The sequence below is a fragment of the Euphorbia lathyris genome, chromosome 1 (assembly GCF_963576675.1).
Source record: "Euphorbia lathyris chromosome 1, ddEupLath1.1, whole genome shotgun sequence".
NCBI lineage: Eukaryota > Viridiplantae > Streptophyta > Magnoliopsida > Malpighiales > Euphorbiaceae > Euphorbia > Euphorbia lathyris.
Window position 1 is genome coordinate 127,524,445 of NC_088910.1, and position 72,089 is coordinate 127,596,533.

At 35.3% G+C, this 72,089-nt stretch overlaps 2 protein-coding genes across 2 annotated transcripts; both read right to left on the reverse strand.

Annotated features, from left to right (window-relative positions):
• Positions 1 to 9,725: 9,725 nt before the first annotated feature.
• LOC136219408 (aluminum-activated malate transporter 10) lies at positions 9,726 to 14,156 on the reverse strand. Its single transcript, XM_066006807.1, has 6 exons — positions 13,826 to 14,156; positions 12,910 to 13,050; positions 11,888 to 12,160; positions 11,668 to 11,771; positions 10,271 to 10,414; positions 9,726 to 10,175 (listed from the first exon to the last, which is right to left on the reverse strand). The coding sequence occupies exons 1-6, from the start codon at positions 14,154 to 14,156 to the stop codon at positions 9,726 to 9,728; spliced, it is 1,443 nt and encodes a 480-aa protein (XP_065862879.1).
• A 32,215-nt stretch (positions 14,157 to 46,371) lies between these two features.
• Positions 46,372 to 52,803, reverse strand: LOC136210957 (transcription factor bHLH157-like). The gene is made up of 10 exons (XM_066002433.1): positions 52,443 to 52,803; positions 51,275 to 51,364; positions 50,970 to 51,069; positions 50,798 to 50,839; positions 50,476 to 50,535; positions 48,391 to 49,509; positions 48,050 to 48,151; positions 47,819 to 47,965; positions 47,604 to 47,729; positions 46,372 to 47,504 (listed from the first exon to the last, which is right to left on the reverse strand). Exons 1-10 carry the CDS (start codon positions 52,535 to 52,537, stop codon positions 47,343 to 47,345), a joined length of 2,043 nt encoding a protein of 680 aa, XP_065858505.1. The 5' UTR covers positions 52,538 to 52,803; the 3' UTR covers positions 46,372 to 47,342.
• Between the last annotated feature and the right edge of the window lie 19,286 nt (positions 52,804 to 72,089).

The following is a 72,089-nucleotide window of genomic DNA, read 5'->3' on the forward strand; positions in this document are numbered from 1 at the left end:
TCCCCGTCTGCCCTCATGCGCAACGAAGGCCGCCCACGTCCATCACCGTCGACACCAATGCCAATGGTAACACTGCTGCCCATCATCTGGAGCATATATCACGGGCGACAATGGTACAGGTACGACATATTAGCTGGTCTCGCCCCCCTTCTGGCTTTGTCAAATGCAATTGTGATGCGGCTACCTTTAAAGCTGAGTCTCGAAGTGGGGTGGGAGCTTTACTTAGATCCTCTGATGGATCCTTCATGGCTTGTCATAGTCGCTTAATCCCAATTGTTGACGATATTAGGGAAGCTGAAGCATTAGCTCTACGTGAGGCTTTGCATTGGTGCGTTTATCTTAATTGTATCAATGTCTTATTTGAAAGTGACTCGTTGATTGTGGTTAATAGTGTCAAATCGTCTGATCCAGACTTGTCTGTTTATGGGTCAATTATTCAGGATTGTAAGTCTTTGCTAAATTGTCGACACGATTATAAAGTGTCTTTCTCTCCACGCCTAGCGAACACGGGAGCCCATGTTGTTGCACGACATGCCCTGTCCAATGCTAGCGAGTTTGTGTCTTTTTCTGCCCCAATTTGGTTGCAGGAGACTATTGTTGCTGATTCGGTTTAAGGAATGAATATCATCTTTGTTTCAAAAAAAAAAAAGGAAATATATTATTTGATTGATTTGTAATTATCACATTAGCGTAATTACAAATCAATCAAATAATTATAGGCACAATTATAGGTCTTGTTTTTTTTTGTAAACTCTTGGGTATTTATATATATATATATTGTGTGTAATTTAATAATTATTACTTTATATTTTCATTGGGCCCTTAAGGATTTCAATATTTTTTACTTAATTCATTTAGCGAGGTTATTACTTTAGTCCATTGGCCCAAGTCGGGACCGGAAGAATTTATTATATAATCGAGGTTATTACTTTATCGAATATTAATTTATCGAGGTTTAACTGTAATAGAGAGGCTTGAATTTTTTTTATTAATTGTTAACGACTAGTATTCCTTGTTTGAATATATATTTAAAGGTTATTGACTTGTTTTTAAAAATTACTTAGTTACCAATTGAATTAAAAGCTTAACCTAGTAAAAGATTCAATTCAAATTAATAACCGACAGCATGCCTATTATACCATGTGTTGAAATTAAATCAGCAAATAAGGTTGCAAGAAATTGAATAGTTGACCGTTTACTAGTTGGTTAATTATGGTTGACTATTGATTATTTACTATACAATAAATTTATTGTTGAATGTACGTGCAAATAAAAGAAAAGAAATTAGAATAATTACCTCAACTTTTTAAATAATAAATCAAAGTAATTATATTCCTAAATTACCCCAATTTCCCCGATTTACAAAATAAATACGTGCAAACAGAACTTCATTGATCGGAATCACAAAGAATTACATTTAAGATTTGAAAGTTTATTAAGTCACCAAACAACTGTGAGATGAAATTTATCTCAAATTTGTTCATTTATTCTGAATCATTTTTATAAATAAAATGAATCGATTGAATCAATAATATTAACTTGTAATATAAGTAATATCAGATTCTGTGGTGAAGCTCTTAGCCTGTTGGTTGAGAGTTTACCTATGACCCTAGAGGTCATGGGTTCGAATCACATGGGTGAGGTGGGGTGGGGTGGGGTGGGGTGGGTTGAGGGTTTTCCTTTCTCTTTAATGTATGAGCGAAATTAAATAAAATAAGAGAAAAGATGAACAATGTATATTTTACAGTACAAAGAATAATGTACTTTTCAGAAAATTTGAATCAAATCATGTGGTTTCAATAGAGTTTCCATTATATTCGGTTTATTTTTTGTCCTTCCTAAAAGCAATGAAGAGTTGATATGTGTGTAACAGTGGTTGTTGGGTTTTTAATTATTTGAGAAAATACGGTTTTACTTTTTAAAAATGCTCGAAACATATTATTATAATCGTCAAAGCTGGATGTGGAGTCGGATGATTATGAAAATTTAAGAGATCATATTGTTGGAAATTATCTATGTATTTTTCTAGACGCAAAAACACTTCATGATCATAAACGGTGGGGATGCGTAAGTTTTAAATTTTGGGAAGTCGTATTCTCTGGAAAAATCATCTTCGATACTACGAGTTTTAGGTCCGAGAATACTTAATCTTTGGAGGCATATTTGAGAAATAAAATGACATTTTTTTTTTGTCTCCGAGTTTATAGGTATAAAATTAATTAATTGGATTAATACTTTATTTTAATATTTTCTTGGCCCAATTATTAAAAAAAATGAAATGAAATTTTTTATTTTCTTATTGAAAATTTGGATCACTCTAGCCTTTTGTCTAAGTATGTGTTAATTTTCTTATTTTATTTATTCTCCCTTTCCTACTACATATTCAATTATTTTTAAAATTTCACATACTTGGAAGACATTTGTTTCCACCATAATTTTAACTTTAGTATTCGGGTCGGGTTAGGGCTATAATCGAGCCGAGCCGAGCCGAACTTTGCCTGCTAAGGCTCAGCTTGCTATAAAATTAACGAGCTTAAACCCAAGCCGAACTTTGACTTGCTCAAGCTCGGCTCAGCTTATTAAAAAATAAATGAACCATGAAAACTTGCTATAATGATCATAAAATAGCACATAATATCGACAATCATCAATTGAATTTATAGGTACAAGCCCCCGAACATCTGAACATACCAATTCAAGTAGACATTTAGCAACAAAAGTAGAGTTAAGAAATGGCAAGCGATGGGATTTACTAACGCAACACGATTCACACAAAGCTGGAATTTTATTGTTTTCATTGAATTCAATATTATTCAAAGAAAGAGTACTTTCAATAGTAGAAAAATTAGCATGGTCTAATCTATCATGCCATAACGGAAGGAAAACATCGAAAGCTTGAGCACAATGTGCAACTTTTGGTGGTAGAGACATGGTGTAAAGATGGTTATCGTTATTTCCTCGGGGGTATCTCCTTTTTCGTCTCAAAATCCTTCAAAATAAAATGATTAGCAAAAAAAATTCAATTGAATAGGGTTGAAATTGGTGAGAGACGAAACCGACAATAAATTATGAACTGTTTGAGGTACATAAAGTACATCACCAAATTTTAAAGATGCTTTGGTAGATGCTTTAGGAATGAAAATTTTAGAAGTGCCAACATGAGAGATAGGATAGATTTCCATTATCTGCAGTTAGATGATGTGTTTCTCCTGAGACAACAAGCCAGTCATTGGTTGTGGATTGGGAAGTTCGAACAAAGTTGTAGGAGGGTGGGTTGGATATTGTTTCGAGTATTCTGAATGAATTTAGGAGATTGATATTGACGTGAGATATGTCCCAAGCCATTGCAATTGTGACATGTAATTCCATTAACATCAATAGGAGTCGATTAGGTGATAGGTGAACGAACAGATGTTGCACGGAATAACCATCTCAGGCACACCCTTTTCCTCTATTGTAGTTTATAGCAAAATAATGAACAGAGAGGGGAATACACTTACAGAATTTTCCCGAGTTAATTGACGCATCGTCAGAGATTGACCAGGAAGATATGACAAAGCTATGGCACATGAGACTTGGTTATATAGGTGAAAAAAGGATGCAAATTCTATCAAAGGATGATCTTCTTGGTGGTCATAAGGTTAAGAGTCTGGAGTTTTGTGAACACTGTGTCTTTGGGAAACTACATCACAGCAAGTTTCCCAAGGCTATTCACATAACAAAAGGCACACTTGATTACATTCACTCTGATTGTTGGGGTCCATCTCGAGTTTAGTCTTTGGGAGGTCACAGGTATTTTGTGTCTCTGATTGATGATTATTCAAGGATGACTTGGGTCATCATAATGAAGCATAAAAGTGAAGCTTTCAAGCATTTCAAGCAGTGGAAAGCATTGGTGGAAAACCAAACAGGAAAGAAGATAAAGAGGCTGCGAACTGATAATGGTCTGGAATTCTGCTCGTCTGAGTTTGATTAGTTCTATAAGGATGAAGGGATTGCTCGGCATCACACAGTCGGGAATACACTGTAATAGAATGGTATAGCTGAACGAATGAACCAGACATTACTCAAGAGAGCGAGGTGCATGCTCTCTAATGCTGGGTTAGATAGGAGATTCTGGGCTGAAGCAATGAACACAACATGTTATGTGATTAACCGTAGATCACACACCGGCATACAGTTCAAGACGCCCACAGATATGTGGTTAGGTAAGGTTGTTGATTACTCAAATCTGAAAGCTTTTGGGTGCACAGTTTACTATCATATTAATGAGGGTAAGCTAGAGCCAAGAGCCAAGAAGGGAGTGTTCGTAGGCTATGGAGATGGAGTAAAAGGTTTCAGGATCTGGTCTCCATCAGAGAAAAGGGTCATTCTGAGCAGAAATGTAGTCTTTGACGAAAAATTTATGTTTAGACCCATGGTGAAGCCTACAATTGCAACAGAAACTGATAGCATTGATAAACAGGTGGAGCTTCAGGTCATGCAGAGTGAGAGTGGATTGAAGGAACAGGAGTCAGAAGCAGAAATTGAGCTACCAGAATCTACATCATCAGTTTCTCAACCGTTTGAAGCTACACATTGTAGCTTAACTCAAGATCAACTAAGGAGGGTTGGAGTTGGGCCACCTAAAAGGTATGGTTTTGAGGACATGGTGGGTTATGCACTACAGGTTACTGAAGAGGTGGACACTCGTGAAGCATCAACTTACCAAGAAGTAGTTTCAGGCACCGATTTTGAGAAATGCTGTTGTGGGAGATGAGATGGAGTCCCTTCATAAGAATCAAACATGAGATTTAGTCATACCACCTCTAGGGAGAAAGATTATTACTTGCAAGTGGATTCTCAAGATGAAGAAAGGGATATCACCTGCAGAGGGAGTCAAGTATAAGGCTAGAGTTGTTGCTAGAGGTTTCAATCAAAGAGAGGGAGTGGATTAATGAGATATTCTCACCAATGGTGAGACACACCTCTATTAGAGTGTTGCTAGCTATAGTTACACATCAGGATTTGGAGCTTGAGCAACTTGATGTAAAGACAACCTTTTTGCATGGAGATTTGGAGGAAGAGATATACATAACCCAGCCAGATGGTTTCCAGATTCCTGGAAAGGAGAATTGTGTTTGCAAGTTGAAGAAGTCCTTGTATGGAGTTAAGTAGTCTCTCAGACAGTGGTATAAGAGGTTTGACAACTACATGATGCAGCTGAGCTACACCAGGAGCCCATATGATTGTTATGTCTATTACAATAAACTAGAAGATGAGTCTTTTATCTATCTGGTGTTGTATGTAGATGACATGTTAATAGCTGCAAAGAAGAAGCACAACATTTACAAGTTGAACGGTCTTCTCAGCGTAGAGTTCGAGATGAAGGATTTGGGTGCAGCTCATAAAATTCTGGCAATAGAGATTTACAGGGACAGAAGCAAAAGGAAGCTTTTTCTATCACAGAAGGGTTATATTCAGAAGCTTTTGTCAAGATTTGGCATGTCTACCGCAAAGCCCATAGATACTTCTAGTGCTGCAAGTGCACGTCTGTCCTGCTTTTGCACCTAAGTCTGCTGAAGAGAAGGAGTACATATCTCGAGTTCCCTATGTTAGTGCAGTAGGAAGCTTGATGTATGAAATGATCTGCACTAGACCTGATCTTGCACAGTCTGTTAGTGTTGTTAGCAGGTTTATGGGTGAACATGGCAAGGAGCATTGGCAAGCTGTGAAGAGGATTTTTAGGTACCTAAAAGGTACATCTGATATTGGTCTCATTTATGGAGGTGATAAAGAGTGTTTGGTGACAGGTTTTTTAGACTCTGATTATGCTGGAGATGTTGATAGTAGAAGATCTATGACTGGTTATGTTTTCACTCTTGGCGGTTCAGTTGTCAGTTGGAAAGCTACTTTACAGCCTACAGTGACTTTGTCTACTACGAAAGTAGAGTATATGGCACTAATTGAAGCTGCTAAAGAGGGGATTTCGCTTAAAGGACTGGTTAGTGATCTTGGTCTACATCATGATCAGGCTATAATGTATTATGGCAGTTTGAGTGCAATCTGTTTAATCAAGGATCAGGTTCATCATAAGAGGACAAAGCATATAGATGTGAGGTATCATTTTCTAAGAAGTGAGAAGAGGGTAAAGGTGAAGAAGGTTGGCACTGCCGACAATCCTGCTGATATGTTTACCAAGCTCGTTCCACAGAGCAAGTTTCAACACTGTTTGGACTTGCTAAACATCAGATATTACTAGTTGCCTATGGGCAACTCTGAGACAGAGGGAGAAGTATGTTCATCAGGCACTGTCATGGGTGCATCTGTTATGTTTTCAAGAGGATTCAAGTCAAGGTGGAGATTTTTCATAATGCCTTGAATCAGTATATCCTGTTTCCTATTCGGAGTAGTATTGGGTTTTGGATTTCTACTTGGATTCGGAATCGTGGGGACATTGTGGGATCATGGGTTCCTAGTTGGATTAGGATCATGGATTCCTAGTTGGATTGGGATCATGGTTCTTAGTTGGATTAGGATCATGGGTTCCTAGTGGGATTAGGTTAGATTAGGTATTATAAATACCCCATTATGTAAACCTAATCATGTAATCTGATTTTCGCCTCCTAATAATACTATTCTCCTTCTGTCCGTGGACTAGCCAACACAACGTTGGTGAACCACATAAATCTGTGTTTTACGATTGTTTATTATTTATCTTTCGTTAATTTCCACTATTTCCCTTTCCCTTACTGCCGCTGGCAAACAGTCTAGAGGCCTGATTATCTGTACTTGTATTGTTTGTCTTATGGCGCAACTCCCTACTATAAAGAGACGACCTAACTTCTTCCAGAGTCACAAAATCTTTACCAACAATAAATGATTGAACAAAATTCTCATATGAAAGTGGTAAAGACACCAACAGAATCAAAGATTCATCTTTATCTTCAATTTTCACATCAATATTACGTAATTCTAGTAATAATGTGTTCAATTGATCAAAATGATCCCTGAGTTGCGTACCTTCTAGCATTCGTAGGCCAAACAGACGTTGTTTCGGAAGAAGTTTGTTCGTTAGAGATTTCGTCATGTATAAGCTATCTAACTTCATCCACAGACCGGCAGCAGTCTCGTTTGAGACCTCAATGATGATGTCATCTGCGAGGCACAACATAATTGTCGAATGTGCCTTTTCTTCTAGAATCGCCATCTAAGTAGTGACTTCTCCCGTTGTCTTCTTCAACGGTGTCCATTTTGATCTGCCATAGACTGAAATTATTTCTCCCATTAAACTTTTCGATCTTCACGTTCATCGCAGACATTTTTCTCTCCAGAAAACAAAACACCGATCGGAAACCGAAAGCTCTGATACCAGTTTGTCGTGCGAAATTAACGAAAGATAAATAATAAATAATCAAAAAACACAGATTTATGTGGTTCACCAACGTTATGTTGGCTAGTCCACGGACAGAAGAAGAATAGTATTATTAGGAGGCGAAAAAACAGATCACAAATTAGGTTTACATAATGGAGTATTTATAATACCCAATCTAACCTAATCCGACTTGGAACCCACGATCTAATCCGACTAGGAATCCATGACCCCACGATGTCCCCACGATTCCGAATCCAAGTAGACACCGAAACACAATACTATTCCGAATAGGAAACAAGACTAAAATTTATTCATAAATGGTCTAATTATTTCCTGCTCGAGAATTTTGAAGCCGAGCTCTGACCTGCTCAAGCTAGGCTCGTTTACGAACCGAGCCAGTAAATCGTACTCATGAGCGGCTCGTTTACAAATCGAGACGAGTCGAGTCGGGCTTTTTATGGAGCCGACCACCAAGCCTGTTGATCCTTTTGTTCCCAAGTCGCAAACTCGGATGAGCCTTTGGGTAGAACGACAGCTTTGGGATTAGTATGTTCTGCAAGGTGATGCCCCTTTAACATAGGTAGAATTTGGAACCACTAGGGCATTGATACCATGAGAAGATTTAATCTGCTTGAGTTTGTATTAATTGAGATTTCTATTTAAATATAGTTGTACACATAAAAGCAAGAGGTTACATGAATATGAAACTCAAACTTTAAATCTAAAAAGAATATCTACCATTATGATTGGGATATTAACAATAATAGGGAAAACCTTAACATTTTTTTATGTCTTATTACGTATTTATATATTCGTTCAATTAATACTCATTCCAAGATGAGATTAATCGCGAACTTTGTTGTTTTTGTTCTTTCGACATCTACGATCCTCTAATTGGAAGTCAAAGCATGTATTTTACATTTTCTAACAATTATTTACTTTTCCTGCAGTAAAATTAGTTTACACGTTTTGGAATTTCAAAACAAAAATTTCTGACACCCTCGCAAATTTTTTATTTTTCTTTAAAAAGCAGAAACAATTACAGTAAAACCTCTATAAATTAATAATGTTGGGACCATGGATTTTTATTAATTTAGAGAGATATTAATTAATCGATAAATTAATAATTATTAATTTATAGAGTGATTTTAAATTTTTTAAAAATAAATTTTAGAAAGCAATCACGGAAGAAGACATTCATGAACTTGAGGGAATGATTGGTCAGCTTGGTTACCGCAATCAAATGAATGTCAATGAAATATTGGATTATCCAGGTGAAAACAATGAATGCTCACAAGTCTAAAATTTAGAAGAAATTGTATCAAGTGTTATGCAAAATTCAATTGAAGGTGAAGCTGAAGATGATTTGGTACCTTTAAAACCAGTCACAAGAAATGAAGCAATTATAGCATCATCCACTCTTTCCAATTTTTTGTTAAAATTTGACAAGGATACACCGGAACTTTTGAATGCACTGAGAATAGTTAGAGATGCAACTAGATTTAAATTTCAAGAAAAAACAAAATACTATAAATTCATATTTTGCTAAATTATCCCAAGTATGTATATCTATATATATTTTGCATATGTATTTGAGAAATTATTAATTTATAGAGGTAATAATACAATGTATTTATAAGGGGTTGTTCCAGAAAATTATTATCTTATTAATTTATTAAAATTGATCATTTTTTGAACTGGCTCAAATCGGGACTAGAAGAAATTACTATTTTAAAGAGTTATTAATTTATAGAGATTTTACTGTACATAGTACGATTATAGCATGATAATTCATTTCCACACCTCTAATCAACATCAACATAAATAGATGAATAGTCTTCAAATACCCTACTCAATAAACACCTAAAAGGGCTAAATGGTCCTTCCCAACACTCTATACAACTTATAAAAAACTCCTCTCTAAAGAGAATAATGTATTTATTTTTCTCATGCTCTCATCTCTCTGTTTCCTCTCTATAATCCCTAGACACTTTTAACTAAATTACCAAAAGGGTGTATACACAGGTATCGTCACAAACACAGATTCGATAACTAGAATAATACCCCGAATACCCAATTAAAATAAACTATTTCTATTGTAGCCTCAACCCACACTGATTGGACTGCTCGGATTGCGCCATGTCAACAGTAACATTAATGTGGCATAGTAGAAATTTCATCAAAATATATAAATTAAAAAGCACAGTTACCACACAATAACCCGTTTTGACACCCGAAATGAGTTAAACAAAAGATAAGTTATATCATTCATTATAGTTAGTTACATTAATGTTGACAACCAATCTTTTTAGCCCATCAACAAAACTAGTTGGACTAAAAAAAGCATGTAAAATTCTCTACACATTGAAACTCATACTCTTTGAAGAGTTTTCACAGTTTCTTCATCATCATCATCTTCAATTCTACTAATTTCAACCACTTTCACTTCTTTTTCTTCCTTAAAATCAGCTAATTCTCCTAATTCTTCAACTTCCTTAACAACATTCTTAATCCTTTCAGCAATTTCAATCATCAAAGAAGAAAATGTCACAACTGGAATCACTTCAAGTAGAGGGAATAATCTGTTCATTGTGGCTGAATTTTCATCTGTTTCATTGCTTTGATTGTGTAAATTAGAAAGTGATTTTAAAGCATCTTGTAATTCTTCTACTGCAGTGTTCATTTCTTCAGCTAAGAAATCTATGTTGGATGGTTTCTTCATTGTCCTTATACTCTTTGATAGCTCTTTTACAACAGTGGAGGAACTTGAGCTCAAATTTAGGCAAATGTTGCAGAGTTTCTTCTTTATTGATTCAGGGGCCTGGCAAAAATTATAAATTAGATTAGTATGATATTATAAAAAGTTTCAATCTCATGTTGGTAAAAGGGTAATTTAGATTGGACTTGATGAATCACCTGATTTTCTGCATAAATGCAACTACTTAAAGCCTCAATGCAGTAAGCAACACTGCGCATAGAAGCACCAATCTTCAAATATTGTTTCCATGGATGTTTGAAGTTGAAACATCCATGTGCTGGCTCCCATCTTGCAAAATTAGCCTGTTCAATCATAAAATTCAACCATATCAGTTCAATCCTTGAGACATTTTTATCAGAAATGATAAGAAGTTTTAATTATGAACGAGGTAATTATGATTTTTGTAACATTTTTATATATAATCATGTGAAATATCATGTAGGGGAAGGTAGGGTGCTGTGGCACTGGCGAATACAGGATTATTCGGTTGAGGTGGCCGATTTTACACATGGTCTGTTAAAAGAAAAATTGCTAAACTGAACTTGTTCAAATTTTTTTTTATATAAGTGTTATAATCTGAGCCCTTAATAACCAATTTTTAAGTACCAATATAAAACTTCTGTAAATTAAGGTGCATTGTGTTTAAGATTCTTAACATGTAATAAAAAAAAATTCTAATAGAAAAAATAGGATTTAGGGTGGGGGCCAAAAAAATTTAGAAATTTGGATTTAAAAATGGCCTAACAGGCTAAAAATATTAAAAATTTGGATTTAAGGATGGTCTACCAGGCCAAAAAAAAAAGTTAGAATTTTGAATTTAGAAACCGTCTGAAGGCCAAAAAATTATAATTTTGGATTTAGAAAGGGTCTAACAAGACCTGTGCCAATTTTGAGATTCTAATTCAGCAATAAATCTGAATTTCTTGGAGACAGTGGGCCGGAATTACCACAGCCTCAAATTTTTTTTGAGATAGGAAATGAAATTACTCGTCGTCATAGTGGTTCCGGCGGCCGGAGGGGCCGGACTCCGGGCCCTCTGTATTCGCCCCTGGCCATGGGGTGAAGTGAAGTGCATCAGCACCTCTGACCCCCCGGGAACAACTCTTTCTGGTAGCTACTACGCCTTGTAATGACGAATCTAGGATTCAGTGATAGAGGATATTTGGGTGTACTCTCTAGTGATTTATGAGTGCTCAATTGGTATATTTGGTATATTTTAGGTGTTTTTGCAGAAAAATTAAAGCTTCATATAAAGCTTCTATAGAGTTTTTGGACGAGCAGTAGGTACTCAAGCCCCTTCCCCCCTTGCCGGCTGCAATTGCCCGAGCAGATTGCACCCCCAGCTTTCAAAAGCTAACTCCGTCACTGAGATTATTGACGACCAAATTTAACAACGTAGATTTAATTGTTTGAGATTAGAGGTCTCTCTATTGTAATCCTATTATGTAATCTACATATTTCACACATGATTATAAAATAAATGTGACAAAAATGATAATTGTATCTTTCTATAAATCATATTATCATCCCAGATGATAATATTTATAAAACATACCAAGGAATCTTCTGTTGCCTTTGAAGTGAGAACACATTTGTAACCAAGCAAATTCTTGTCAGAAACTTCCTCATTATTATGGTTGAAATACTCAGCCACACACCCTGAAATGGTAAAAATTCTCATTAAAATTAAAATCATCTATGAGTGTTCATTGAATACAGGCCGGACAAGTACCCGGATCCATAAACAGGTCTAACTATCCGAATTAGGCACTTACCATCCAAGGAATTGGCAAGTTTGTCCATGTTGCTACAGATAAGTTTATGAAGCTCCCCACCAGCCCAAATGGGGCAAATAAGCATGCTTACAAAGATGCACAATGATATTCCAATGATAATTGTGAATATTCTTTCATGAACCATTTCAAACAATTTCTCAACTCTATACCCAGAAACAGCAATCAGGCTAAATGTGAGTATGAAGATCATTGCACCATAATCAAACTTTTGTTTCACTGATGGGATGAATCTTGAGAATGTTGCTGCTGAAGCTGAAACAAGCATAAAACTATGTCATTTACCGAGATAGGACCGATAAAATCTCAAGGCCACCGATAGACTTACTGTCAGACATTAATATAATATAAGATCTATGATTGGACCTTAACTGTCACTTTGAGTTTTTAGTTCAAACCGTTTCATTACACGTATCAGGTCCTTTTGGACCAAACGGGTCGAGGTTCAAGTTCTCTCATTAATTTGTGGAATTAAAAACACATGGTAGGATAGGTCTGTGTTGTGCACACTGCAACCCCAAAGAACATTTGCGTGTGGTGTGTGTCAGATCTTAATATAAGATCTATGATTTGCCTTAAATATAAGAGTTTTTAACTTTTTCAAAATCAAGTATGTATTACTTTCGTCCAAAATTTTGTTAGTCACAAGGTTAAATTTATATAGAATGACAAGTTTACTCGTCAATCGCAAGTTATTTTAGTGTTTTATAATATTCGATAAACTTGTCAATTTATATAAAACTTAAGTTTTAACAGATAAAATTATGGAAAGACTTGGTTTTTGAGAAGTGATTCTATGATGTATTATTTTTAAATAGAAGCATTGACTAGCATAATTATTGATGTTGTGTGGTATATATATTTCACGTAATTATATACTATATAAATGCAATAAAAATAATAGTCGTATCAAACAAATTATTTCTCTATCGTATTATGAAGTCACAAATTGAAATTCTTAATCATTTGCATTATTATCCTCAATATTTAATAGATGAACATACCTAGAAGGAAAACTGAAGCTCCAACAATGAAAGGTTCATATTGATCTCCTGATTTATTAGCTACCCAATGGACACTAAATGCAAGCATTCCAGCTAGTGAAGTTCCACAAACTCTGTTCAAACTCTTGTATATTGATGAACCTGCAACAATGAAACAAACTCTTTATCAACCAACTATCACATGTATACAGTCGTTGAGCCAGGACTCATTAACTACGAGTGCAAAAAAGACAGATTGAGCGTCTTTTTTACCCAATACAAACTACGTCGTTTTACCATTGATAGGACAAAAAGATATACAGGTTAGGTTTTGTGTTTTTTTTTTTTTTGTCATGCTTAACAAGAAAAAAAAAACTACATGCCTAGCCCGTATGTATCTAGCTCATATGAGCTAGGCGTCACCTTATTCCCTATTTGATCTAAGGGTACAATTACAACATTCCCAGCAAAATTGAATGAGGAAAAAGATCGTCTAGAACCATCTATCTCAAGATGGTTCCAGGCGGCAGGTAGTGCAATATGCCTCGTGCACTCTCTCTCCCTCCGCCTTTGTATATATACTATAGCAATAAAATCCATCACTGGATAATCTAGAAATAGACCGGAATGAAATTTCAAAGGCTCATTTCAAAATTATGGATTTGAAATCCAATAACTCTTTTGTATTATTATTATTATTATTATTATTTTGAGTGCTTGTGCTTGTGCGTATAGTAGAAGACACATTATACAATCAGACTATCCTCAATAGATGATAAATTATTGGGTGTTATGATACCTATTCTTAAGAGTCCTCTCTAAAAGATATATTATTTGTTGATATAAGGTCTCAACTCGAAATCACTTATTTAAACAATCAAAAACCTTCAACCCACATGGACATAACAAAATAAATACAAGAATTAGTAACACTTACCAACGCTGTTTTCAAAAACAACCACAACTGTCATAATAGCCCACATAGCATTTCCTCCGACACCTTCATACAAAGGCTTCATGTAGTAAAAAATGGAAACGATAGTAAGTGCCATTCCAACTTTCAAACAATGAAACACTTTTCTTGGATCATTTTTCCCGATATTCTTGGCATTTTGAAAAAACTTCCAAACTTTCAGGAACAATCCCTTGAAACAATTCCAAAATCTAGTGAAAATGTTCTCTGAATCTTGGACTATAATTTTAGATGACCCATTTGTCACATTTATTTTCCATTCAACTCCATTGCTGGTTTGCTTCTCTTGAGTCATCTTTTTTTTTGGGGGGAAGATGTAATAAAAATAAGAAATGGGTTGTGGCTAGTTTTAGTGTTATGTTTGTAGTTCATGCAAATATATATATAAAGGCTTGGGTTATTTTAATTAAACAAAATAAAAAGATAAATAAAAAAACAATCTAGTGGCAAGTTGGAGATTACACTAACTTAATCTTGATTTTATGTGTTGGTAGGTAAGACGTAAGATAGCACTGTGGTGCATTTGAATATTGCATTGTGAATTTCATTTATTAGCTTATGTTTTTTCATTTGAAATGAAAAAAAAAAATAGATGAGTAATTAAAAGAAATTGTATTAACGGCTAGTATTCCTTGCTTGAAAATATTTTTTTTATGGTTATTGACTTGTATCTAGGGGTTAATTACTGTCAAGAAACTAATTAGATTAAAAGTTCAGACCGATAGTTAAAAGTCCAATTCATATTGAATACTTGGCAAGAGGAATAATTGGCTAATGGTGATTAATTGGTTAATTATAGTTGATTGTTGACCGTTTGATTATAGAATAAATTTATTGTTGACTGTTGACTATTCTAAACGTTGCAAGTCAAAGCAAAAAAAAAAATTAGAGCATCTCTAATTTTTTTTGGTAGAAAATGAAAGAAAAACAAACAAACAAAACATTGCATTAGGCAATGAGGGTTCCTTTTAGTGGTTGTAGGTATGAAGCATTAGAGATACTTTACTCTACTCTCAATTAGAGTATCTCTAATGCTTCATACCTACAACCACTAAATATATTATTCACTACTAACGGAGATGTGGAGGAACGGTTCATGGGAACACTCTGACACCCAAGTTACGAGTTAAGAGAGAGAGAGAGAGAATATTCAACCATTGCATTAGGCAATGAGGGTTCCTTTTATAGAGTATGCTTTGTTAGGTTGTGGGACGTTGCTTGGGTTTGTAGTTGCTGGCATGTGGTCTATGGGTCCGTGTGGTAGTGCTTAATGGGCTTGGCCCACATCCCTTATCAAGTAGTCCCCCTTCTTTTGAGAGCGGCATAGTCGCCCATCGAACCATTTAATGTGAGTGATGTCATCGTGTGTGGGGTGCTTATGGTTGTCGGACACGTACTACATTGTGGTTACCTAACGTGTCAGTGTGGGAAGCTATTGGACTTGTTGCGAGAGAGTGGGTAAATGACCGATCTTGATGACGGAAGAGTTTATGTTCGCGCTCGTGTTCACGGGGTGATGTGATGATGAGCTAGGTGTGTGTCCGCACTGCGTAGTGATAGCTCCCATTTGTATAGGGTTTTTAGGATCATTTTAGTTTGTTTTTGCTTTATTTCCTTTTAATTTGAGTATCGTTTTGTTACCTTTTAGTTAGAATTAATAATTTCCTTTATTTATGGCATTTTCGGTGTTTTCAGGGATTTTCGGGGACTTTCGTGCATTTTCGAACCAGACCAAAGCCTATTGGAGAATTACCGGACTTTTCAGGGACCATCGGAGCACTTTTGGGATTCATCAGGGACCATTAGAGCATCTTTCGGAAGCCCAGGGACTCAAAAAGATAAAAAATCGGAGTTTAATCCCCCAAATGGGACCTGTCTCGGCGAGACACAGGCTGTCTCGTCGAGACAGGCCTTGTCTCGACGAGACGAGGCGGGGGAAGGCGCACCAGCGCCTTCCCCCTTGCTAAAATCCGCGGATCGGGCCCAGAAGCCCAACAAAACACTTTGTAAATGCCTATTTCGCCCCAGAGACATTAGGGTTTCTCCCTAACTCTATAAATAGGGAGCTAATCTTCATTATTCGGGGACACGATTCCTTAAGAGCCGTCACAATGTAGATTTTTATTTTTAGCTTGTAGTTTAGCTTTTCGAGCTTACTAGATTAGGTTTATTTTCAGTCTTTATTTCTTTCAAGAACAATTGATGGGAGAAGTTCTTCATCTTCTATTTCTGTAATTGGAATCGGCAAAACGGGTTCTAGATTTCTCTCTTTCCCTTTTATCTTTTGCGATTATATTTAATTGAAGCTTTTTCCATTGTTCCTATTATCCTTTTGCTATGATTGGTTTGTCTATGAACTGATCCCCATCCAATTTGGGATGGGAATGAAATTGGTTGTATGAATATGTATGATTAGGGAACTAGGGCCTTTTGATTGATCAGTTTATGCATGCTTAATGCCTAGATGATGTTAGGAACAGGATTTATGCTAGAATGAGCATTGATAATGGTCAACGAGCCTGTTTATGTATATAATGTGCTTAATGCCTGTGACCCTGACTTAGATAGGGTTATAGATAGACGAGAACCTGACCATGGAATCGTCTATACCGAATTTGTATTAACCTGACTTCGCTAGAGACCACTAGGAATGAGGCTTTGTGGCTGGGCTATGGCTTTAGCCTTAGTTGTCAATAAACCTAATGCTTTGCATGACCTAGGGTATATGCCTAATCAAGCCGTCACCCGAATGCATGTGAATAGAAAGGACGAATACTGATCACATTAGTCTTTCACTTGGGACAATTACCTTCAATCATTGGTAAAACATAAATCTGAACTCCCTAAACCCGTACACAGGATTTAATCAAAGGATTCCTCAGCCTAGATTGTGCCATCCATTAATTCACCTTCTACCTTGTCAATTGTTCACTTTATTTTGTATCTTCATTTCTTTCAATTAGTTAATTAGTTATTCATAAACCCAAATCTTTATCCAACCCTCTAAACAATTAGATCATTCGAGGTAGATTTACTAGTTGTAACAAATAGTCTTTGTGGTTCGATCTCGTGCTTATGACAATATTACTTGTCGCGATAGGATACACTTGTCCTATTAAATGCTATATATTTTACGAGCATCACGTGGACACCGGGCGAAATGGGAAAGTCGTACGCAAAATAGGGTGAGGTCCATTTTTTGGACATGTCGGTGTGAAGTGCTGCGCAGCAACTAACGTGTGTGAGGAGTACGTCGAACCGTGCATGCAACTATGTTCGTGTGAATCATTTGTTTCGAGTGTGAGACAACTATGCATTAAGTAGTGCAAAGGTTTCTTTGAAAAAGAAGAGGGAAAAAATGCCTAATGATGATACTGTCAGTCATTAAATGTAGCGTGACATCAATGACTGCTAGAGTTTCCAAGTGTCGGTTCGTGTCTTTTGAGGGAGCTTCTAGGCGTCTCTTGGGATTATTTCCCTCTATAAAAGGTCACTAATTCCACCCGTGGAAGGTTTTTTCCTTCTGGATTTTAAAAAACATGTTTGCGCTTTCTTTGAGAAAGTTTTCCTTCCATCTTACTGGTTCGACATTGGTTTTTAAGAGTTGTGGTTTCCCTCATTTGCTTGTGCAAAATCGCCTAAGGTCAAGGATTTGTTCGATTATGGTCATTGCGTTGGAAGTCTTCTAGGTCATAGATGATGTCAGCTCTTTCTTTATCGACATTTGTTGGTGCTTTTCTCAGTTGTGCTGGTGTTTGGGATTTGTTGCGGAGTATTTTGTTTCTTTATTATGTTTATTGAGAGGTAGTGAAGTTGACTGGTGTTGCCCCTGGTGATTTTACATTAACGGACTCCGGCCGAAGTCGCTAGAGGAAGCTTAAAGCTTCTAGGGGTAAGACGGGAAGTGAGGGTACATCGGGGGTGAAGAAACCTCAAGTGCGAGCTGCTCCCACTGTGAGGCTATCTCTTTCGATTGTTAGACCTGTCGGTGGTGTGAAGTCTGGTTTGTGTGAGGTTATCTTAAAGGTGTCTATGTATCTGGTGAGTGGTGGTGAGACTTTGGGTAGTCTATATGAGTGAATGAGAAATAAGGTGTGGTCTTGGGGTGTGGTGGAACCGTGATCTGATGGTTTATGCAATGATATGGCGACCAGGCCGAAGGCAATGGAGAATTTGCGTTTGGAAGAAGCCCACTGCATAATTTTCTAGAAGGATCTTGGCGGGATATCGGTGGCTTACGGATTGGGGTGCCTTACGAACTTAGTGACTTAGAGGTGGATGTTCGGGCGAATGGTCCCATTGGGCCGCATGCGATGATTATCTATGAAGAACAGTTAGAGGTCGGAATGCGCTTACCATTACTTCGATTTTTCATAGAAGTGGTGTGTGAGTATGACATGTGCCCCAGTCAGATTCATCTTAACGGTTGGAGGATGATTGTTTTTTTATTCCTTATGTCATGCGGATGGATACAGGGCGACTGGGCTTGTGTTCCATAAGTATTTTAAAACCACAAAAAATTCTAGTTTGCAGCATGTTTGTTTCTCGCATGCTAAGTTTAATGTCATTCGTGGTTCATCGGATAAGTTGCCTGAACGGAGGCACCATTTTTTGAAAATGTCCTCGGTGAGGGGTGTCTTTGCATTTCGAGTTAATTGGAATACGGACCCAATGAACTCTTTGATGTGGTTGATGGAGAGATAACTAACGGGGAGGGAGATGCAGTTGATGGGTTATATGAAGTGCCTCCTGTTAGATAAGAAACAAGATGTTTATTGGTTGATTTGTCACCACCTGATGTCTGGGTATGCCATATGGAATGAATGGCGCTTGACGCATCTGGCTGGGTGGACGCAGGATTCGTTGGCTGAATGGATGAAGGCGTGCCACTTTACCACTAGAGATGTGAGAATTAGAATCTATTATGATTGAAGTGGCCCTATATGGTGAGTTTGGTGGGGGTGTCGCTAGTTGTGTTTTATGTATGATAACTGCTTTGTGTTATGCATTTGTCGTGTTGTTCTAAAGTTTTTTGCTTGTCTAATTATCGTCATGGTTTGTTTCTGCAACGCTGATGAGTTAGTAGATAAGTATCGACTTTGACGAGATGGAGTTTTAGGCTGAATTCCTATAGTTGGATGCTTCTTATCAAGCAGCCTCCATATCCTTGCCTTTATATTGCTCTATGGACGAGGCAAACCAAGTGGTTCAGAGTATAGGCTGTGTGCTTACTGTGAGCACTGAGATGAATGTGGATGATACCATTTTTAAAGACCAGACCGCCTATATCAATAAGTTGTGGGCACACTTGAAAGACCAGACCGCCTATATCAATAAGTTGGAGAGTGAAGCTCGTGCTTGAAGGAAATTAAGGCTAAGGTATAGCAGCGGAAATATAAAAATTTTAGCCTATTTCCTTTTAACCATAGGATCCGTTAATCGTTATTTCATATAAAGAGGGATAAGAAGGAATACCTTTTGAAGAACAATCTACCGTTGTTAAAGAAGCGCCCACAATTCTTCTCCGAATTCCCAAGCACAAAATATAACACGGTGAGGTTAAGTTAGAATCAACCCTTATGAGATGCAACCAAAATAGACTGCCTCTAATTAACCAACACAAGATCAAAGAGAAAAGGAGATGAATGAAATTAATCAATTGACGGAAGCCGTATGAATTCTAGTCCACGAAACTGGGAAGTCGAATTCTCTTTCTCTCACTAGCTAGGGATTTCGAAAATCACAAAGGGGGAGGTATGGGGCTTAGTCGAAATTCACATGAAGAGGGGGTATATATAATCACTTGTATCTAAACCCTAGTTAGATAGGAATAGGTTACTTAATAGGAATTCAATTCGGAATAGGATTCCCAATTATTATCTTATAATATATCTAATATATCTAGGATAATAATAAATAACCTAATTGGATAATAATAGGAGTATATTAATCTAATTAAAACTCCTAACTTAATTATCTCTTAATTAACTTAATTCACAAACCTAATCAAATTAGGATTAATGGAATTAAAATAATTCCTTTATTTATTATATATAAATTTCGGCCCCCTCCATTTAAATGGGCCTTACTGGGCTCAATTGGGCTTCCATCTATTAATTACATCCATCTCTCTTTTGGTTCCAAGTCTTATGTGTGATCCATTAGGTTCTTACTACTTCTGGCCGTATGCAACTATTAAATTAATTTCTTCAAGAATTATATTTAATCCTTGCATAACGGAATGATGTACTGAGTATGTTATTGGCAAGTCTGTAATCATTCCCCCAGAGTCCGTTAAGAAGACAGGTTGATTTTGTCGTTAACCCTTCCGTATTAGTTACAGTATAATTCGATCATTTATCAACTACATCCTTGAACTGAATCTTATGACTATGGATGATGTCAAGTCACATATAGCGAGAAGTTCGTTTTACTTGTACAGGCCGAATCAACTCAAAAAGATAGGTTAAGTGAAATCTGTATTTCTTACTCTTAAGCTATCACCTTGCAAGGATTTAGAGTCGATTCTTTCACAAGCGATCCTTGGATGTATCTCCTATTAATCGAGAGTGATAAATGCTCAATCCAATGTATAACTACCCTAACATTACCTCCTGTGACACCCAACCTTTGCAGTTCACACCCTAGAGTCATCTCTGTTAAGGATCGTGGGACCGCAGGATCAAAGTCTCACATTCAGTAATTCAGGATGACCAATTAACATTCCTTTGAGTCTGAGGATTAATTATTCCTATTAATACCAATGAGATGAACAGGTGACAAGGATGAATCTACCCATCCTGTTATCTCAAATCGGATCCCCAATCCTAATGAACGACGTTTAATCGGATCTATGTAACTGTCCAGATATCTATATATATGAAGCTTGTGAGATCAGCTTTCTGTCGGACAGAAGACATTAATACATACAAGTCTCAACAGTGATATATCAATCCTAAACATATCACTTGACTTGGGGTGGTTTTAAGTTTATTAGTTTATTATAAAGTTTTGTCTCACTTCATGCTTGTATGAACACTTTATAATCACTTTAAACAAACTTACGGATTTCCTTTTATTAGACTTTATTTAGTGCTTAAAAGGGATTGCCTTTATATAGTTATAAAACATATATCTCATTAAAACAAATGATATAAAGAACGATTCATTTACATTAAGTTTGTATCCTGCAACAATTGTCTATAGGACACTAAACCCCAACATACTCCCACTTGGACTAAAGCCAATTGTTTCTAAAACTTATCCCAGTAGAAGTTAAATGACGATCATGTACTTTCTGGGTTAAAGGCTTTGTCAACGGATCTGCAACGTTGTCCTCTGTAGGTACTCTTTCTATTCTCACATCTCCTCTAGCCACAATCTCTCTTATGATGTGGTATCGCTTTAGGTAGTGCTTGGATGCATTATGAGACCGTGGTTCCTTTGCTTGCGCAATGGCTCCATTGTTATCACAGTACAGAGTAATGGGATTGACAATGTCAGGCACCACTCCTAGTTCTGTAATGAACTTTCTAATCCAAACTACTTCCTTTGCTGCTTCCGCAGCAGCGATGTACTCTGACTCGGTCGTAGAGAAAGCTACGCTTCCCTGCTTGGAACTTTTCCAACTGACCGCGCCCACATTCAAGATAAATAGGTATCCTGATTGGGATTTAAAATCATTCTCATCTGTGAGATGACTAGCGTCTGAAAATCCTTCAATTTTCAGATCTCCTTCTCCGTACACTAGGAACATATCTTTAGTCCTTCTCAAGTACTTAAGAATGTTCTTGATGGCAATCCAATGCTCGTCTCCCAGATTCCCTTGGTAACGACTCGTTACAGATAACGCGAACGCTACGTCAGGTCTAGTGCATAGCATAGCATACATAATCGAACCGATCGCGCTGGCGTACGGGACTACAGCCATGCGTCGTTTGTCATCATCAGTTTTAGGACATTGATGATTGTTTAACTTTACTCCATGTAGCATGGGTAAGTTACCTCATTTCGATTCAAGCATGCTAAACCGATTTAGCACCTTTTCAATGTATGTAGCCTGTGAAAGACCAAGCAGTCTACGCGATCTATCTCTATAGATCTTTATACCAAGTATATAGGCTGCTTCACCAAGGTCTTTCATTGAGAAGTTACCGGATAACCATACTTTTCCCGACTGTAATAGAGCAATGTCATTTCCCATTAACAGTATATCGTCCACATATAGTATGAGAAATGCTATAGAGCTCCCACTTGCTTTCTTGTAAATGCAAGCTTCTTCGCAATTTTGTTCGAAACCAAATTGTTTTATGGTTTCGTCAAAACGCTTGTTCCAGCTTCTAGATGCTTGCTTGAGTCCATAAATGGATCTCTGAAGTTTGCAAACTTTATTTGCATCCTTCGATATGAAACCTTCAGGCTGCATCATATATACATCCTCAAGCAGGTTTCCGTTCAGGAAAACTGTTTTCACATCCATTTGCCAAATCTCATAATCAAAATGAGCGGCAATTGCAAGCATGATTCTGATTGATTTGGACATAGCCACAGGAGAGAAAGTTTCGTCATAATCAATTCCTTGCTTCTGACGATATCCTTTCGCTACCAGCCTAGCTTTGTAGGTGTTAACCTTTCCATCCATGTCAGTCTTCTTTTTGAAGATCCACCTGCACCCAATGGGAATTATCCCTTCGGGTGGATCAACCAAAGTCCACACTTGGTTAGTATACATGGAATCCATTTCAGAATCCATGGCCTCAAGCCATGCTTTAGAATCTGGACTAGTAAGAGCCTCTTCGTAGTTTTTGGGTTCGTCGTCTAACACGGAAACCTCGTTATCATCTCCCACTAGAAAACCATATCTAACTGGGAGTTCACGAACTCTTTGTGATCTACGAATAGGTGCCACAGGAGTCTCATCTAATGGGACTTCTTCGGGTACCTCAACCGCTTCTGTTGTTTCAATCGGTGTTTCTTCCTCTTGAACTTCGTCGAGTTCAATCACGCTTCCCTTTTGTGTTTCTTCGAGAAACTCTTTCTCTAAGAAGGTTGCGTGCTTGGATACTATTACTTTCTGATCATCTGGATGATAGAAGTAATACCCTATGGTTTCCCTGGGATATCCAATGAAGAAACATTTATCAGATTTAGAATCTAATTTGTCGGACGCAATGCATTTGACATATGCTGAACAACCCCATACTCTCATAAACGAGAACACGGGTTTCCTACCAACGAACAATTCATATGGTGTGGAACTAGCGGATTTAGTTGGTACTCGGTTCAGGGTGAAGAGGGCAGTTTCTAAGGCATAGCCCCAGAACGTCTTTGGAAGTAAGGCCATGCTCATCATGGATCGTACCATATCTAATAGGGTACGGTTTCTCCTCTCGGATACACCATTGTGTTGTGGTGTATAGGGAGGTGTCCATTGTGAGCATATCCCACATTCAGTTAGATAATTCAGAAAATCATCAGAAAGATATTCGCCACCTCGATCAGATCGAACCGTCTTTATTTTCTTTCCTAATTGATTTTCCACTTCATTCTTGAAGCATTTGAACTTGTCAAAGGCTTCTGATTTGTGCCGCATCAAGTAGATATAACCATATCGAGTATGGTCATCTATGAAGCTAATGAAGTATCTGAATCCTCCTCTTCCTTGGACTGACATAGGACCACATACATCTGAATGAATGAGTCCTAGAGTGTCTGATACATGCTCACCTTTATTGCTAAAGGGTGTCTTTGTCATTTTACCTTTTAAACATGATTCGCATGTTTCCAATGATTCGGAATCGATTGGATCTATAAGCCCATCTGAATGTAGCTTTAGCATGCGTCTCTTGTTTATATGGCCTAAACGACAATGCCACAAGTAAGTTGAATTATCTATCTTATGTCTTTTGGTATCAATTGCAAAAACAGGAGTTTTATCATCTAACACATAAATCCCATTTTGTGATATTCCTGAAAAATAAAAGATCGAATCTTTATAAAAAATTGCAACTATTGTTCTTTATTGAAATATGAAAACCGTTGTCAACAAGACGGCTAATAGAAATAATGTTACGAGACATCTCAGGAACGTATAAACAATTCCTTAATTCTATTACAAGCCCAGAGGGCAAAGGTAAAACATAATCTCCAATTGCGAGGGCGGCAACTCTTGCTCCATTTCCAACTCGCAAGTTTATGCTTCCTTTCTTTAGTTCCTTAGTCTGATTTAGCTCCTGCATATTCGTACAAATATGAGATCCACATCCGGTATCAAGTACCCAAGATTCAGACAGTGAAACTGTATTTATTTCAATATAAAACATACCAGATGCTGAGGCACCGTTATTTTCCTTCTCGTGGAAGGTTAGGTACTCCATGCAGTTCCTCTTCCAATGCCCTAAGTCACCACAATAGTAGCACTTTCCTTTGGGCTTCTTTGGTTCCTTTCCCTTTGTTTCGGTGAGCACAGCCCCCTTGCTTTTATCAAGATGGTTTGGATTGGGAGAGACCCCTTTCCTTTTTCTCGATCCTTCAATAGCAAGGGTCAGTATCTCCTCGTTTTCTTTTATAATGGGCTCGACTGACTCGAGCATATGTGCAAGCTCTACAAGAGAGGTTTGCAAGCCACTCATTTGGTAGTTCATTATGAACTGTGAGTAACTCTCAGGGAGGGACTGAAGAAGTAAGTTTTCACTTAGTTCATGGTCCATCGCATCTCCAATACTAGAAAACTTGGTGATAAGGCTGATCATCTTTGAACAATGTGCCATTACAGACGTGCCCACCTGCATCTTGCTTTTGTATAACTCCTTGGTTATTTCAAAGCGTTCGCACCGAGTTTCATTCATAAATAACTCTTTGAGGTGCTTGACCATGGAATAGGCATCCATATCTGAATGTAGTTGCCTTTTAACTTCCGGTGTCAGAGATGCAAGTATGATGTCTCCCGTTTGATCATCATCAGATTTATGCTTCAAGTAAGCATAGAATTCTTGGTAGGGAGCATCATCAGTTGGGTAAGGGGGTATCGGTGTATCAAGTACATACCCTTTCTTTTCGAACTTCAAAACAATTTTGAGGTTACGAAACCAGTCGGTGAAGTTTGAACCATTCAATTTTTTATTGGTAATGATGTAACGCAGATCGGTGTTAGTCATGATTTTAAGAGTGTGTGTTTAAACAAAACCTGAGAGTGAGAAAGAGTAAACGTATGTCATTCATTTGCTTTAAAGTATAACAATCTAAAATTATAGGCCTTTTAATTTATTTCAGATTGCTCCCACTATTTTGCCAAATTAATAGCCCTCCATATTAATTCGAAGAATTTCACAAATCCTTTAGTGAGCTAGGATCCTAACTCCTGAGATTTCGCCTTGAGTTTGCTCAACAAGCTAGTCTCATTTGTTAGGTAGATTCATGTAATCAATCACATCTCGAATGTGACTCCTAGGTTATTGGGTTACTAACCACATTAGTAACTAATATGCTATTCACATTAATCCCAACCATATTGCCCATTAGTTTATGACAACATGAGTTTGCTCATCCAATTATCATAATCTAATTTAAGTATTACCCCATATTCATGAAAGAATAACTTTCGATAATTCAGGTGTTACCATAAGACCCCGAGCTTGAGTTTGCTCAACAACCCAAAGGCCCCCAGTACTGCCGGCTGAATTATAATATTAGGGAGGGGCAACCGATTTTAATAACTTGCTTATTTACTTAACTTTTTAACGAGGGATTTTATTTAAGTCTCATAATCTAACTTAGTCTTGATTTGCTTTAGCATACATCAGACATACATACATTCACATACATTGGCGTTATGGACATATCATCTAAATTATTCCGTCGAGCCAGAGAATCAGATGAGAGGAGAAATTACAAAGGGCAAACCTAAAGAAATACTAACTATTACATATTTCTCTTTAGGTCCTCCGTCTTCTCCATGGCGCCTTGAAATTACATATTAATTTCTATACTACTATAAGAAAACTTCAATTGAATTGAATGGAATCAGATGAGAGGAGAAATTACAATAGATAGTAGAAAGGCAGGACGCGCAGGCCCTATTTCAAAAATACCAAAAGACTAAAAGAGGGTCCAAATATGTCCATAACTCCAAACATGCATAGACTCAATTAAATAAATTTAATTGGTGGATTACATAACCGACTTATGTAATATTTAGGTTAATCACATTAACTCGTCAAATTAACTTTCATCCAATTTTACTTCTAATCGTTTTGTATCTTTATATTAATCCTTAGATTAATATAACCATATAAAACGTCGATTATGCATGTCCCAATTATTTTGATTTCAATTCATTTAACACTTTGATTTACAACTTGGTAAAAACAAACTTTTAAACGAATTTTTCATCCGATAATCAAAACAGAAAACTATTAACTTCCGAAACATATATTTATATATACAAATTATATTCAAGCCGATTTTAACAATTAAAATCAAGTGGGATTCGGGCCGGGGGCCCGAAACTGGGCTGCTGCCGTTTGGCAGCAGCCCCGCGGCTGCGCACGCGGCTGCCGCCGCGAGGCAGCAGCTGCGCGACAGCGGCTGGTCGCGCCGTGAGGCGCGACCCGAGCCGCTGTCATATTTTTTTTTTTAAACATATATATATATATCAGATTTTAAAACGGTTTTAAAAACGATTTTCAGAAATAGGAAAAACTACAATAGATTTCCGTTTTATCTTTTAGAATTAATAAAACTAATTTTATTAACCTAACTATAAAACTAATAGATTTTGTTATAATGATTATCAACCAAAATAATTAGGAACATACGCATAATCTATTATAATTAATAATTAACTAAAATTTATTTATCTTTAGAATTAATTAATCAAACAATTTGTTAATTAATCCTAACCATAAATATTTATTCAATCCTATTGAAAAACTTCTAAATTTTCATATATGAAATAACGGATTTAACAATGGCTCTGATACCACTGAAGGAAATTAAGGCTAAGGTATAGCAGCGGAAATATAAAAATTTTAGCCTATTTCCTTTTAACCATAGGATCTGTTAATCGTTATTTCATATAAAGAGTGATAAGAATGAATACCTTTTGAAGAACAATCTACCGTTGTTAAAGAAGCGCCCACAATTCTTCTCCGAATTCCCAAGCACGAAATATAACACGGTGAGGTTAAGTTAGAATCGACCCTTATGAGATGCAACCAAAATAGATTGCCTCTAATTAACCAACACAAGATCAAAGAGAAAATGAGATGAATGAAATTAATCAATTGACGGAAGCCGTATGAATTCTAGTCCACGAAACCGGGAAGTCGAATTCTCTTTCTCTCACTAGCTAGGGATTTCGAAAATCACAAAGGGGGAGGTATGGGGCTTAGTCGAAATTCACATGAAGAGGGGTATATATAATCACTTGTATCTAAACCCTAGTTAGATAGGAATAGGTTACTTAATAGGAATTCAATTCGGAATAGGATTCCCAATTATTATCTTATAATATATCTAATATATCTAAGATAATAATAAATAACCTAATTGGATAATAATAGGAGTATATTAATCTAATTAAAACTCCTAACTTAATTATCTCTTAATTAACTTAATTCACAAACCTAATCAAATTAGGATTAATGGAATTAAAATAATTCCTTTATTTATTATATATAAATTTCGGCCCCATCCATTTAAATGGGCCTTACTGGGCTCAATTGGGCTTTCATCTATTAATTACATCCATCTCTCTTTTGGTTCCAAGTCTTATGTGTGATCCATTAGGTTCTTACTACTTCTGGCCGTATGCAACTATTAAATTAATTTCTTCAAGAATTATATTTAATCCTTGCATAACGGAATGATGTACTGAGTATGTTATTGGCAAGTCTGTAATCATTCCCCCAGAGTCCGTTAAGAAGACAGGTTGATTCTGTCGTTAACCCTTCCGTATTAGTTACAGTATAATTCGATCCTTTATCAACTACATCCTTGAACTGAATCTTATGACTATGGATGATGTCAAGTCACATATAGCGAGACGTTCGTTTTACTTGTACAGGCCGAATCAACTCAAAAAGATAGGTTAAGTGAAATCTGTATTTCTTACTCTTAAGCTATCACCTTGCAAGGATTTAGAGTCGAGTCTTCCACAAACGATCCTTGGATGTATCTCCCATTAATCGGGAGTGATAAATGCTCAATCCAATGTATAACTACCCTGACATTACCTCCTGTGACACCCAACCTTTGCAGTTCACACCCTAGAGTCATCTCTGTTAAGGATCGTGGGACCGCAGGATCAAAGTCTCATATTCAGTAATTCAGGATGACCAATTAACATTCCTTTGAGTCTGAGGATTAATTATTCCTATTAATACCAATGAGATGAACAGGTGACAGGTTATCTCAAATCGGATCCCCAATCCTAATGAACGACGTTTAATCGGATCTATGTAACTGTCCAGATATCTATATATATGAAGCTTGTGAGATCAGCTTTCTGTCGGACAGAAGACATTGTTACATACAAGTCTCAACAGTGATATATCAATCCTAAACATATCACTTGATTTGGGGTGGTTTTAAGTTTATTAGTTTATTATAAAGTTTTGTCTTACTTCATGCTTGTATGAACACTTTATAATCACTTTAAACAAACTTACGGATTTCCTTTTATTAGACTTTATTTAGTACTTAAAAGGGATTGCATTTATATAGTTATAAAACATATATCTCATTAAAACAAATGATATAAAGAACGATTCATTTGTATCCTGCAACAATTGTCTATAGGACACTAAACCCCAAAAGTGCTGCACAGAAGGAGTTGTATCGTCGATATGGCACTATCGTATTATGTCTAATATAGGTGCGACATGTGAAGGAAGAAAGGCAGTGCGAGGTAAAGCAGCTGAATGGACTGGCCCTTCATGAAATGAAGATTATGAAAGAGGAGCGGGAGTAGATGAGCCGGGAACTGGAAAAAAAGGCAAAGAAACAAAGTGCGAATTTGAAGGTTCGCGGCTTCTTGGGAGCAGTGATTAATAAAGTCGGATTGTGCAGGGTATGTCATTTCGAAGGACATCATTTTTGGCCCGGATGAAAGCCATCGCGTTTGTAAAACTTTAACATGATTGTATTTCATACTTGGTTTGTAAAAGTACTGTCTTATGAGTTGACATTGGTGTAGTTCTCTATGTTTATGTACATTTGGTCTGACTTTTGTCAAGAATATCTTATCTTTAATCTGACCAAATCTTTTCCTTAATTTCTTCCTTTGTGATGATGGTTTTTATGTGGATCTTTGCACTTGCTTTTAGTTTTACAATAAAATGTTAAAACATCCGGCTGCGACCTTGTCTGCTTCCTTGGCTCTTTTTCTTATCGCTTTTTGTAAGTTTGTTGTAAAATGTCTTTGAGAGATGTAATTGAGTCAACCAAGGTGTTAAGGGTGCAAAAGTCGATATTGGGTATGCCGCATCAGTATGTGTATTGGATACTAGATTCTCCTGAGAAGGATAAGGGACAAGGTGATAGTCAAGATTCGCCCAATTGGTTTCGTTGTTCGGACGGTCCTCCTCCTCGGGCTCTACCTCCACGAGTAGGGGGATCGGATTTAGTGGCGCCACCACGAGGCTCTAAGGGGGCTCTTCACAGTTTGAGTTGGACGTCTCTGCAGGAGTAGTGAACATCTCCTTAATGGGGGTCGGTACTTGTGGATCGTTCATTTTTTACAAAGCTTGAGGTTGGGGTGAGGATCACTTTTTGTCCATGTTCACCGCACTAAATAATGGAGATGTGGGGATTTGAGGTGATCTTCAATGTCCTAGAGGTACCTGTGTGTGGAACGGTCCCTATAAACACTCTGACGCCTAAGTTAGTAAACGAGTTAATAGAGAGAGAGAATATCTGACCATTTTATTGGGCAATGAGGGTTTCTTTTATAAAGTATGCTTTGTTAGGTTGTGGAGCGTTGCTTGGGTTTGTAGTTGCTGGCTCGTGACTCATGAGTCTCTATGGTTGTGCCTAATAGACTTGGCTCATATCCCTTATTAATTACCAACTTGGAAGAGAAAAAAATAAGTTATCACTATTTTAAGTTATATGTTTAACTTGATATATAATTATACATTTGAATTGGTAACCGTTTGGATAAATCTAACTCTCATCGCCAGTACGGTTAAAATTACCCATATATAAATTTTTGGCTCCGTCACTGACTCTAATTGATCCATTCCTATTACATGCGGATAATTAATAAGACTCACCTGATCTAATTAATTAATTCCAACATTTTTATTATCAATAAAAAGAATTTATGAAAATCTTTAAATTTTCATTTTTCATTAAAAAAAAAGAAAAAAAAAATCTAATACCAATTGCTGAGTGGAGACTTATTAATCTTGATATTATAATTGCTACTTGGTAGGTAATTTAAGTACGTAATACAGCAGTACTGTCGTACATCTGAATATTTATATTATTACAGCTAATTAACCATTAACTTTTTCCAAGATAAATAAGCCTAAAAAATTTATTAATTGAAAACAAAATTAAAGATCATGAAGAAGATTTGAAATAATAATAATAATTTTAGGCTTAATACATCATTTGCCCCCCAAAATGGTTGATTGGCCCCATGAACTTTCAAAGTGTCTCGATAGCTACCTGAACTTGTATAAAATGTTCAGTTAGCCTTCTGAACTTGCATAAAATGTAATCAACTAATCACTCGGTTGTAAAAAAAAAGTAAGTTAAATGCGAAAGATATATTGCACGCATCTTAAAAAAGCAAAACGACTAAGATTGGGGTATGCGATTATAATATTAGAGAAGAAAATGTTTTATAGTTGAATAAGTAAGAAATTCTTTTTTAACATGTTTTAATCTATTTGTGAAGTATGTAATAACATTATAAGATACGTGTAACATATCTTCCGCATTTGACTTACTTTTTTACAACCGAATGATTAATTGATTACATTTTACGCAAATTCAGGGGAGCTAACTGAACATTTTATGCAAGTTCAGGGGGCTGTCGAGACACTTTGAAAGTTCAAGGGGCCAATCAACCATTTTTGACAAGTTCAGGGGGCAAATGATGTATTAAGCCATAGTTTTATAATAAATGCATGGTAGATTCTTTTGTAAATTTGTGGTGACATGACATTTATAATCTGACCTAGAAGGGTGAGAGTGATTGTTGATGAGTTGGATCACAAGAACATTATTTTATTTTTCAATTTTAAATTTAGTGGATTTTTTTTTATTATTATTATCAGCTTCTAATTAATCTATGCTCAGCAGTCAGCAAATAAGAAAATTTGGGAAGACTTCTATTTTTGTAACATAAAGGTTTTATATTGTTTTAAGATAAGGTAGCATAACAGGGTTGAGGTTATTGGGGAAGAGTTAATTTAAATCTTATGTACAAGTTGTGTAATATGAACAATCTTTTAAAACCTCCTTTCTTCACCTGAAATAAAAATAACAGTTAGTTAAAGAAAAACTGATCCACCCGCTCTAATGTTTAAGTAAATAAGAGTTTAAAAAAGATTGAAAATAATAAAAAAAATATTACAGATTATGTAGTGTTTACATACCTCATGTGGAACATATTGTAACGATCCGGAGGAGACCTGAGCAAGGAGCGGCCCTAAGGGATGGCGATGGAGGCAGGAATGAACTGAATCCCACATCGGAAATGGAGAGAGGGTGATTGGAGCTTATTAGTAAGATGGGAATCCAATACATGCAGACGTGTTTTAAAGCCGTGAGGCCCAAGGTGTTGGATTTGGACCAGAGCGGACAATATCTACATGGTGTTACACATATACTTATCTATTTATTTATAGTGGCTATCAAGATAACTGTTGTAATCTTAGGAATATCCATTAATAAGTCATTTGACACGTGTCAGCCTTCAGTTGTGTTCTGCAGCCTTCAGGATGTGACGATGTCAGGTGTTGCACTTATCACATAGCAAGCGTGACTTATACTTTATAACCTTTGTGAAACCGTTTATCCTCATCCAATAGTTTCCATTTCCCATTTGTATGGCTCGTTGGGACAGTAGTGGATATTCTTCCACGTGGCCGAGGAGTACCGTTCGTATTATATTTTGCAGATCCAATGGTGACAATGATCCACGTGTAAATGATGTTTCCATAGAATATTTCTTAGAGTATAAACATATAAAACAATATAAAATGCAGTACTAACGTTTATTGAATGACATAATTAAAGATTTCACTAATTGTGTTTTTAACTTTTCTACATCTAAGCGATACATCATGTTTCCACTCTAATTATGAAGCAAGAATTGATACATTTATTACATGAATCTACTGGTGGAAGGCCTCACTAATAGTACTTGATGTCGGAGATTAATATAAGATCTATGATTGGGCCTTAACTATCAGTTCGAGTTTTTAGTTCAATCGGTTCTATGACATGGTATCAGAGCCTCTAGGACCAAACGGTCGAGGGTTCGAGTCCCGGCAACCTCATTAATTTGTGGAATTAAAACACATGGCGGGATGGGCCTGTGTTGTGCACGCTGCAAGCCCAAGGGGCATTTGCGTGTGGGGATGTGTCGGAGATTAATATAAGATCTATGATTGGGCCTTAACTATCAGTTCGATCTTTTAGTTCAATCGGTTCCATGACACTTGATAGACATACTTACGTTTATATCTTTTTATCGTTCAACACCCTAAATTTATTAGTTTTGGATCTCTCAAACCCTAATTTGATGATTTGGCAAACTTTCAAATAAATCCATGTTGCAAAAGTGACTGAATTTGATGTCAAACGGTAACAATTTAGAAATTTAAATGTCGATAGGTTCAAGTATAAATGTTAAATGTCAAACGGTAAAAAATTACAATTATATAATAATCTTTTATATATTCAATCCTTTAAATATAAAAGTTCTCGGAAATTTAATAACTTAACCCGTTCAGGATTGGACTGCATGGACTTACGGCTAAAATTATTCAATTCAAATCAAGTTTGCTATAAATTTATCGGGCTCAAGTTTGATATATACTTAACGGGCTCAAACCTAATCGGTGATCCGACTAAAACCTAAAAATCAAATCTTAAACTCAATCTAAATAGACTCATGTTTGTAACACATTTTTTTATTTTTAAATTATATTATATAAAAATGTAAATCTAATATAATATCTTAATATTAATATTAATATGTCATAACATAAAATGTATATTGATATTAGGACGAATAATGAATTTTTCAAATAAGTCCTCCAAAGAAAAAATTGAGATAAAAGATAGAAATAAAATAAAAATTTCAGTGAACACTGCCTTTTTCCCAAAACCTTAAAATGAAATTTTAAAACTAATTAGTGTGTATAAATAGTTTTGTTTCTTAATTATATAAAATTACTAGACAGATAAGAAATTAAATTGATTTTCTTAATAATTGAAAGTGGAATTATATGATCATGACCTAACTCTTAAAAACCATTCATTAATTGTTTTAAAAATAGTTACAATAGTAGTAATTGAGTGGAAGTGGAGAGGCCAATATAGATGCAGAAAACTAACAGATATTATTTTTTGTAATTTAAAAGAAGACATGTCCATTAAGTGGGATCTTACTATAGTGAGTTAACAAAAATATCTCAAGGGTTCCAAATTTTTTTTTTTTTAGGTTTTATCAATTTAATATATTCTATCATCCATAGATTATAATTACACATATATTGTGTACATAATATTTAGTTAGAAAAGTTAGTAATTAGTAAACCGTTGAAGATCCGGTAGTCTGCTTTATAAGATTCGGACGGTGTTTGTAACCAGAGTAGTTAGAGAGCGATCAGGTATGGGAATCAATTGTCTTCTTAATATATCTTGCAAAACAGAACTTGATCGAACACATACGATGGATACTCTGATGCTCAAATCAGTTTTGGTATGAGAAATATGTGAGCAAAAGCAACATAGTTTTGAATGCTCGCTATATTATGAAATCGTACTTTTGTGAGTGGAGTTCTATCCTTGTATATAGATGTGGAGACTCCTAATCTAACTAGGAGTAAATTGATTCTGAATCCGTATAAGAAAGTGATTCAAAGAAAGCCGAGATTCCTTATCAAGTGGCTTTATTTGCCCACGCTAAAGAGATTCCTGGATAAGACAGAACGTTGTACCCTCATTAGAGAAGAAAGAAGCTTTTGGAATCCCAGATCGAATATCTGATGAAAGGATATGAGGATTCGGCATGGTTTGAGACTAGATCTCCTAATATTCACATATATTAAGAAGCGTCTCTTTTATAAGCTAAATGTAGCTTTTTAAGGCTAGACCAGACGTTTCAGATTTCCAAGTGAATGTACCATTTCGAGAAGGTTATTTCTTCAATAAGAATGAGATACGTGCCTAATTAGTATTCAGAAATGCGAAACATTGCCCTAATCCTTTTAATAGGATAGAAGGGGTACGTGTATCTTTACCTTTACCAATTTCATCTTCAACCTCTCGACTTTGAGATTTGCTACAACTCTTTTCAAGTCTCTTCTTATCAAGAATAATAAGTACCCATTTATATAAGAGTGGAGACTTCTAGTCTAATTAGGAGTAAACTGAATCTAAATCTTAATAAGGAAAGGATTCCGAGAAAGTCGAGATTTCTTACCAGGTGACGCTATCTAAGCGCATGCTAAAGGGATTCCTAAATATGATAGTGATAACTCGGGGAAAAATCCTTGATCGGAGCACTTCCCTGTGAGGCGCCGTTGGGATCGGCTGGGGACACTCCGATGCCAAAGTCAATAAGGAAGAACAAGAGAGCAAACTGAATTGACAACGGGTAAGTAAAAGTGTACCTTGATAGCCTAGGGATGTAGGCTATATATAGCTAAGAAGTCGTAACCTTCAGCAACTAGAAGGTCTCCATTAATGCTCCATTAATGGCGGTTACAGGTTATCTTTAACCTGGCGGTTAGCTAATTGATAGCTCATTAATGGTCTTTATGGCCGAGTCAGCGGTTTGCCGTTACTGTGATGAATCAGGTGAAAGAGGAGATTCGCCTCATAGGTTCGCCAGCGGATCTCACTGAGCTGAACCGTGGAGATCCGCCATCCGGTTCTTCTTGCAGCGTTCTCAAGGTGAATATCCCTTTTGGTCCTTGGGATAATATTCTGTCAGTAAGATGAATATCCCTTTTCGTATTCTTTGATCCGTCAAGGCGTATGTACGCTCTCCTTGAGAGCTATGGCGGGTCTCCACTACTCGCTCTCATCGGGCGTATCTCGTTATGGCGTATCTCGCCATGGTCCACGTGATGTGGCATAATGCTAGAAACTCCTTCCTTTTCTTCATTATTTATATATTCACCCCTGCATTAATCCTGCAATAATTGTCATTAATTCCACATTAATCATTCCACATTAATTCCACATTACTTATTCCTTATTCAAGAATAATTTGGGTTGTTATCAGAAGCCCCCCTTAAAGGTATAAAAAGCTCTTTAGGGCTGTCTAAATGGTGTTTTATTTTTCTATCTTGGAGGAAAGTGGACCCGCCCTTGATGGGGGATCATATATGGAAATGATGCGCCTTTAGGGGCTTCCATATGCGGGAACTTATGAACAAGATCCGCCCTATGTGGGATCACATATGGATATGATGCACTTTTAGGGGCTTTTGCTTCCTTATGGATAGGTGGCCAACCGTATCCATTGTTAGCCTCTAGGGGCTTCTTGAGAGTTATATTTCTTTTAGAAAGGGAATAACCCACCCTTTATGGGACCATTTGTTCCTACCGCATAGGATTATGATTCGCCTTAGATTTCTTTTCTTCATTTCTGCCATATTGAGGAGAATGACCCGTCCTTAGGGATTAGTAAGAATGATCAGCCATTTAGGGACTTTTGTGGGGGCATTTTGGCACTCTAGGCATTTGCCTTTTTAGCCTTTACTCATTTTCCAAAGTGTTTTTACTTTGCATTTGTGAAGGCGAGACTTCATTATTTGGAGATGAAGACGAGGCTTCATTATTTGGAGATGAAGTCGAGGCTTTATTATTTGGATGAAGACGAGGCTTCATTATTTGGATGAAGACGAGGCTTCATTATTTGGATGAAGACGAGGCTTCATTACTTAGATGAAGACGAGGCTTCATTATTTGGAGATGAAGACGAGGCTTCATTACTTGGATGAAGAGGAGGCTTCATTATTTGGAGATGAAGACGAGGCTTCATTATTTGGATGAAGACGAGGCTTCATTATTTAGAGATGAAGACGAGGCTTCATTATTTGGAGATGAAGACGAGGCTTCATTATCTTGGATGAAGACGAGGCTTCATTATTTAGAGATGAAGACGAGGCTTCATTGCTTTTGATGAAGGCGAGGCTTCATTGCTTGGATGAAGACGAGGCTTCATTGCTTGGATGAAGACAAGGCTTCATTATTTGGATGAAGACGAGGCTTCATTATCTTGGATGAAGACGAGGCTTCATTATTTAGAGATGAAGACGAGGCTTCATTATTTGGAGATGAAGACGAGGCTTCATTAGCTTGGATGAAGACGAGGCTTCATTATTTAGAGATAAAGACGAGGCTTCATTATTTAGAGATGAAGATGAGGCTTCATTGTTTTGATGAAGACGAGGCTTCATTACTTGGATGAAGACGAGGCTTCATTATTTAGAGATGAAGACAAGGCTTCATTATTTGGATGAACCCTTTTCTTTCCAGAACTATTTTTACTAATGCATTATATCTTTTAGCAAGTAACTTTTTAGAACCTGGGTTAGGATTTCTCCGATTGTTTAGGGTAGGTGGCCAGCCGTACCCCAATGTGGGAACCTTTGTGAAGGTTAGAAGCTTTTATTCCTGGTGAGGAAGTTAAGCTGCCTTAGGCGATCGATTTGCTTCCTATCTTTGAGGTGAATCGATCCGCCGCTAGGTCTTGAGACTCTTCTTTGGGAAGAGTATTTGAGAGTGTAAAGTTCTCACGTCTAAGAAATGTTTTAACTCTGTTTCTGACGATGATCAATCGTTTCCTATCTTTGAGGTAGATCGATCCGCCGCTGAGATTATTGTTCTCTTATCTTTGAGGAGAAAGTTGAGCTCATTTGAAAGCTTCTGAGGGTCTGTGCTTCTTATCTTTATGGAAAGGGGATCCGCCCGTGATGGGATCAATTGTCCTATCTTTGAGGTAATTGATCCGCCTGTGGAACTTTTCATTCGCCAGCCACTGGGCGTATATCAGCACTAAAAGCTAGGCAAATGAATATAAGAAGTATGGCGAGAAAGAATAAATTATAAAATATAGGATACTATAACAGTTTAATGCACATATAAGAATATGTAAAAATACTGATTTTTAGGCCCATGGTTCCGTCTTTTCTGAGCAACTAGAACCGCATCCTCAATGATGTTTAACTTATGAGTAATCACATCTGGGCTTACTCCTGTGGGGATCTCATTCTCCTATGTAAATACGCTTTCAGACTCAATGAGAACTTTTTTAACATCCTCTTTGATCTCAAGTTTTAATCCTTTGGCGATCCGCACCCGCTTTCTATCAACAATAAGGAGCGTTTCTGTGTCGCCCAAAGCTGTAGTGACAAGTTAATATTTCTCACCTTCGTCCTCTTTGGATTGTGGGGGGATTGATAGTGACGCCGAGTATAAGTCTCTTTAGCCACCTTTTGGTTCCCGCTAATCATTATTCCTCCTTTGCTGGTGGGAATGTACATTGTCAGACGATGGATGGAAATTAGGGCTGCAACCTCTGGCCCTTGGTCTGGATAGTGTGACCCGTCACTCCAATGATGTCAACAATGGTTGTTTCTATTTGGATCGGATCAACCTTTAGTTTGGCGAATGCACCTTTGGTGATGACATTGCGAGAACTGCCCATGTCTTTACTCGTTTTATTTTATCTCCCATCCTTGAATCGCCATTGTTACTACCAATGCATCTGCATGTGGAGAGATTACTGGACCTATTTCTGCAAAAGGAGCAATGGAGGGATGTTTTATCCAGAGCGGATATTTTTGCTATTTCCACGGGTGGCTGATACACTGGTCCATCTGCTATGACATTAATGACACTTTTGAATTTATTTTTGGGATCTGTCTTCTGTTTGTCATCTTGTTATTTGTTATTCTGGACAAAGCTATCTAGTTTGCCAGCTCCCAGCAAGCTTCAGTGTGGTGGCCAACCTGTAGTACGCTTTGGCGTTTCTTCCAACGGTTACATGCTCCCCTCCTTTGGGTTCGGGATATGTAATGTCCCGCTTATATTGATTCTTTTCTTTTATATTGTGGCAAGTTGGAAGCTTTAAACATTCTGTCCGCTTCGTACCCCAGGATCCGTGCTGTGAATGGCGAATTCATGTTAACTTGATGGCGTACCTTTCTGCATTGTTCTCTTGTCTATATAGAGCGGCATGCACTCGCCTTTCAATCTCATCATTCGTGTGTTCAATGTTGAATCATGATGGTGAAGCCGGTTCTTGATCTTGATCTCGATCATGTTGAGGTTATGCTTGGAGATATGGTTTAACGCGGATGGATGTTGTCACAACCGTGGGAGCCATTTTATCTAACTTCTGATATCTTGTCTCCGCATCCTTCAACACTTTGCTAACATAATAGATGGAGAACTTGCTGACCTTCTTCTTCTTAAATAACCACGGTGCACATATCTTTATCCATGACAGATTGATACAAATGCAGGTCTCCCCTTCAGATTGGTCTGCTCATCAAGGGTGGTTCTGCTAGGAATTGTTTTATACCTTGATATGCTTGTTGACAATCTTTCTAGTATGATGATCCGCCCGTTCAACCTCTGGATCTTTCTCACCCATTGTGGGGTTTTCATTTAGGCGCTCTTTTCACCTTTTTCTTCGCATGGCTTTTATTTAGGCGCTCTTTTCACCTTTTTCCTCGCAAGGCTTTTATTTTATCTGGATTTGCTCTAACTCCTTTTTGGCCAATGACATAGTCAAGGAATTTTTCTGAAGTGACTCTGCATATACACTTCTTTGGATTGAGCTTTATTTTTCATATCAGTGTTTGCACTGGTTGTAGTATTAGCAACTCCCTTGTACCTGTGGGTTAGCACTGAAAGAACTCTAGAAGTGGGGCATACTCTGTCCATTATTAAAAGATTGTGGTAAGTTATAAAAGCTATATTCACTTACCTTGGGGATCAATGGCTTGATCCATGGAACATACTTCATAGCAAAAGAATGTTTGCATTTGCCTTGTTGGCAAATATCATGTATGATGCAATTCTCTTTATGGAATTTTTAATTCATCTTGGAATCAACTTAATAATTCCTTCGCGTTGGTCCCTGACTCTAGAATGAACTTAGTCAAAGGATAAAACCGAGTAAATATTATATGTCAAACAAATTCATAATAGAATTTTAATCGTGCTTGTTTTAATAATAATATCACGTATAACGGCCATAACCATAAAGATTGCTACTGCACATGAATATCATAATGAATTCTTAATAAATAACCATAATGAGAATGGTTTAAGAATAATGTCCTTTTGTATTTCAATGCGCATTAATATCCAAGATAGCATATTTATTTTAAACGTCATAAAAGTTATGACATTCTATATTGGGTAAGATATCTTACATAGTTGCTATTTACTTGCAATTAATATTGTGCATCCATACATTAATGGCATTCAGAGATCATTAAAGCCTCATTTGAATGAGGTGTAATTAAAGAAAGGTAAGTGATGATTTAATAATATAGTTATATATAAAATTACTCTTATATCATTTCATTTGTACGAATAAAATAAAAGAGAAAGGGTAATTTTGGAAGAAAAATACATGTACCATGATTCTCCTCCAATTTGGAGTGTAAGGAAAATTACTCAAAATTCACTCTCACATACCTTCACATACAATCCTCCAACCTTTAAGGAATTCTCATGTATATCCTAAGAATTTTGCATAAATTAATGTTCTGATCCGGAACCGACACTTGCACTATTTTGTAGTTAGCTCAGGACATGAAAGTTTTGTTTATCCCATTTGGTAATTCATCAGCCCATAATGGCCTTAATAGTTAGGGACAATTACATGATAATTATAAATAGACTCAATATTTTCAAGTATCTTGTGTTGGTAACAGAAATTCTAACAATGTTAAATAAACAGTTTTTATATTAATAGACACATTCTTGTAAAAAAGGGAATGAAATAACTGTTTGACAAAACAATATTCAAAAATATGAATTTCTGATATTAAAAGTACTATATAGGAGAAAAGCCATATATAGATGGTGAATTGTACAAGGAAAAACCAAATATGATTTTTTTGTAATTTCTTCTAATAGTTATATGCATGTTCATCCAAAAGACCGACCAGATCTAAATCATTTGTAATTACATGAGCCCTTTTATGATATTTTAATATCAAATGACAAAATCACATTGAATGGATGATTTTTTTTGTAAATCCCAAGATTACGGGTCTTATACATGCGTTTGTACTAATTCAATGATAATATCATATTACACTTATCATGCATAAAAATATGAGGGCATAGTAAGCATGCAAGATTTAATGAAAGATTTGTGTTTATGACTTCATCTTTCACAGTTTATTAGATTTATCATAATAACATGTAATGATATTCATAGCACTTTATAAAAGTGAAGGATCTCAATTTTCTTTAATTAAAAATGGAATAAGAAAGGGGAGGAAACTTATCTTTTTCATCATAAAATTCCAGATTTAATGTAGAAAACTCTTTCCCACCAATATATGGAGAACTGTATCTTTGGATAGATTTGTTGTACTGATTGAGCCAAAGTTTGAGATTGTGATTTCTATTCTGTTGACTCCATTGTTTTGTTCTTTGTGAAACTCTATACAATCAAGATTTTGTGATCTTCTGTTTGTTAGAGATCCACCTTCACCGCACCAATTGATAACTCGGGGAAAAATCCTTGATCGGAGCACTTCCCTGTGAGGCGCCGTTGGGATCGGCCGGGGACACTCCGATGCCAAAGTCAATAAGGAAGAACAAGAGAGCAAACTGAATTGACAAAGGGTAAGTAAAAGTGTACCTTGATAGCCTAGGGATGTAGGCTATATATATCTAAGAAGTCGTAACCTTCAGCAACTAGAAGGTCTCCATTAATGCTCCATTAATGGCGGTTACAGGTTATCTTTAACCTGGCGGTTAGCTAATTGATAGCTCATTAATGGTCTTTATGGCCGACTCGGCGGTTTGCCATTACTGTGATGAATCAGGTGAAAGAGGAGATTCGCCTCATAGGTTCGCCAGCGGATCTCACTGAGCTGAACCGTGGAGATCCGCCATCCGGTTCTTCTTGCGGCGTTCTCAAGGTGAATATCCTTTTTGGTCCTTGGGATAATATTCTGTCAGTAAGATGAATATCCCTTTTCGTATTCTTTGATCCGTCAAGGCGTATGTACGCTCTCCTTGAGAGCTATGGCGGGTCTCTACTACTCGCTCTCATCGGGCGTATCTCGTTATGGCGTATCTCGCCATGGTCCACGTGATGTGGCATAATGCTAGAAACTCCTTCCTTTTCTTCATTATTTATATATTCACCCCTGCATTAATCCTGCAATAATTGTCATTAATTCCACATTAATCATGCATAAATATCTCTTTTAGAAGGAATAATGGTTTGTCATTATTTATATTAATTTTCCCTTATTCCTTATTCAAGAATAATTTGGGTTGTTATCAGATAGAATGGGATATCTCCACTGTGAGCACAGACTTTTTTCGGCCCTAGTGATGAGTTTATGTTACACTCTAGCTAACAGTTTGTGTAGGTGGACTTCACACGACGCGTTGTGCAAGATACGAACTAAGACCTGGACTCCGTTTTCCGAGTTATTTAGCTTGTTTTACTTTGTTTTTATTAAAATTCTCTTAGATTTATAATTTCTGGGATTTTAAAATACTTGTTGCCACGTAGGTCTTTGATTGGCTACCCAGTCCCCGATCGGGAACAATGATCGTCGATCGGTGACCTTCGATAGTTTTTGGGCAGTTTTCAATCGGTTTTCTGGCAATTTTTGTCTGTGTCCCACTACTCAAAAGGAAGTAAACTGTTAGACAAAAAGGAGAACATTTTTGCTATCACAATTAGCATTTTTTAGAGAAAGAGAAAGAAACTTAGTGGAATTTGAGTGAAACTTAGTGAAATTGAATGAAAAAAGTGAGGCGTCTACACCAAATCTTACCAAACAAGCCATTAGTCGAGGAAACACGTTTACTACAACTTTTCCTCACTGATTATCAATTCTGAAGTCACTAAACTTCCAGAATTGATCTTTTGGGTCAAAATCTCTTTTAAACGGGTGAATTTCGGTTCAAGTTCGTGGGATACCACATTTTATCATTTCAAGACACTTGATGCACGGGTCCGAGTTGCTGCTCAAGTCACAATCACGTGTATGTCGGCCTACTTTGCACCAAAAACTGGAAAAGCGTTTCAAAGGTAACTTTTGAAGGGTTTTAAAAGCCCATCCCTACTGCCTACTACTTTTTTTCTTTTTTCTCCTTCTTTCCCCTGTTTACTGATTCTGACACATAAAATAGAGGGTCTGCCTAAAAGGCAATCACCGATCGAAGATGTAGTCTTCGATCGGGGACCCCTGTTACTGATCAAGGACCACCCCAGATCAGTAACAGGGAACAGTCGGGTAGACTCATATTTTTCTATCTAGGTAGTTTAGGTTTCATTTTCTGTAAATTTATTATTTCTGTCTTTTATAAAATGAGGATAAAAACGATCCTATATATTAAAATACCCTTATACACAGGATCGTTTTTATCCTCATTTACCGTTTTTACATATCATCGAGGGTTTAATGCACCAAACAATGAAAGGTCAGGGGTCTGAGGATGCTTTTTGCCTTAAAAGAATGCATGCATCGAAAGGGGCACGCTAAGCGTCGTCCTTGAAAACGGTAAGTGACGGTGATATGTAAAAACGGAACTCTATTTGCCAAAATCCTTCTTCGAGAGTAGGATAGTCGCGTTCCACAGCCGCTTATACCCGCTAAGAAAGGAAGAAGCTTATGGAAGCTCGGATCGAACATCTCTTGAAAGTATAAGAGGATCAGATATGGTCTAACACCGAAACTCTAAATATTCATATGTTATCAATAATTTTAAGAGCAATCAAAATTATATTTTTTATCATTGGAAAATAATTATTTATGTATTTGATATGATTATATAATAACTAAAGACATCATTCCAAATCCAAAAAATATAATTTCATAATCTCTTTTACTAAGCTTAATGTTTCTAGTAAAAAAAATTACTAATGGCTTAATGTGTGTACAATTATTATAATTGACTATGAACTTAATGTGTCAAATTGAACTATTAAAAGCTTATTATTCGTTTGGTTCTTCTTTTTGCAGTTCATTTTATTAGGATATTGTTATTTACCGCTCCCAAATTACTTATCACCACCCCTATTTTGACAATTTTGCTTTTTTCATAAATATTTTTAAAACTGAAATTTTTGATTTTTGAGAGACTTTTTTTTTTGCCTAGACGGATGCTCCACCCATCTAGCCATTGGCCAGGCGGGTGGAGCATCTGCCTGTCCATTGGCCAGGTGGGTGGAGCATCCACCTAGCCATTGAACAGGCGGGTGAAGCATCCACCTAGGGGAAAAAAATAAGCAAAAAAAAATTTTGTGACAAAAAATGTAAAATCGTTCAATTGTTATGCATTATTTTCATGATTTTTTTTTATAAAAACGTAAATTTTAATGTTTCCGACTCGTAATCATCCATTTTCGGGATTATCGGGTGGTTACGCATCAATTATTTTTATAATTTCAATTATTGTTGTTCGGGTTTGTGATTTTGGAGAGAGAATTTTCAGTTTTGGATCAAAACTATGAGAAGGGCAAAAAAGTCTAAATGGAGACGGTATTTAGCAATCCTCAAACAAAAGTGTTAGGTTAGTATTGACAATCATTGATAACTAGTTTGAAACAAAAATATGCTAAAATCTATCATCAACAACAAACAACTAACAAAAATAATAAACAATAAAGACAGAACCAAACTTACTTTTAGAACTTGTTTGGTTCACATGTTCATATCTACTATTTATTATCGTTAGTTGTTTACTATTTGTTATCACATGTAGCTGATAGAAGTTAGTTTATTTTCTGAAATAACTACTATATAAGCATCTATTTCCCAATCCTAACAAAAAAAAAAAAAAATTATCCCACTATTTAAAGTGAAAAGTTAAAAAATAATTACTAAAAAACAAAACCAAAAACACAATTAGTCAACAAAGTGAAAAAATAAAATCATTTTTCTTATTTTTTAACAATTACCAAAATTCACATTCCTTGTATGTAATTTCTTTCGGCCCGGTGTACTACGCATCCCCGCTAAGCGATGATTCGGGGAGGGGTCCCACAACAAGGGTGCAATGGGGCAAGTCTTCCCTACCAAATTTTTTAGCAAGAGGCCGCTCCTAAGATTCGAACCCATAACCTCTCGATCACACGACAACAACGTTTACCGTTACGTCAAGGCTCGCCCCCATTTCCTTTATATAATAAGAATAAAAATGTTTTTATACTTTTTACCTTATTAGGTCATGATTAAGACTCTTAATGTACTAAATCCTTATAAAATTGAACAACATGAAAGGTTAAATATTGACAAATGGCTACTTTGAAAGCTTACTACACTTGAATGGAGATACCACTTATCTCTCTTTAAGTGGACTTCTTGATTTGAAAGGCAGACTCAACTATCAAATGTTCTACTTTTCCAAGCTTTCTAATTTAATTTAAGTACCAATTAGTACTTGTTAATATTCTCTTAATTAAGTCTAAACCATGTATTAGGAACCATTAACTTTTGTCCTTTTTTTATCAAATTTTTTTAATTAGGAAGATTTTCCTCCACATGCTAGCTTATGCCATGTGATATTGACACATTTTAGGCCAAAAAGCATATCTTTATTAATTAATCTTCAAAATCTCTTAATCACCTTAGGAAAAGAAATACCACTTTACTTAGTTTGATAAGTACATAACAATTTTGTGAAGTTATTTTCAGGGTAGAGGTTTAGTTTCATTTTTAACGTTGTCGTAAATAGTATAATTGAGAGTCTAATGTTAATAAACTGGATCGACTTCTTTTAAAAAAAAATCGAAAATTGAAACCAAGAATTTTACGTTTTTTGCAATTTCAGAATTGATTTGGAGAAGCAGTGCCTTGAAGCTCGATAAAATATTTGGGTTTTTTTAATTTTCTTTTTGTCCAACGTGTACAAAACTCCATGATACAAATTCGGATAAAATGTGATCCACAAGGTGATATGTGCGTACACATGGAGTAAGGGATGTCATGACTTAGAAGATCATATATATATCATTAAATGATGTTTGAAATTGACTCAATTTATCAATATTCAGTCTGTTGTCCCATTTATAGCATTAGAATTAAAATTGTTGTTAGATAGCAACTGTATGAGTATTTTTGTGCCTCGTTTTTAATTTAAATTCCGCATCATTTGTTCTAAATTGTTACTTTGTTGTTCGGTATGGAGGATTTTCGTACAACTACATGTCAGCAACAAAAGTACTCCAGCAAGAGTAAGCAAACATGTCATGTCAGCTCCATTAATATCATGTCAACAATAAAAGTACTCCAACAACGGTATATAAATAACAACAATCAAAATTTAGAGTGTTTTTTTTAACGGTTGGGTTCCAAGAGGATGATACTAAGGTGGAAAACCTGAGTAACAAGCAGCTTTAAAGAATGACAATATGGATAAATATGAATTGAATCTCGTATCAGAAACGGAGAGGGGGAGCTTGAGCTATATTAGCAAGAGAAATTTCAAAACATGTAGCAAGCGCTAAGCTCAAAAAATGAAACTTGGGGCAAAGCAGATGATACCTACATGATATTTGGTCAAGTTACAATTGATATCAATGTCGATGCTTCACGTACAATGTGATTGTTTAAGGACGAACCAAACGGAAGCTAGTGGATCAGTAAATGAAGAGTTGGTGCTAGAATAGGCCAGATGTCAACGAAAGGAATCGCTACAGCCCGAATGCTTTCGCTCTCTCTATCATAGAATAGGCTTTGACGAAACCAATCACATATTAAGGGGAAGGGGACAAGTTTCTTGACTCCTTTGCTCCAAATCCCGGTTTTGTATTAAAGTAGCACGTTCTCGGATATTCTCATAGAAGGTGCCTAGCATTTAGGTCACGGTTGCAAGTGTTCAACTCGATCCTAAAGAGGTAGCACCACCATGGAATGTTTGAGTAAAGAATAGCAGTACGGACATGATGAACTGAATCTCATGTCAGAAATAGAGAAAGAGTGACAGACTATATTAACAAGATGAAGTTTTCAATATATATTGACTCGTTTTAACAGCATGAAACTCCAAGAACTTTGGTCAAAACGGAAAATATATATATCAATCTCTTGGTACAAAATTAGTCAAAAATTCATAATAATAACTATAGAAATTAAATTAACTATAGCAAAAGAAAGAAAATATGAATTAATTATTACACTAGTAAAACAACAAGATTGTGGTTAGCCTAACTACAAAACTACCTCAAAGACTATTATAAACAGGTTATGGCAAGAGATACCTACAAATAGGGTTGAGCATGGATCTCGGAGATTCTTGAACCGGATCGAATACCCGAAAAAAAAAGATCCGGAACCACAAAACAAATGTTTGAAATCAAAAACAAAAGTCTACACATAATTAACAAAATGCTCACTTGCCATTTCCTTTTAAACTATCATCTCACTATTTATCAACTCTATTCACATTAGTGGTTCCGGGTTCACGGTCCTCCAACTATCAGAAACGAACTAAAATGTCGTAAATTTTAAATACTTAACGAGAAAACCATCACCGTTTAACTTTGGTTTCACCTATAGTCTTTTTGTCTGAAAACTAGCAAACACATTCGCCGCACATGGATGACAGGTCATCCACACGTGGATAACTGGGTCATCCACGTGGCAGCTTCGACGAATGTGTTTACTGGTTTCCAAACAACAACACCATCGGTGAAATCAAAGTTAAACTGCGATAGTTTTCTCGTTAAGAATTTAAAATTTACAACATTTTTGTGCTATTTCTGATAGTTAGAGGACGACGGGCTTGACTAACCCGAAAGTCTCCTTACCGCACTTCTTTCTTGGCTGTTTAGACCAGCACACCAATCACAGCAATACCCCCAAAATGTGAATGAATGCTCAAGGTGTTCTTCTTTCAAGTAGTGTGACCGAGAGGTTACGCGTTCGAGTCTTAGGAGCGGCCTCTTGCCAAAATAAATTGGCAGGGGAAAGCTTGCCCTCAATACACCCTTGTGGTGGGACCCTTCTCCGGACCCTCGCTTAACAGGGACACATAGTTCACCGTGCCACTTTTTTTTTATCTGTTATTGAAGTGTCTCTGCAACATTTATTGGGCATGGTAACCGAGGAGGCTGCAAATTGTTTAAATGAGGCTGATTTGATGAGTCCATCCCGGTTGTCGATGTCAGCTGTAACAGCTGAACAAGGGACCAGAATATGTCTATCCTCGTTATGTTCGTTTTCGCCTGCAATAGATTCAAACATCAGAGAGCATTCTATGATGTAGTTTACGGGGAAAAAGCGCGGAACTTGGTCATGTAAGTATGACATTGTTGACATTATACCTCAACGATGAAGCGCGCCCATATTTTATCGTCTCGAGTTTCCATCGCTCCCTTTAATACATTCAACCCGAATCCCCTAACGACATCTGCTATTTCGAGAAAGAATCCCCGGTTATCGCAAAGCATCTGTAACAGAGAAAACAAACACAATGTAGTTAGTTTAAGATGGTTAAAACACAATGTGCACATTCTCTCGGTCTCTGCATTTTACGCACCTCGATAAGCATTAGGCCGGGTGGATTGAGATCTTCAACTATGATAGGACAAACCATTGATTCATCTCCAACTTCTATTGCCCATGTTGCGCCACCGCCACTCGTATTCTCTTTCAGGATCTTCTTTCTGTTCGCCTCTCCAATGAGCTACACAAGTTCAATTTCACTTAATTTCATTGAATTTCATCACCAAATATGAGTCTTGTCTACTTGTTTTTACCAATTCTTTACCTTTGGTTCATCCACATGTTTGATCTTGTCCGCATGTTTCGTCACACTTTGTAAGAAAAGCATGTACTTGATGGTCCGGTCCAACAAAGCATCGATACTACACTGCAACATTTAAGAGTAACCGTATGTCAAACTATATGATATAGAGGGAGTCACGGAGAGTCCGTTGACCCCCAATTTAGAGAGAAACAAAGAAAAATTATAATTACTGGCAGAAATTTCCGCCCCTAAATGTAAAATTTTCGTAAGTAGTTGGCGTCCATTCAGATTTTGTTACAGAATTTTGTCGATAAACGCGCTGATTCGGTCACTGATAACAATAACAGTAACAAAGAACATACCTTTCCACCATCAGGTATAATTTCTTTCAACTCTTTCATACGATCTTGGATTTGCTGACGGTCTTTTGGCCTCGGTCTACTACTTTCACCAGGTTTGGCTCGTTTTCGCGTGCCCTTTGTCGGTTCCTCGTGCTTCTTTGGTTTTGCAACAAAAGCAGGTCCATTATTGATGCTGTAGCTATCATCAATCCACAAGCCTACTTGTGATTTTCGGAAAACTTCGTCATTGTGATACGAAGGCTGCATAGTTGTGCTGCTGCTGCCACCAGAGCAGGAAATGCTTCCTACGTGTGCTTGATCGTCGACGACCACCGAGGAACTTTCTGACCTTCTTTTCTTGGCATTGGAAAATCTACCATCAATGCTAGGGTTTGCATTCAAATTAGTCCCACCATTCAATAGTTCTTCTAGCCCTAACTCTGAGAATAACCCTTTCTTGGTAGCCCCATTAACAGAACTCCCTGCTAGCTTCATATCCTCTTGGCATTCTCCGCCTTTTCCACGACGAAAATCGACCCCAAAACCCTTCAATGGATCATTTCCAGCATCTTTCATATGCATAGACTTCTTCTGTTTCCCACAAACATATGCATCTGTGATGGAACTCTGCACCGAATTCGCCTGTGAAACAATGCTAGATGACACTGAATTAGCTGAGACATACTCTGGTGTAGACTCGAACCACTCGAAAAGATTATCAGCGACGAAGCAATTAGTCTGTTGTGTATCAAAATCCAATCCAGAAGGCAATTGTGACTCCATTGAAGTCAAGATAGAAGAACCTTCATTACTCCAAGTACGAAAACAAGGGGTTTTGGGAGGTAAATTCTCAGATTGGGGAGAAAATTGGGGGAATTGAGAAATTGAAGTGAGATGAGTTGAATCCAAACATAAAGGGTCCAATTTTTCTTGTTGAAAATCTGAATTGAAAGCTATTTCCATGAGTTCATTGCAGGTACTACCTCCATACATGGGTGTGATATTGCCATTGCAGAAGGAAGCAAACCATTCATTAAGATCAGAGTTTTCATAGTTCAAGGATGAAGATGGGTTGTCACTCTGAGTAGTCTCATTGAACAATCTTTTTGTTTGATCTAAGAATTCTGATGTCTCCAAAATCTGCAATATTGAAAGGGATTAGATTCTGTAACTTGGTCTATAGATTTGCTCTATTTATAGAATTTTAGTTAAAGGGTCAATTTGTCCCTTCAACTTGCTAAAGGTCAAATTGAACTATGTGGGTAAATTAAATCCATGGTCACCGAAGTTTGGGGTCGGTTTTAGAAAAGTCACAGAACTTCATTTTGTTTCAATAAAGTTAATTGAACTTTCCTTTTTATTTCAATAAAGCCATTCCAACCAATTCATACATAAAAATTCATTGGCATAGCAACGTGACAACCAAGTGGAAAAGAACTTATTATAAATGGTAACCAAGTGTATGCCAGGTGACAGCTAAAAAAATTACATTTTTTGCCTTTCAAGCGACTTTTTTAAGTAAAAGTCAAGCGCACGCAAGAAGCTGTTGAAACTTGAATCTAGACAGTCATCTCAACTAGGTTGGACCCCCAAGAGATAACAACAAACAACTAGACGGTTGAAGTAGTTGAATTAAGTAAATAATTTTTTTTGCTGCCATGTCATACATGAAAGTCATTCATTTCCAACATGGTTGTCACGTCAATATTCCGGCAGTTCTTTCTATCTGAAATGGTTGGAATGACTTTATTGAAATAAAAGCGCAGGTGGGATAGAATAGATATGGACTCTACATATAAAACCATGCAATGTAGCCCTAATGTTTTGTAGATGAGCATTTTAAGACTCCGGTAAAGACAGATCTAACAATAGCCCATTTACCATTAATTTGGTTCCACATCTGCATCACCTAAGCTCCACTAGCATTCAAGTGAAACCAAACATAAGTGCTAACATTGCACAGTTTTATACGTGGAGTCTAGATATATTATCCCCTGATAATTATAGATAAATTTGTACCTTAAACGATGCAAACGTGAAACCAAAATAGATTATGACACGATAACCCGTTTTAAACAAATTAGGGTTTGTTCTCAGTGTACTAACCTTGTGGGTGGATCCAAATTGCATCACTCCTCTTGAATCAACAGGAATTACAGCAACTGTCTGAAAATAGAGGTTTGACAGTAAGTAAAAATGACATTATTTTCTTCAATCAAGTGCACCAGTCTATGTTGCACGGACACTTCTCTTTGGTACTGTTTTTGCAATTAGTGTCTGTATCCGTTTCCATTTCATCTCAGTTTCTGTTTAGAAGGCTATTTTACAAGAGAAATAACGTTTCCAGTGTCGGTATCCGTGCAACATAGGCAGCAGTAAAATGACTGCAATAAACAAGCTAGAACAAGGAAAAGTTCTAAATTTCCACCTTTAGTCCACAGGAAAATTGCCATTGAATCTCTGAGTCATTCTGCAAGGAAAGAAATCTTCAAATAAGTGAACCATAGCGCCACATGATTATATATGATATAAATGACACAAAAACGATAATCGTGTTAAATGGATTTGGCTATCCCTATAAAAAGTAGCAAAAGAAAGACCTGAGGCATATAATTATTTCCAGAAGAACTCCATCCTCCATTGTTAGCATCTGAGAAAATCCATTGGCTTTTTCCAGATAAAGCAGCTTCCCCAACCATTCTGAAGTTAAAAAGAACAAATCTAAATATATTTAACAAAGAATTAAGCTAAATTGCGTATCAAATCGAAGTTTAGGTATCAACTCAACCTTAGAGTTAGTAATATTCAAATTAGCCCATTTAATTGGGTAATTTGTCGAATATTACCGACTTAAAACCCGAGTTAATACCTAAATTTCGATTTACTAAATTGATTTGGGACTTACCCTTCACCCAGCATTTGAACCTGAAGAAGCATGTTCTCAACAATAGGTCCAATTTGTTCTTCAAAGTAAGAATCTTCCACAGTCAATAACCTGATAATATCCCAAAAAACAGATTTTTAAAGCAAGAAAAAACACCTTTATCATAAATTAGAAGATAAGTCTGAAAAACAATTTCATGTACTTTCAGAAATTTAGCCCAATTAACAGTAAAGGTAAAAGCTTTACTGCCCCCATTGAAAAAGCTGATCTTAAATAGAAACCAAAATGTAATGTCGGCACTATCCAGTCAGCTAAAACCAAAATTGAAGGGCTAAAATGCATTATCACTAAAGTTTAGGGACTGTTTCACAAAAATAACTAAACTTTAACTTTTTCAATAAAATCACTTAATTTAGCATTTTATTCCAATGAGGTCATCCCAGCCGAATAGTGTACAAAAACTCGACAAGATTTTTCTTTTAATTTGTCCGATTTCTCGGTTTGAGGATCGTTAGTCACCCTTTAAGGTGGATCGTGTTCCAATTAAAGTTTTTTGAGTACGTTAGGATTCGAAATCGAGATCTAGTTTAAACGACTTGAGGCTTTTAACCATGATAAACTAAACAAGATATTGATTTGTCACAAAATTCAACTCGAAAAATGTTGGTTTATGGACAGTCTCGTTCAACTGTTGTTGCTGATAAACACTAGATATTAGTTTTCTTCTAAAATTGAAATAAAAAAATGCAACTCCGAGAAATAAAACCAAACCCGCACTTAAACTTCTGAGAAAATAGCCACGCGGCAGATCTTAAGCCGCAATTTTTTTTATAAAATCACATTATTGTTCGCCAGGGCGATTAATTGCCGTATAGTCAACTGTCTTGTAAGACACATTTTATACACAAATTTTATGAAATGACTTCATTGAAACTAAAACTGAAGTTGAATAATTTTATCGAAACAAAATAAAGTTAAACGGAATTAGATCAAACAATGAAGAACCAGAATTAGTATAAAGATTTCAAATAAAGCAAGAAGAAAAACAAAAACCAGAAAAAATAAGAACAATAAAACAAAAAGATAAACAAACAGGAAAAGCCAAAAGCTTTAATACTTTGAAGAAGCAAACAAAAAAATAAAAAATAAAAACCCAATGAACTTTTTTTATAAAAATTAAAAAACTTACATGGAATTTCTCTGATCAAAGCTCCAAAAAACACCATAAGACCATCCATTACTGCAACAAAGTTTCTTAAGTGACTCTTTCAAAATCATACCCATTTTAGCTTCAATCACTTAAAATTAGCCCCCAAATTTCAGGATTCCAAACTCATAATCCAAAACCCATTTAAGGATTCAGTCTTATTTTTACAAGAACTGAAAAAAGAGCAAACTTTGGGGAGGTTTTGAAGTTAGGGGAGAGATTGGGGAAATGGGTTTTGTGAGAAAGGGGGAAAATAAATGGGGGAAAGATTGGGTTTTTAGCAATGTGTATATAAGGGGTGTGTGTGTTTTGGGGGTTTTATCTTCTTCCTTTCTTATGGGACAAAAATGGAGATCTATGAGCATTTATTATGCTTATATTTTGTCTTTATTTTTCCGGCGACCGGTCCCATCTGGATTTATGGCTTCCTGTTTTTCTTGTCGTTTTACCGGCTATAGCCGGTAATGGTAGTAGTTTATTTTCTCGTTTGGTTAGCTTACTAAAATATCGGTTATATCTCGTGTTTGTTCATCGACATGAAGTAAAAAGAAAAAAGTAAAGTTTAAATTTACCATGTTATTTGTTGGGAAGTATGAATTTATATTTAACTATGTAATTTTTTAGATTCTTAGAAAAAATAATTAACTAGGTTTGAAACAGTAATTTTCACCTAGAGGTGGCAAAATGACACACGACCCGATTACACGACACGGATTTTTAGTGTTAGTGTTGAGCTTAATAGGTAATGGGTCATTTTTGGGTTGACACGAAACTGACACGCTAATTTTTGGGTTGGGTTAGTGTTGATATGTGAACCCGAAAACGACACGAAATGACACGGATATTGAAAATTATTGTTATATTCTCTCGTGTTTTTTATGTCACTTTATTAATAAAGATAATAAAATTATAATTATTAATTGCAAATATTGATTTGAATTTCCTAAATTGTTATAAACACATTACATGACTCTCTAACATGATATTATCGAACTTTTTGATACTTATTGTTTACATACTAATCTAAAAATGATATAAAATGTTTAAAGACAGTACCATATCTTCTTATATTTTTAAGAGTTATTATTAATATATATGCATTACAAAATTACATGTAACCCGAAAACACGACACGAAATCGACACTAACCCGAACAGGTTAACACGATTTTGACACGAAAGTTTTTGGGTTGGGTTTGGGTTTACTCTTTTTGACACGAACCCGAAATGACACGACACGAACACGACTCGAACACGATAATTGCCAGGTCTATTTTCACCTGGTCAGTGATTGACCAAGTGAATTTGAATAGTCACCAATAGGTTTAGAAGGTGTAAATCTTAGTTTTACGATTATTTTAATTTCCACTATAAAATTTCAATAAGTCTAGATCTAATGGTGATTGACCAAATTCACTTGGTCAGTCAGTGACCATGTGAAAACCACTGGGGTTTGAAGATCTAACTCATTTCAAAAGGTATTTTGAATGTTAGGATTGTCTCATATATTTAAAGAAGCATATAGTTTTCCAATTAACCAATGTGAGATGTTTAACAAAGACCAATGATCTCGCTCTTATGTCTAAGTCGGCGATGGAAAGAATATTAAGCAATGTAAAGTTTAGGTGAGTAAAATGAATGAATTAAGTATCTTGTTATGTACTGTGTATCTTGTATTTATAGGAGAATCGGATTGGGTGCTCTGAATGAGAGATGAGGTCCACTTGACAGTTAGGTAATGGTGAGAGCAATATTGTCAACCAGAACAATTGCAACGGTTGCACCTTTGATTCCGCGAATCATGGCATCGGACACTGGTAGGAATGTCTGCATGGCCGGTCCTGACAATTTATGGGTCTTGGAGAAAATAAGAAATAATGACACTTTAATATAAAACTTATTGATTAAAGTGTAAAGGTTGGACATGATTTTTAGTTTTTTTTTTTATCAATGGGTTTTCAGGAAGAATTAGGTCATGTATGACTTTATCACTATCTATATTAAGAGAAATTAACTTTCATATATACATATAACACACAAAAAAAAGGACCCCTTCCAGCCCTGGGCCCTAGGCAGGCGCACCCCCAATCTAAGGTCGGCCCGGCCCTGAATGTGTGTGACCTTGAGGTCTTTTTTTACTGGTGGTCTGCGTAGCTTCAACGGTTACTAACGATGTAGTCTGTGTGCATTAACTAAATTGTGTCATATCAAACAAGACTGTTCATTTTTTTTTGTTAATATGAAAAATAAATTAATATTGTTTGAAAATGTTAATGGTAAAATTTTATCATTTTATATATTGGGGTTTCTACATTTCCCCAAAATTAATAAGGTAAATTTGAATTTTATCTTTATAAAAATACATCTAGTATTGCTAATCTAAAGCAATTTTAGCTCTAACGTTATAAATTGTATAATTAAATTTGATGGCCTAGTGTTACTAAATTGGTTTAAAGTGATCTACATCTTAATTTATATAAATCTTCTTTTACTCTACCACATAAATTTTAAAGGAATAATAAGTTTTAGAGTGATAATTTATATTATAATTAAGTTTTTTTATATAAATCTTGAGTATCTGGTGTTATTGTTTTCGTATTATGTATGATAATTGAGAAAAATGATGAATAAATAATGTATTTAATTGTGATGATTGGTATTTATTAGGTTCAGATTTTTTGAGATTTTATGGTTGAATTTTCGAATTTTGTTACTCAATAACAATGGATATAGTATGTAATAAAATGTAGGTATGATTGCATATACTATTATTTTTACCTAAAAAAATAATGTCGTTTGGTGATTAGAAAAATATAGTCCTTTTATTGTAAAATAAAATAAAATCATGTAGTTTAGGGCATCGATAAAATAAGAAATTCCATAAATTGCATTAAAATTTATGAATACATCATTGATTTTAGGATAAATTAAAAAAAAAAAAATTGCGCAAAATGCGTTTACATTAAAGAAGAAAGAAAAATCTCCATCATACCCGAATGTGATTCGAACTCATGACCTCTCAAGACATAGGTAAACTATCAATGACATGTTTGTGGTGTTTGTTTTATCTTAAATTAGAAACTGAGATCATTTTTTTAAGAATGAAATTAAGATTTTTGTTTTACTAAAAGCATAAATTTTATTTTCAGAACTTGCTTTTTTTTAATATTTATTTTTTCTCTACTCATCAAGCAATACATTAACACTCAAAATTAAAAATTAAAAAATTAAAATTGTTTAAAATATAATTAATTCTTGAAAAAAATTCAATTTTGAAATAGTTATTTTAACATTGTCAATCAAAAAAATTATTTTTTTAACAAAACGAAAAATTTTAATCATATCATGACTGAAAAAAAAAACTTATATCCTTTTTTTTTTTAAAAAAAATTGCATTGACAAAATGTATAACTACTTGGGTTTTTTGGAATTTAGTATTGATTTTATTGGCATAGCATATTGATGTGTTCACTTTATTAATTTATATATTAAATTTTATAAAAAAAATTAATTGACGTGACACTTTCAATTGTTGGTATTTATTGATGATAACTTGTTGATAGTGTAGTCAATTTTACTTATTTTATACTAAAACATATAATCTATTTTACAATAAAACAAATATCACATTAATATTTAAAATGTGTGAAATCATGTAAAATTTATTATATATTTTGATTTTTTAGAAAAAAAAGTTTATATCTTCGTTAGATGAGAAGTACAATAAGAAAACGTTACGAAATAAAACCTTATATAAGTAAAACTAAAATAAATACAATATCTATGAATGGATGAAAACGACTATAAAGAATAAAAAAGAAATATAATATACAATAAAACATATACTTCACGTAAATCCAAATATATTGAAAAACATCTGGAATCCAATCTACATCATTTAAGCCATTATGAACATTCGAATTTGAGTCTTTTTTTGTTGCAACCACATAAATTAATTGATCCATGAACAAGATAAACTATTTCCGCTCTTTAAATCCAAAAAATGATAAATGAAAAAAAATGAAAAGAAAATACAATTCAGACAGATAAAATAAATTACTTTTCTTTAAATTACTTGGTATAGTGAGTTATTTTATTTTATTTTAGAAATAATTTGTGAACAAAAAATGATTTTCTTTTATTCTTTATTTTTTATATTCTAAGAGGAAATAAATGAAAATAAATCAATCAATTAACAAAAAAACATTTTAGATTAATCCTATAATTTAAGCCATTGTAAAACTAATTATATAGTTATTATTTAAATAAAAATGTCACCATCTAAAGGATAAAGATTAACATAATCTCATGTCCCTATCTAAACTACCTTAATAAAGCCAAAAGATACACCATTATGCAAATCTTTGCTTTCTAATTAATAATTATTAATTATTTACTACATTAATAACAAAAATAACAAAACAAAACAAAAAAATACAATCTTATGGACAAAATAGAGGGAAACAAAAATCATGCTAACATGCGCCGGATTATGTTATGTGGTGCAAGTTAGCATCTTCAACTAAAATAATTGCATGGACGGTGTTACTTTGTGGACTATTTGTCTATCCTACTAATTAGACCTATTGAGAGAGACTTATCTTCAAAAAAAATGTTTTTCTAATTTTAATTTAAATTTGTCTAATTTTTTCGGGCTCGGGTTGAGCTGGAGCCTGGACTCGAACAAAACCCGATAATTTAATTTTTATTAATAAAAAATATTTTTTTCCATAATGTTGAAATTTTACAATTAATTATGTATATGTTTAAGGGCACGTTTGTTTTATATACTGTTTACTGTTACGATTTGTTGTTTGCTGTTGGAAAATGCTGCTTTTCCAAAAAACATGAATTATCTGCTTTTGTAAAAAGCTATTTTTCAGGTGTAAAAAGCAAACAAGAAGTTACTAACCAAACACCTAAAACACTCCTTTTTGAAGTGAAAAGGCAAACATGGCCATAAAATGTAGCAACCAAACACCCCCTAAGTGATAGTTATATAGAGAGAATTATACAAATATAAATTATATAGGTAAAATTATTTAAATCGGGTCCAAGCAGCGCTAGGATTATTTAATTGATATTTTTTAGGTGTTTTTACATAAAAAAAAAATTTGAGTACCGTACATAATTTCTATAGAATCTTTAATGTTTTTTAGTGACCAGTGAGTGTTCAAGCCCCTTGCTCTTCCCAGATCCGTCCTTGGATATCCTCCTAAAATAAATAAATAATGCTAAGGCAGTAAATTTGATACGCGAAACCTCTAAATTTGTAGTTATTTATTTTTTTTTTTTGTAGGACAAGGAAAGAAAAACAAAAAATTTGTAGTTATTTATAATTAAACTAAGATTTAATTTTGCAAATAATTTGAAATTATATTAAATTATTAGATTTTCTAGAGGAATTTGGTCGTAATCAAAGTAATAATAAGACTTGTAATGTAAGTATCTATTGACTAGTTGACATGATTTTTAGTTAAAATATAATGATTATATGATAAGTATATACTTATCTAGTAATGGTCAATTTACGTGTATACATTGTAAATTAATCACATAGTTTTCATTAGCATGAAATTGAATGATGGATTTATGTTTTACATATGGATCATATACAGTGGCAAATAGGATTGTTCGGTTCGGGGAAATTTACATGTGGTGTGAAAAAAAAATTGTTAAATCGAACTTGTTCAAAAAAAATGCATATATATATGTTATAATCTGAGTGGTCAAGAACCAATTTTTAAGTACCAATGTAAAACTTATCAAAATTAAGCTTAATTGCGTTTAAGATTCTTAACATGTAAAAAAATGTGTCTAATAGAAAAAAATCACTTTTAAATTTAGAAATTTGGATTTAAGAAGGGCCTATCAGGTAAAAAAAATAGAATTTTGGATCCAAGGTGGGTCTAACAGGCAAAAAAATAAAATTTTAAATTTAGAGGGGACCTAACATGCCAAAAAAATTAAAATTTTAGATTTAGAGAGGGCCTAACGTGACCAATTTTGGGGATGCTAATTCAACACCCGATCAAAATTTCTTAAAAACAAAGGGGCCGGAACCACTACATCCTCAAATTTTGATGACCGGATGCCGAAACTACTCATGGTCATGGTGGTTCCAACAATCGGACCTGCATCCGCCCCTGATCGTATATTATTCTGTATATTATTGACTTAGGTATCACAGAGTCCTTATTAATTCATCGATCTGAATAATTTCTTTTACAGATGTCCAGAAAGGAGGATCTCATCCTCAACAACGTCATCAATATATTCCTATTAGCATCCATATCCCGATTATTTTTAGTTTAGCTCGATATTTTCCATCACCTAATATGGTAAATCACAATTAAGCGTTTGAAAGTGATATGGTAGAAAACAAACTATGACACATGGTGCACTATGGACCTTCGAATTCAACGCTATGTGGAATATCCGAACCTTTGGATCCAGCGAGCTTCCAGTAAGGAAATTCCTCTCCTAGTAGAAGACCTCTCCTAAAAGAATACTCTTCCTAACAGAAAAAAGACTCATAATAAAGAAAGGATTCCTAGAAGAAAATAGACTCGGCAGGAACAGTATAAATAGAAAATGTATCGCAGACTCTAAAGGTACGTTAACATCATTGTTGTACAAGCATACCAATTCCTTCAACCTATCCAACTCTTACTTAGGTATTGGATTAGGTTCCCCGAACTTCGGTTATTCTCTGACTTTCTGTTCTGCTTTGCAAGTATTATATGGGAAGGTTCGGAAGGAGTTTCAGAACAAAGTTAACAGGAAGAATATAAATTTTAATTATTATTATGAACTTCCAATTGAGAATCAAATAAAAATATTGGAATAAAATTTGATTGGATGGAAAATAATTACTCATTAATATTTTATATTATCAAGAAATAATTATATTTGGGGTGGAGGAATCATCTCATTATTTTGAATGACATAATTATTAAATGTTGATATTATAAATTATAATGAATACAATATAATTTATGAAAAGTGAAAAAACCATTATGTATATTTTTGTCAAACTCTAAAATATGAGTGAGGCTATATATCCCCTACGAAATAAAATAATTTATTAGATTTGATCCATAGTAGTATTATTTTATTAAATTATTTTTATAAGAAATTATTAATTTAGCATATGAAAACTTAATTTTTATGACAGCCAACATCCAATATAAAGGAGCATCTATTTTTATATAAATGATATCAAATCTCCTTAAGACCAAAAAATCCAGAATTAATTGGCTAATTTATGGGGATAGAAATACTGCATTTTTTCATCTATCAACCTTAATCCGGAGACGCAGAAACAAAATTGAAGGACTAAGGGATGAGAATGGAATTTGGAGCTGGAACGATCAAAGTGTAAAGCTGCTGATCATGCAGTACTTTTGCAAGCTGTATACCGAAGAATGCAGCAACAGAAGCACACTACATACTCTATCAACCTTTCCAGCCTTAACGGCTGTTAATCAATCCAGAATGCATCGGATTTTCACTAGTGAGGATGTCAGAGCCGCACTATTCAGCATGGCACCTTTCAAAGCACCTGGACCTGACGGTTATCCTGCAGGTTTCTACCAAAAATTATGGGATAAATTGGGCAGCCAAGTCAATGAGATGATCTTAAAAGCCTTGAATGAAGGAGTCCTAGATCAGAACCTGACTGAAACTCTGATAACTGTCATACCAAAGGTCAACAATCCAGAATTTGCTTCACAATTCCGCCCAATCAGCCTTTGCAATGTATTGTACAAAGTGACTACGAAGTGCATCGTTAATATGATAAAGCCGTACCTCAATAAGCTAATAAGCCCTTCGCAGAACAGCTTCATTCCGGGACGGAGTATATCTGACAACATAATTATTGTCCATGAAGCAATTCACACTCTCAACAGAAAAAAAGGAAGAAGGGTAGTATGATTCTTAAACTGGACTTGGAAAAGGCTTATGATAGAATAAGCTGGAGTTTTCTGGAAGAAACACTGGAACTCGCTGGATTCGAGAGAAATTGGATTGCGTTAATAATGAAGTGTGTCGCTGCATCCTCTATGCATGTCCTCTGGAATGGCGAAAAGCTACCTGGTTTCAAGCCGTCGATGGGCCTCCGTCAAGGGGATCCACTTTCTCCCTATCTGTTCGTTTTATGTTTGGAAAGACTAAGCCATCTGATTGAAGATGCAGTGATATGCAAAAATTGGAAACCGATCAAGTTATCTCGAAGGGGACCCGCCCTAACGCATATGTTCTTTGCTGACGATATTGTTTTATTTGCCGAAGCGTCTGAAGTACAGGCTGAGGTGATTAAAAATATCTTCAACTTCTTTGGTGATTGTTCGGGACAAAAGCTAAGTCTAGCTAAATCACGGGTTTTCTACTCAGCTAACGTCTCTAACAATTAGACCCGGCAAAGTGACACACGACCCGATGACACGATACGAACACGACATGCTTTTTTAGTGTTAGTGTTTAGGGTTTTATGACACGACACGAAAGTTGACACGACACGAAATGACACGTTAATTTTTGTGTCATTTTCGTGTCAACCCGAAAACACGAAACTGACCCGAAATTTAATTAAAGAAATTAAAAATTATGATAAACTAGGTTAAAAATAGACATTTATTCAAAAAAAAAAAGGGTTAAAAATAGACATGACTTTTCTTATTTATTAAAGTATAAATATAAAGAGTATAAAAAAACCCTATCTTATCTTATTATCCCCTACTCAGTATAAAATTATAATTATTAATTGCAAATATTGATTTGAATTTTCTAAATTGTTATAAACACATTACATGACCCTCTAACATGATATTATCGAACTTTCCGATAATTATTGTTAACATACTAATCTAAAATGATATAAAATGTTTAAAAACAGTACCATGTATTCTTATATTTTTAAGAGTTATTATTAATGTATATGCATAACAAAATTACATGTAACCCGAAAACATGACACGAAATCGACACTAACCCGAATAGGTTAACACGACTTTGACACGAAAGTTTTTGGGTTGGGTTTGGGTTTACTCATTCTGACATGAACCCAAAATGACACGACACGAACACGACTCGAACACGATAATTGCCAGGTCTACTAACAATGATAGACACAGCATCTGTAATGTGCTTGGTTTTGAGGAAACTAGAGACTTGGGACATTACCTTGGCATGCCGCTACTTCATCAAAGGACGAACAAAGATACGTATCAAAGGTTAGTGGAAAGAGTAAACAATAAACTGGTAGGCTGAAAGGAGAGGTGTCTATCCCTCGCGGGAGGAATCACTCTGATAAAATCGGTGGCTGCTTCTATGCCGGCATATGCAATGCAAACAATTTCACTTCCCATCGTAATTTGTAAGAAGTTAGATAGGTGTAACCATGACTTCCTATGGGGTTCCACTCAAGAGCATAAGAAAGTTCACCTACTAAACTGGGACAAAGTCTGTCAGCCAAAACAACTGGGCGGGTTAGGCATACGACGAACAAGAGATTTCAACAATGCTATGATAGCAAAGCTCACTTGGAAAATTATCGCTGAGCCGGAGCAGCGCTGGACCCAAGTATTACGTGCAAAGTATTGTCCAAACGGCCTACAAATGAGTATGATTCCTGCTCGCAACTCAGCATCTGCTGCCTGGCGTGGAATTGTGGACGAAAATTCAGTATTACAGATGGGTCTGCGCAAAGCAGTAGTAAACGGGGAGAAAACGAACTTTTGGACTGATTTATGGTGTGGGGAAAAATGCTTCATCGAAGTAGCTACTGCACCGGTGCCGGATAATCTTCTGACTAAAACTGTATCGGAATACTGGATGAACGGTGAGTGGAAGTGGCTGGAAATTGAACCGTATCTCCCACGGATAGCTCGCCTACAAATAGCAGCGCAAACTCTCGACATGGAAGGGAACCACGAGGACCGCTGGTGTTGGCATTTTACAAATATGGGAAAATACACAGTGGGATCGGGCTATGAGTGTATTCAGAAGGAGAGAAATTCGAATGACGGAGGGGAGAATTGGGCTGGAGTCTGGAATTTAGACACAACTGAACGTATCAGAACGTTTATTTGGCTAATAAAACATGACAGGATTATGACAAATCTGACCCGTTTCAAACGACATTTAACGGATTCAGCGGACTGCGCAGAATGTGGACAAACGGAGACTACTCTACATGTTGTTAGGGATTGTATGGAGGCTCGAACAATCTGGCTCGATCTGTTACCCAACAGCGTAGTGGCTATGTTTTTCGAACTAAGCAGGGAAGAGTGGGTAAATTGTAACATGAAAGAACAGAGAATGTTCAGGGGAGTTAAATGGCAAACAATTTTTGCGTTTGCGGTTTGGTGGATCTGGAGGTGGAGAAATCAGAGTGTGTTTGAAGGAAAGATTTTTCGAGGTCAAAAAGCAGAAATGATTCTGAACCAGGCTGATGCGTTCAGGAAGGCGGTGGAACAACGACATTTAAATGGGATGATACCGAGAACGGAAAACTGGATCAAATGGCATCCCCCAAAGAACCAATGGGTGAAAGTCAATTCCGACGGGGCAAGCAAGGGGGATCCGGGGGAAGCGGCGCATGGGGCGTAATAAGAGAGCAGAATGGAAGATGGTGTGGAGGGTTCACTGCAAATATCGGAATCTGCTCCGCGTTTGTGGCGGAACTATGGGGTGTCTATTACGGACTATCGTTAGCTTGGGAGAAGGGGTTTAGACAAGTTGAATTTGAGACAGATTCCCTGGATGTGAAAAAAGCACTAGAGGAGGAAACACATGAACAACATCCTCAAATTTGTCTCATACAGAAATGTATACGACTACGGGATAGGATGTGGGAAACGGAAATCGTCCATGTGTACTGTGAAGGGAACCAGGCTGCTGACTGGATGGCAAGATTCGCAGGGAATTGTGCTTTGGGCTATCATGAGTATGATGTGCCTCCTGTAGGCCTCCAGACTATTCTTGAAGATGACCGACTAGGGAGGTTAACTAAAAGAATAGAAGTACACTAGTTTTTGTTTTGTTTTTCGGGCTTTGCCTTCCTTTTAACAAAAAAAAATATTACAATTTTAAAAAATAATACTAATATAACATTAAATAGAATAATAATTTTATCTAAATTATTCATCTTTACCTTACCTATTATTTATACAATCAAAATTGATAAAATTTCAACTAATCGTAAATCAGAAGTTAGCCTCTCCGATAAAAAAAATTAACATACCTAACATATATCCAATTCATACAAATTTAATGGAAATATTCCAATTAAACAAAGAAACAGTTAATTCGCCATATATATTGAGATTTCACCAGTTTCGTTAGTTTATGAGATAAATGTTACCGAACAACAGATGAGAGAGCAAAGAGTAACAATTTAGATAGATTAGGATCAACAGTAATATACACATGGATCTTAAATAATCAAATGAATTTAAGCATTCGTCGTTAGATTTAGACTTATTATAAATAATATAAGGATAAGGTGCAAAAATACTTCTACCGTTGTCAACTTTACCCTAATGTTTAAAATAATATAATTTTACACCTAAAGTTAACAACTAAAAATAATTTTATCCCTAATATTGACAGATTTGGTCAATTTTAGATATTATTAAAAAAAAACATTGTATTCTGCATCAATTATGTATTAATTGGTTCTAAATTTCTTGTGTTTTAAGTTTTTAAAATTTCATAATTCATTTGGAGATTAATATTTTTAAATTTGATAAAAACATGTAGATTTTTTTTTACCAACGTTAGGCCTTTTTTTTTCTTGCATCTTATTCCAATACTAACATTTTCAGAGAGAAAAAATAACTTCCATCTCCATCCTTCTTTTTCTTCTCTTCTCTATCTGTGTGTCAAAGTCTATTGTTTTGTTAATCTATTACAAGGAGGATAAAGGAAGTTTGTCTTCCTTTTTCCTCATTCTACCGGGTTAGGTTTCTGTATTTTTTGTTAATATCGTTTTTTTGTTTTGCCTGTATCATATATTTTATCGGATCTTCTTTATTCGTCTGAATTGCATCTGCTCTCTATTATTCTGTCGTTTATACCTTTCTCGGATTTAGCAAAATCGGAAACGGTTTATCTTATTCACGGATCAATAAATCTGTGTGGTTGCAACAATAAAAAGGACTCAGATCCGAATGTTCGGAATGGCTTAAAGGATGAAATTTGGATTGCATATGCTTTTCTACAGATTTCGATTTATGAAAAGTATATGTTATATTATTGTTTGATGTTTTTTATACCTTTTATGGTTTTATTTGTTTTTTCTAGTCTTTTTCATCACTTCATGGATCTTATATTGGCTTTAGTCTTTATTTATGTGAAGTTTTATTCTTTGTATTTTACTTGTTGTACTTCTTCTATCATGTAATGAAAATACAAGCATTTTTCTCAAAAAAAAAAAAAAAAACAAAAACAAAAAAACATTTGAGACAAGAATTTAAAGTGAAATTTATAAATTATTTACCAATAAAGATCTAAATTTTAATGGAGTAGAAAATCGAACCTTAAACCTGACTAGTAGAGATTCAATTCCTTACCATTCCAACCTAACTTCATTAACAATGAATAAAAGAGGCTAATGAGAGCATCTCCAAGAGCCTTTTAAATTGGCTCTTAAGTTAAAATTTGAGGAGAGAGAATGAAAAATCAGCTCCAACAGTCTTTTAATGGCTCCTCAAATCACTAAGAGACTTTTCATTTTCTCTATTAATAGAGAGTCTCTCTCCACCTCTTAGTGTCTCTTAATTCATTTTTTATTAATAATTTATTATTGATGGGTCTCTCTCCTCACATTATTGGTAAAGATAACAAAATTAATAATTTTAATAATAAAATAATAAATAAATAGTGATTATAAAGAGTATTGTTCGAGATTATATATCTTAGTTAATCTTAAATCACTAAGAGTCAATTATTTATATTATTTTTAAAGAGTATACTAACGGTTTTTGGAGATACTCTGAGGTCATTATTTTACAATTTTAAAATATATAAATGAAGTAACGAAATCATGAGATGTAAAAAAAAAAAAGCGGTGGGGTCCATAGTATTACTAAGTAAATTTTGTGTCAATTCCTCTGCAGTTTGAGTGTAATTTAAGACTTCCGAATGGCGACTGTGCCACGTATACATTTATAATAAAAATAATTAAATATTATTGCGTAACGTTTAATAAAAAAGGACAGCGTTGGGAATGGTGGGCGGCGGGCGGCTGATGCAGGTGGCAGGAGGCAGTGATTGGTCGGCGGAAGAATATTCCGGTGGTGGTGGAGAAGTGGAGGAATTGAAATATGGGTCCCACCTCGGGAACTGAGAGTTAAATAAAAAAATAAAGTGATAGGTGGGGACCAGTTTATAGGATGTGGGGTTTGTAGGGATCATTTTCTGATCCCTCCTTCTGCCACTGCTCCCCCCATTTCCTTTCGTTCATAACGAGAAATTCAAATTGAAATTGAATTTCATATTCACTCATTGTTTACTTAATTCAGATTTTTCATTTTAACAATGTCTCTTTCTCTCTCTCTCTATATATATATATATATATAAAAGGTTAAAGTGCAAAAATATCCCTGACGTTTTAGACCATAAGCATTTTTACTCTTAACGTCTAAAATGGTACAATTTTACTCCTAACGTTGAAAGTCAAGAGCAATTTTATTCCTAACGTCGATAAATTGGGTCAATTTCAAACACTATTATAAAATACAAATATTTTTGTTCATTATTCTGCGCCAATTGCATAATAATTCGTTCTAAAAAAAGGATTTCATGGTTTTTTATAATTTAATAATAGAATTTGAGATTAATATTTATAAATTCGGTGGATTTTTTTTGAATATTTTTTTTATCTAATCCGTACAAAAAGACAGTATATTTTTTTTTATTTTTTCCACATCCCAACGAATGTTTGTGATTTGTTACTGATAAAATAACACACGTATGTAGTGTAGATAACAAGATTCATGACCGAGAAGACATATCGATGAATTATTTCTCAAATTACCCAATTTATTAACATTAGGAGTAAAATTGCTCCTGGCTTCCAACGTTAGGGGTAAAATTGCTCCTGACCCAAAACGTTAGGGGTATTTTTGCACCTTAACCTATATATAAATGGTGTAATCTCCTAATTAATCTATGTTTCCGTTTTTTCTAAACCCGAAAAAACATGTAAATAAAAGAGATATAACTAAGAAATACAAATCAAATGAAAAAAATCTGATGAAAATATAGACTTTAATTTTAATGAAAAACTTAAAAAAAATGGGGATAGAAAAGTAGATGTGGGGGGGAAGAATGAAGAGTCATTTTCCCTCCTTCGAGTAGACATAGTTATTTTTGTTACTGATTAGCAATCGGAAGCTTCAAATCTGTGTCGGGGAGAAAGAAGAAAAGATAAAGGCCCTGTTTGGTAAAGAGCGTTTTGGGATAAAAATAGCGGTTTTGACCAATTTTAGAGGTTTGACCACTGAAACCGCTGATTGGAATGTTTGGTGGAGAGAGGTTTGGGAGAGAGTTTTGGGATGAAAACGCTAATTTAGAAAAAGCTGTTAAAAGGAGCTTTTTCAATTAGCGTTTTGGAATATTAAAATTAATGGACTTCTTTAACCCTAATAGATAGACTCCATCTTCTCATGCGCCAAAATTAATGCCCTTATTCGTCTTTTTGCACAAACCGCTATTATCAATCAGCTAATTTTTACCAAACAGGTCTACACAAACAGCTAGTCAAATCAGCTAGTGTAATCAGCTAACAGCTAACAACTAATTCCCAAACAGTGCCAAAATAGAAACAGTCTTGATCACATGCACTCTAATGAGCATGTAGAATTTAATCATTTATCGTTAGATCTAGGCTTATTAGAATCCTAATGTGGAGATTCAAAGCATACTAAAACTTAAATTTAATAAGCTTATATCTAACGGTGAATGAGCAAATTCACTTGCTCATTAAGCTGCATGTGAAAATTCCTCAGGATGCTTTTGAATCTCCAGTTTAGTGTATGTCTGGTTCCATTTGTAAGTATAGGGGGTGGTGGCGTTTGATGGTGTAGGGTTGGAAGAGAGAATCTATACTTCCTATTTATGATTTTATTTCTTTTTAAATAATGTCTTTTAAATGTACACGATTCGATATTTAATTTTTCAGTTTAGTGTCTGTCTGGTTCCATTTGTAAGTATAGGGATGGCTCTAAGAAGAGTCGGTCTAGGCATTTGTATAGAATTTGTCATTTAGGGGACCTCCGATAAAAAAATGATAAAATTTAATTTTTTTATTACTAGACAATAATTATTGAAATCTCGATAGATAAAAATTATCCTTAAAAATAATTATTATCACCTATTAAATAATAGTAATTATATAGTAAAAAAAGAATATAGCCTACTAAATTACATTGAAAGTCAAATTGAAATTGTATCTTTTTTTAAGCATCGTCTCTTAACGATAATAGCACAACATGAGGCTTTTAAAATTTATTTCACAACTTATCTCTTAATAAGAATAGGGAAAAGTTATAAATTTAGTCATATGGTTATTGGGAATATCGAATTTAGCATCAACGTGCAAAACAATATAAATTTAAGCCTAACATTTACAAGACAATGCAATTTCAGACCTTATTAACGGAAATTAACCTCTTTACTAGAAAATATGTGTTTTTCATTAACAGTGGACGTGCAATTTCAAATTTTATTTGATGGTCAGAACGATAGAAGTTTGAGATTAGACATAACATGATATTGCACTTGAAAGAACTGCATTGTTTGGTAAAACATAAGTTTAAGATTATACCATTATGTATGGGGGCTAAATATGTTCTTCCCTAATAATCATAAGTTTATTTTGTACTTTATCCTCCCATAATATAGTTGTTGTTTTTTTATTGAAATACGAATTCATTGGTTCTCTGCAAATTGAAAAGTTTGATCTTTATTTGTATTTTTTTAAATTTAGTAAAAAAGTAATTAAGTTTTATATTTTATTAAATTTAAATTTGTAATAAAATAAAAATTAAATACCTTTTGAGGACAATTCAATTGACCCCTCAAAATCTGTCAAGGACTTATTTCGGGTCTTTCCCCATTTCCCCGCTGGTTAAGCTACTATAGTTTGGAGGCCGTGCCACAATTCTCTCCCCATCAAAGATGTTTTAAATCATAAAGGTCTAATTACAGACAACATTTTGCGGTTTATGTAAGGGCGTAGGGGAGCACTCTATGCATCTGTTCATGGATTGCGATTAAGCAATCCACCTATGACACGCCTTGGCAATTAAAGTTTCGGGTACTAATTTTTTTATCGACTGATTCGAAGGTTTTATTACTTCTCGTTCTTTGAAAGATTGTCAGTTATTATGCATGGGGCTTTGAGAGATTTGGGTTGAACAAAATGCTTGTTTATGGGATGAAGGGTGTGCATAGCCATTTACTACTAGTCGGCTCTATGCTGATTTTCTGAAGCATTTTTTGGAGGCCACAGTGTTGGGATCGACGATTGGGCAGATCAGGCTGGTTGAGCACTAGTTTGCTCCAAGAGCTGGGATTGTAAAATTAAATATGGATGATGCATGTCGTCCGAAAGAAAGGATTGTGAGACTGGGAGGAATATCATGTGATCATAGTGGGGCTTTCTTCGAGCCTATGTTGTGAAGCGCATTGAATTTTTTAGTCCTAGGCTGGCAGAAGCGTTGGGTCTCCATTATACCCTTCACTTTATGCTTGAGCAGAATTAGTCAGAAGTTTCAGTAGAAATGGATGCTAACGAAGTCGTCCAAGTCATTCAGTCTTCAACACTTGATATTTTAGAGTAAAGTTTGGTTATTGATTCGTGTCATCGTCTTCTCGCTCATTGCTTGGATGTCTCGGTTAGATTCACTCGTAGGAGAGCCAATAAAGTAGCTCATAACTTAGCTAGTGTTGTGTTATCTTGTTATTTAGCATTTTGAGCATGCTTTTATTAATGCTTTTATGCTTTTTAATCTCTCGTATTTGATTTGATAAAATGGATTGTGAGTTTTTTTTTAATCGTCTAAAATCACTAAAATATTCCAATTTGTGTAATAAACTCTATCTTTAGGCTTCTAATGACTCTAGATTAATATTGAAGATATAATTACTATATTTCAAAAATTAAGAAAAAATAATATAATTGAAGGATAAACTACACTAATGGTACCTGAACTTTACATAGTTTGCACTTTGATACCTAGATTACATTTTGTCCCAAAAATATACCTGAAGTAACGATGACTGGACAATTTAGTATATTTTTACCGGTTATGACCGGTCAACGCGAGTTTCATGAGTTAATTACATTGATGGTACCCGAACTTTACCATAATTCACACTTCAGTACCTAGATTTTATTTTATCCTAAAAACATAACACAAGTAAATGTGACTGAAAGGTTTAGTTCATTTGATCGGTTAGTGACCAAGTAACATGAACTAAACATTGGGACTCACCATACACTCAATTAACATAAAATTATAATATTGTCATTTATGAGCTAAATGACAGTATTATAATTTTATATTAATTGAGTGTATGATTGGTCTCAATTTTTAATTTAAAATGGTCAAACTTGGGTTGATCAATCACTGATCGGTCAAATATACTAAAATATTGAGTCATATTTACTTGAACTGTATTTTTTGGACAAAATGAAATCTAGGTACCAAAATGTGAATTCGGGTAAAGTTCAGGTACCATCAGTGTAATTTACTCGTCAAAATCGCATTGACCGGCCATTAACCGGTAAAATATACTTAATTGTACGGTAATCGTTACTTCGGGTATATTTTTGAGACAAAATGTAATCTAGGTACCAAAGTGTGAATTAGGATAAAGTTCATGTACCATTAGTGTAATTTACTCTATAATTGAATTTAGATTATTTCAAATTGTTTTTGGATTTGGGAAATCATGTTGTATAAATCTAAAACATACAACTTTTAAGTATACAAATATTTTATATTTTATCTAATAAATGATATATAAAATTTTACCATTATAAAAAAAACATTATCTTTTTATACAAGAAAAAAAAACACTAATACATCATTAAATTGTTAATGATAAAGATCTTTTCTTATATTAATATATTTCAAAAAAAATTCATTGATGAGAAGGTTTAGTGGTCCACTGAAGTAACAAAACTAGAAAGGTAAGATAGCGTGGTCAAATTGTTTGCATAATCTATGACATTGGTTAATTAATCCACTAATTAATTAAGACATAAATCTCATCATTAAATTAATTTAAAATTTAATAAAGACTAATACCATATGTCGTCAATCCCTTTGCGAATAGTAGTTCCGACCTATTAGTCTCTGTAATGTTATCTACAAATCGGTAACCAAATGTTTGGTTCAGAGACTAAAAGACATTTACAATATATGATTGGTCCGTTCAGAGTAGTTTTGTTCCAGGACGACAGATTACGGATTATATTTTCTTAATGATGGAAGAAGTCATCTCCCTCAGAAAGAAAAAAAGCTTGTATGTTCTCTATGGTGGTTAAGTTAGATTTAGAGAAAGTGTATGCCTGACTGAATTGGAAATTCTTAGAGATACTCTTCGTTGTTTGGGCTTACCAGGTCATTGGATTTCTCTTATTATGTAGTGTGTGTCTTCCTCCTTACTGCATGTCTTATGGAATGGGTAGAAAACGCCTAGTTTTAGGCCTTCTTGAGTTCTTCGTGAGGGAGAATCCTCTCACGTATCTATTCGTCATGTGCATAAAATGACTTAGTCATCTAATTATGGATGAAGTTCACAAGGGAAATTGGAAGCCGGTGTTGGTGTTGCGCCAGGGCCCGAGCCTTTCTCATATTTTCTTGGACGATGATATCATTTCGACGGGGGAAGCTACTATTGAGCAAGCCAGAGTTCAGCCTTATGAGGTGCGGTTGGGATCGGGGGACATTCTGCCAAAGTCAGTATATTATTTGAGAATAATAAGAATAATTGACAATAGCTTTAAGGGAATCAGTAAGCATACCTAGAATACCTCAGAGTGGGGGTATTTATATAAATTTTTGTAACCTTTGGCATTAATGATGTTGTATTCGAACAGTAATATCATTACACCCCTTAATGCCTATTACTGTAGTTGCTATTTAAATGTATTTATTTCCATTTATGGATGGTTATAAAGGCGTCATTGGTATTCTTAGAACTGTCAAGGCGCATTTACGTTTTCTCTGAGAACAATATCGGGTCTCTTTTACCCGCTCTTATCGGGGCGTATCTTGTTATGGTGTGTCTAGTCATGGTCCACGCGGCATGGCATAATGCTAGAAACCCCTTCCTTTTCTTCATTATTACATATTTAAGGCATATCTCTCTTTGTAACGCGATTTACAATATTATAGACAATCCTACATCTATTCGAGATTTCAGGCATATATCTTGATAACATTGTGATATTATCCCAAGGATCAAAAAGAATATTCGCCTAGAATGGCCACGTGTTGATCACTTGATACTAGAGTATCACGACGTATTGAGCAAAGGGATCCGACAGGCGGATCACCAATATCTCACCACAAGAGATCCGCGGGCGAACTTAAGAGGCGAATCGCCA

Excerpts from the sequence above, each read along its gene's own strand:
- LOC136219408 (XM_066006807.1), bottom strand. The coding sequence starts at position 14,156 with ATGACTCAAGAGAAGCAAACCAGCAATGGAGTTGAATGGAAAATAAAT. Across the intron at positions 12,161-12,909 it reads AGCTTCAGTTTTCCTTCTAG|CTTCAGCAGCAACATTCTCA; the intron begins GTATGTTCATCT and ends TGCTTGTTTCAG. Across the intron at positions 11,772-11,887 it reads ACTTGCCAATTCCTTGGATG|GGTGTGTGGCTGAGTATTTC; the intron begins GTAAGTGCCTAA and ends TTACCATTTCAG.
- LOC136210957 (XM_066002433.1), bottom strand. The coding sequence starts at position 52,537 with ATGGGTATGATTTTGAAAGAGTCACTTAAGAAACTTTGTTGCAGTAAT. Across the intron at positions 48,152-48,390 it reads TTATACCTGATGGTGGAAAG|TGTAGTATCGATGCTTTGTT; the intron begins GTATGTTCTTTG and ends TAAATGTTGCAG. Across the intron at positions 47,505-47,603 it reads GGGCGCGCTTCATCGTTGAG|GCGAAAACGAACATAACGAG; the intron begins GTATAATGTCAA and ends AATCTATTGCAG.